General features: G+C 37.2%; 2 protein-coding genes across 6 annotated transcripts; both read left to right on the plus strand.

Moving 5' to 3' along the window:
• The first annotated feature begins 21423 nt into the window (after positions 1-21423).
• LOC150055660 (UDP-glucuronosyltransferase 2B17-like) lies at positions 21424-35261 on the plus strand. 2 transcript variants are annotated; one of them, XM_090343477.1, is made up of 6 exons: positions 21424-22210; positions 26658-26806; positions 28303-28434; positions 30008-30095; positions 31467-31686; positions 34738-35261. In XM_090343477.1, the coding sequence occupies exons 1-6, from the start codon at positions 21487-21489 to the stop codon at positions 35015-35017; spliced, it is 1593 nt and encodes a 530-aa protein (XP_090199603.1). In that variant the 5' UTR covers positions 21424-21486; the 3' UTR covers positions 35018-35261. The 2 variants fall into 2 exon arrangements, with proteins under 2 accessions (XP_090199603.1, XP_090199604.1); XM_090343478.1 differs by having other exon boundaries at positions 21529-21606.
• Positions 35262-45102: 9841 nt separating this feature from the next.
• On the plus strand, positions 45103-60514 carry LOC150055661 (UDP-glucuronosyltransferase 2B17-like). Of its 4 annotated transcripts, XM_090343481.1 has the most exons (7): positions 45103-45238; positions 45486-45626; positions 48823-48971; positions 50140-50271; positions 52340-52427; positions 56241-56460; positions 59347-60510. In XM_090343481.1, exons 2-7 carry the CDS (start codon positions 45608-45610, stop codon positions 59624-59626), a joined length of 888 nt encoding a protein of 295 aa, XP_090199607.1. In that variant the 5' UTR covers positions 45103-45238; positions 45486-45607; the 3' UTR covers positions 59627-60510. The 4 variants fall into 4 exon arrangements, with proteins under 4 accessions (XP_090199607.1, XP_090199608.1, XP_090199606.1 ...); XM_090343482.1 differs by lacking the exon at positions 45486-45626; XM_090343480.1 differs by lacking the exon at positions 45103-45238 and having other exon boundaries at positions 45260-45626.
• Positions 60515-60948: the final 434 nt, after the last annotated feature.

A 60948-nucleotide genomic window follows, 5' to 3' on the forward strand; every position in this document is an offset into this window, starting at 1 on the left:
AGTATCAAGTTCAAAGAAATAACAGAACTTTCAAGTGGAGTTTACAGAATTAATTGTGAAATATAAAGTTTCATATAATTATTGTAATCCCTCTCTAGATCACCTTTACAATAACAATAAAAATGTTTAAGAGAATTCTTATAATAAAGGTCTTAAATTCTGAATAAGTAAAGGGCATATAGTAAGAACATTTCTTTAGTTGCGAATAAAACCATTTTCTCTCTACTAAGCATTCATAGTATTTCTCAAGGAAAACCAGAAACAACATTTTAGAACTCTGAGAACTAGGAAAAAAACAAATTAATTAATACCTTCTGTAAAATAGACTCTAAAATCAAATGTCCTTTTACTGTAACGGAAAGCAAATAAAACAGTGTTTTCCATTACAGACCAGTTAATTCCTTATTTATGACTGAGAAACCATCTCCAAAATCAGACTCATTTTTTTCCTTGTTTCTAGTTTTTGCTGCTTGATCTCTCAGAAGGGAAAATTTTGGAAACAGTAGTTTCTACATATCTTTCGAGTCAAGTAATTATGAAAGAAGTAATATCTACTTCTCTACTACCACTCCCAGAAAAGTCTGAATGTAATGGATTGTCCCTAAGACATATGCCCTCCTAAAATAATTAGTAGCATACATAAAGGTTAAATAGTATATTATACAACATTCTAATTAAGAATTACTGAGGAGAGCTGGGAGCATGGGCTAGAAGTGGAATGCTTGTCTAACATGCACAAAGCCATGAGTTTGATTCCTTCGTATCACATACATTGAAAAAGCCAGAAATGTGCTGTGGCTCAAATGGTACAGCTCTAGCCTTGAGAAAGCCCTAGGACAGTGCTCAGGCCCTCAGTTCAATCCCAAGACTGGAAAAAATAAAAAAGAATTAGCGCTGGAGGAATTTCAATTCCAAACTTTAGACTATTACAGAGCTATAATTCTCAAAACAGCTTGGTACTGGCACAAGAACAGGCCTGAAGACCAATGGAATAGAACTGAGGACCCAGATATTAAACCACAGACCTATGGCCACCTAATCTTTGACAAGGGAGCCAAAAAAAATAGAATGAAAGAAAGACAGCCTCTTCAACAAGTTGCGCTGGCAGAACTGGTTAAGCACCTGCAGAAAACTGAAGTTGGATCCTTCTTTGTCACCTTGCACTAGAATTAACTCCAAATGGATCAAAGACCTGGAGGTAAAAGCTGACACACTGAAAACTTTACAGGAAGGAATAGGAGATACACTAGGCCTCCTTGGCACAGGTCGAAACTTTCTTAATAAGGACCAAGAATCACAACAAATCAGAGAAAGGCTGGATAGGTGGGAGTGCATTAAACTGCGGAGCTTTTGTATGGCAAAGGACATAGCTAGTAAATTAATTAGGAAGCCTACAGAGTGGGATAAGATCTTCACCAACCAAACAACGGACAAAGGCCTCATATCTAAAATATATCAACAACTCAAAAAATTGAATCACTCCAAAACTAATCTCCAAAGTAACAATCATCCCATTAAAAAATGGGCCAAAGACTTAAAGAGAGTCTTCTCTGAAAAAGAAACAAAAATGACCTATAGACACATGAAGAAATGCTCGACATCTCTGGTCATAAAAGAAATGCAAATCAAAACAACTTTAAGATTCCACCTCACTCCAGTTTAGAATGGCCAGGATCAGGAAAACGAATAATAACAGATGCTAGAGGGGATGTGGCCAGGAGGGATCACTACTACACTGTTGGTGGGAGTGCAAACTCATTCAACCACTATGGAAAGCATTATGGCAGTTCCTCAAAAGACTAAACATAGAACTCCCCTATGACCCAGCAATTCCACTACTTGGCATTTACCCAACCATCCAGAAACAAGGGCATACTAAATCCACTAGCACAACAATGTTCATTGCAGCATTATTCACTATAGGAAAGATATGGAACCAACCCAGATGTCCCTCAGTTGATGAGTGGATCAACAAGTTGTGGTATTTGTACACAATGGAATTTTATGGGGGGAGAGTAATGGGACCAAGACATGTGAAAGGGTAACAATGTATGTGAATTAATGCACCTTCTATCTGGCAAATATCATGCAACCCATTTATTAATTTCAATAAAAAATAAAAAAAAAGAATTAGTGAGGAAATTATTTTTTAGAGGTAATTTAGATTATACACACAATAGAAAGTACATGAGTTTGGCTTATAAAATACATGAGATTGAACATGAAGGCAAATTTTACCATGTTTCAGAAATAAAATTAATTTAAGTGATAAGGGATTAGAGATATAGTTGTTAAACTTGATAGCATGGAAATACTTGTGATTATGTCTATGATTATTCATTATCCTACAGAAGGAGTTAGACATGGAATATAAAAATAAAATAATTTAAAAAATACCACCAAAAATTTTTTCTTAAAATGTCAGAGACCTTTTCAAGCATTGAATCACCAAGGTCTATAATCACACAATGATCAGTTTGCTAGGAACCTTAGAGCACATGTTAATGTGTCACCAAAAAGTAATTTTATTTTATTTTTATTATAAAGATGATGTTCAGAGGGGTTATAGATATACAGGACAGGTGATGAGTATATTTCTTTTCAAAGAGTGTCATCTCCTCCTTGGTTTTCTTCCAGTTTTTCCCCCCCTCCGGATTCTTTTCTCCCAAATGTTGCATAGTTCATTTTCAACATGGTGTCTAGAAAGTATCATTGCTAAATTAGTTCACATTTTCTCCAAATAGTTCTAAGAAATTCCTCCTTTAAATGTCAATATTTGTAGTAGATGTGTGCTAAAAATAATAGAAGTCAGAAGATACTCGTATAGTACCAGAATTCAACTGTATCATTAACCATTGATCCAATTCATTAAACATGATTCCCAAATTAAGTGTTAATGAGATTTACAAGCTGACATGTGGCTTTTTCAGCTTTCTAACAAGAAGTAATCTCAGACAACATATGCCTTTACCCTTTCTAGCATAGTTATAGTAAGCAAGAATCTTTTGTTGTTCTGAGCCTTTTTTGAAACATCAATACAATATAGATTACCCTATTGCATGATCTGTTTATTCTTCTCTTTACCCCTAGTTTTCCTTTGTCCTTATTTCTATACAAACTATCTCTCCTTTTCTTTTTGCCAGTCCTGGTCCTCAAACTCAGGACCTGAGCACTGTCCTTGGGCTTTCTCAAGGCTAGCACTCTACCACTTGAGCCACAGGACCACTTGTAGCTTTTTTTTTTAGCATACTAAGAAATTGAATCTGGGTCTTTGTGCATGCTGGTCAAGTGCATTGCAGGATGATACACTAGTTTACAAATGCTTCCCTCTCCGTATAGTATATACTTAAGGCTATGTTACCCAAAAGTTACTGCCCCTCTGGATTGCGGGTGGTTAACATCAACTTTATCACCCAGAATGAAGTCACATTTCAGTTTTTCAAGACCCTTCAAATTATGACATAATGCTTAAAATCGAACTTTCAAGTTCTAGCTTAGGAACACCAGTGAATTAGGCAAGGCAACAACAACTATTACCACAACAACAATAAAACTATGAAAACAGTGAACATGATATGGGAAGAATTCTATAATTGCACCAACATCTTCCCTAATCCCTCTTTCTCTGAACACGGAAGAAAAGCCTATCTATTAATGACTTGCCTTAGCTACTCTTAATATTGAGTGGGATCACACAGTAATGAAGACCAGTTCTTTTCATTCTTTATCTCATGCTATCCTAATCAGTGTCTCAGTGGCTGTGCTCAGCTAGCTAAATATTTAAGATTGGGTTAATTCATAAAGATTGGAAATATGTTTCTTCTAGTCTGGAAACAGAAGTTCACAGTCTGGACTTTTGGCAGGTTCATGCTTTGTTGAGGACTGCTCTTGTATTCCAGTGTTGTACTTTGCATATGTGTCTTCTGTAAAAAAAACATTGTATCCTCACATACAGGAAGGTTTGAAGGAATAAAGGCCTACATCATGAAAGGTTATTCAACTTTACCTAGATGGAAGCTCTTACAAAACAGATATTCAACAGGATTGCACAAACATGAGGTCATACTTTCGTTTGTCCATTTGCTATCTGCATGTTCAGAATGTTCATATTGGGTTTTTAATTAGAAGTGTGAGAGTTATATTTTAACTTCTTGATTGATTTATCCTCTCTCAAGGCCAATGTCAAGGTATGGGGGAATTTGAAAGGAAACTATGTATGCTGTCAGTAAATCTGTGGGATGCACTTTAGTTCTGTTTAGATACTGGGCAGGTGGTCATTAACTTTTGTTTCAGAAGTTTGTAAAAGTTCTGTGGTGGTGTGGCCCACAGAAAATGATTGGATCAATTTACAGAAAATTTTGAGAGAATTTGTCCATAGAGGCTCTGTGGTGACTTCCTTGATGCCGGAGCCAGCCAGCAGAGAACAGGGATTCCTGATTTAGGGGGTGAAGACTTGGAAAAGAAGACAAGAAAAAGATGGGGTCAGGAGGTCTACAGCTCAAGTCAGCAGCCCAAGACTGCAGCCTAAGGCTGTGAATTTAAGACTGCAGCCCCATTTGTTTTTTAGCTCCAATCTTATATACTATTCTTAAAACCAGGAAACTGTCAGGGGTTACATTCTTACAAAAAGGAAGCAAGTCTCAGATAAGTTAAACAAGAAGTGACATTGCCCAAAGTCATCATGATAACATGTTGCTTATCTCATTGTGTACTTAGTTCTAGTCAGTAGTGCAGGTTCAAGATCAGTCTGACCCCACTCTCTGCCCCCAAACTCTCCCAAATATTTATTTTAAAAGAAGCAAATCCACCAGTCTTAAGTTGGGTGGATTGCTGACTCTGCCTTATCTGTCATGAGGAACTTCTTCAGATCAAGATGAAGGCCCTGCCTTAGATTAGTCAGAGAAGCATCCCCTCATACCCGTCTCTGGCTGTGATTCCTCTCAGGGGAAACTAATTCTTTTGGAGCTTGACTTTATGGAGTTGATCTGTAAGGTTTAGTAATGGATTTTGCAAGATCTTTACTACACAAGTTAGGCAAATAATTATAATAATTATAAGCAACATTCCCAAACAAACAAAGATCATCAGCAAGCCTTTTAAGTTGTTCAAGGAGGGAACATAGTACTGGAACTGTTTGAAAAACTCCTTGGCTGTCTGTGTTATTTCAGCTTCAAATGATGGTGTCTGTTCAAGTCATCAAAGTCCATTATTGTAATGCACAGAGCTGTTTACATTGTAAACATTGTATCCTGTTTAGCCCAGAGGAATTAGGTAATTTAGAATTTATTTCCTTGAGTTAAAGTTTGGATACAAGTATTAGAGATTTAAATGTTAATTTGTTTATCAGTGTCAGGAACTTTGCTGTATGTCTATTTTTAATTTTTTTTTTTGCCAGTCCTGGGCTTGAGCCCAGGGCCTGAGCACATTCCTTGGACTTTCTCAAGGCCAGCTCTCTACCACTTGAGCCTCAGCACCACTTCCGGCTTTTTTCTACGTATGTGGGACTAAGAAATCAAACCTGGGTCTTCGTGAATGCTAGGCAAGCACTCTACTTCTAGGCCAAACTCCAGGCCCCTGCTGTCTGTCTTTTAAAACTGTTTAGGTAATCAAATGCCAAGAGAAATGACCTGGAAAACTTAGGATAGTCCTGTGTGACCATCTTTGGGGTGAGAGGTGAACTGGCAAAGGTGCAGCTCTGGGTTCCCATGGCGGAAAAGGCCCTAAGGGAAGGTCCACCCATGGTGAAAGATAAGCTGGCATAAAGGCTGTTCATCTAAACCTGGTCGGATGGACTGAGTGAATCATCTTCATCCTTTTTCCTTGCAGACTGACACTGAAAATATGGCAAAATGTGGGTGATGCGATTAGTATTTCTTAAACTGCCCCCTAAAATGTATTAAATTAGGAAAAAGCATTTTTAAAGGAATGTTTAAAGGTTTAGCTTTATGATTTGGTTTCATGATAGTTTGCAATTGGATATATTTTAGAAAAAGAAGGAAAAAAAGTGCGGACTTTTGTGCACTGATGATGTTTGTAGTTCTTGCATTAAGGAAAAACTTATTTGAGTTTAAACTGTTATTGGAATCCTAGGCAGTAACCTATACTGCCAAAAAAAAATATTGCCTCTTCTTAAAGGAGGCTTGGAGGCAAAGGTAGTGCCTTGAGCCCTTAAGGGTTCTTCAAATAAAAATAAACGCTAAAGTGTTAAATGTTTAAACAAATATCAGTAAAAGATTTAAAGAATTAGAAATGGGTTTATGAACAAAATTTTTTATTAAAGAATTTATTAATGTTGATTTTTACATCATATTTTAAATGACAAGTTTAACAAACAAGTGTTCAAGGAGGGAATCTCTATTTACAATCACTGGGACTTAGTATTTAGAACTTAATCAAAATTAGGCTAAGGGTTTGTATGTCACAGAAACATATTAATTTATGAAATAAAACATTATGTCTATGGAGTCATAGGTTTTTATGCCTATATAGTTATGTTTATATTTCTATTACTATGTCCATAGCCTTGAGTATGCAGTTATTGAGTCCTCGCTCTTGTACTCTTTGGATTTAATAGCCACATACTAAGTCTACCATATGCCTTTTGTTCCTTAGGTCTTGACTTGTCTCACTCAACATGATTCACTCTAGATTCATCCACTTCCCTGTGAATGCCATTATTTTATCTTGTCTGTTGGCTATGTAGAATTCCATTGTGCATATATATATATATATATATATATATATATATATATATATATATATATATATATATACCACATTTTCTGTATCCATTCATCTGTTGTTTCCATCGCCTGGCTATTGTGAATAGTGCAGAGATGAACATAGCTGAGCAGGTGTCCTTATAATATCTTGGGTCATGATGTTTAGGATAGATGCCCAGAAGTGGTATGGCAGGATCATATGGAAGGTCTATTTTTAGTTCTTTAAGAAACCTCCACAGTGCTTTCCAGAGGGGCTGAACTAGTCTACATTCCCACCAGCAGTGTAGTAGGGTTCCTTTTTCTCCACAATCCTGCCAGCAACTGTCATTGTCTGAGTTGAATCTCTTGGCCATTCTTGTTGGGGTAAGGTGGTATCTTAGGGTTGTTTTTATTTGCATTTCTTTTATGACCATAGATGTTGAACATTTTCTCATATGCTTTTCTGCCATTTTAATCTCTTCTTCTGATAAGTCTCTCTTTAGTTCCCTTGTCCACTTAGTGAATGGTTTATTGGGTTTGGGGGGATTAGTTTCTTGAGTTCCCTGTAGATACTGGATGTTAAACATTTGGCAGATGTATTGTTGGTGAATATCTTTTCCCAGTTGGTTGGCTGTCTCTCTACTTTTGCGACTCTGTTTTTATCTGTACAGAAAATTTTTATTTTTAGGTAGTCCCATTTATCACGTCTCTCTCCAATCTGTTGTGACCCTGGGATTCTGTTCAGGAATGTTTTGCCTGTGTCTGTGAGTTCCAGTGTCTCTCCTACTCTATCATGTAGCAGTTTCACGGTTTCTGGTCTGACATTGAGGTCTTTGATCCACTTTGAGTTAATGCTTGTGCATGGCGAAAGGCTAGGGTCAATTTTTAGGTTTCTGCATGTGGCTGCCCAGTTTTGCCAGCACCAATAATTGAATAGACTGTGTTTGTTCCACTGTATATCTTTGGCTCCTTTAACAAATACAAGTTGACTATACGTATGTGGTTCTATTTCTGGGTCTTCTGTTCTGTTCCACTGATCTTCGGGTCTGTTTTTGTGCCAATACCAAGCAGTTTTTTGTTATTATGGCTCTATAGTAGAGTTTGAAGTCTGGTATTGTAATACCACCAGCATTGCTCTTTTTGCCTAGAATTGTTTTGGCTATTCTAGGTCTTTTCTTGTTCCATATGAATCTTTGTATTATACCTTCTATTTCTGTAAAGAATGTCTTTGGGATTTTGATGGGGTTGCATTGAATTTATATATCAATTTTGGCAGTATAGCCATTTTCACTATGTTGGTTCTCCCTAGCCATGAGCATGGGATATCTGTCCATTTCCTAGTGTCCTCTTTAATATCTTTCATTAGTCTTTTATAGTTTTCATTGAATAACTCCTTTGCATCTTTGGTTAAATATATTCCTAAGTATTTTATTCTTTTGGGGGCTATTGTGAATGGGATGATTTTCTTGATTTGGCCTTCTGTTTGTGTATTGTTGGTGTACAAGAAGGCTACTGACTTCTGAAGGTTAATTTTATATCCTGCCACTTTGCTAAAGTAGTTTATTAATTCTAGGAGGTTGGGAGAGGTGTTTGTTGGAAGTAAAGTTGTCCTACTACCAAAATGATTGCTTTCCAGCAGGCCCATGGAAAAGGACAGCAATCCTTATTCAGATGTAATTCGGCCCTTACCAAGTTCTAGGTAACATCATGCTTAGAGACTATTTCTGTGTTGACCACCTTGTTGCTTCTAATTGGAGTAAAGTGCCCTCTTGTAGGATTCATTGATCTGAAAACTGCAGTTCTGAGCCAGCACGGGCAAAGCAAAATCCCTGTTCAGGTGCTGACAGCGAGCTGGGATTCTTGATTTAGGGGGTGAAGACTTGGAAAAGAAGAAGACAAGAAAAAGATGGAGTTGGGAGGTTTACAGCTCGAGTCAGCAGCCCAAGAATGTAGCCTAAGGCTGTGAACTTAAGACTGTAGCCCCATTCATTTTTTAGCTCCAACCTAATACTATTCTTAAAACCAGGAAAATGTCAGGGATTACATTCTTACAAAAAAGTATTCAAGTCTCAGATAAGTTAAAAAAGAAGGGATGGGCATGGCCCAAAGTCATCATGATAACAGGTTATCTCCTTGTGTACTTACTTCAAATTAGTAGTGCAGGTCCAAGGTCAGTCTGACCCCACACTCAGCCTTGCGCCCAACACCTTTATGCCCTCAACTTCTTAATGACAGCAATATTTTAAATATAAGGTGTTGTTGGGAGCTGATGGCTCACTCCTGTAATTCTCAATGCTACAGGCTGAGATCTGAGGACTACAGTTCAAAGCCAGACTGAACAGAAAAGCTAAAGGAGAGTCTACCTTGAGTTCAGTTCCCAGCAGCATGCACACACACACACACACACACACACACACACACACACACACACACATACACACACACACATTTACATACATTGAAGTGCATTTTATAGTTTTAGGTATGAATTTGAAGATTGTTCTTTTTTTAAGCAATGAGTCAAACAGCTAGAAAATAACTTTCCAGATGGATATGGAAACAATAGATTTATTTTTGTGTTTGTTGTTCTTAACCTACTGTGTGAAGTTATTTCCTCCCCCCTCTTATTTTTTTCTCTCCTTATGGTTAATCTCATGTTACTGTATCTGACTTTGGTACCTGGTAAATTGAACATACATTTATTTGTTTATTTGAAATAAGGAAGGGAAGGGGAAAGTCAAGATGATGGGAAGGGGATATGCGGCTGGAGGGAAAGTGGGAGAAAAACACAGGAAGGGGTATTAATGGTCAAGAAGTAATGTACCCACTACCTGATGAATGTCACTGTAATCCTTCTATATATTACCCAGAAAATAAAATTCATTTGAAAAAAACAAAAGGGACTTCAAACAATGTGAAAATACACTGATCATGCGGAAAAGCTTCTAAAATAAAGTTCAGAAGAAGAAACTTTTCACTAATATTTTTCAACTTTTTTTCAGTTTGCAAATTTTTTATTGTAATGTATTGTCATGTAGTAGGTGTATTACTTCTCACACATTGATACCCCCCTCATGATTTTGTCCCCACTTCCCTCCCAATCAACTTGTTTTCTCCCCTTCCCTTTCCTATTTCAAATAAACAAATGAACATATATACAGTATGCCAGGTAACAGAGTCAGATACTGAAACAATATGAGATTAACAAAAGGGCACCAAATGAGAAGAGAAATAACATAGTATGTTAATAATAACAATAAAGCTCTTGTCTTTAGTAACAATTTATATTCTGGATATTTAATGCCTGTGATTCAGAAATATTTCATGTCAAAGAGAGTTAAATTAGAGAAAATGGAAATGCCATGTTATAAAACCATCTTATCAATTCTGAAACTTACTGTTCTGCTTCACAAATAATAACAAAAATTATTGAGCTCAAGCACAAAATCATGAAAAGGACCATGTATAGCAATAACACTATTGTGCAAGCTTAATATTTTGCTTCATGTTAAGCAGAATGTTATTTAAATACTGTTGAGGAAACTTCAATCATTTAATAGCAAAAAAATATCAAACATTGCTTTTTTCATGGTAAATAGTGCTACTAACTTCTTTGTGCATCTAGCCTCCTTCTCAATTCTCAGACATCATTTCTTTATCTTTCACAAAATGATACTAGGTATTATTTGAATTTGTTTATGTCGTATTGGCACACATTATATCTTACATTTGCTTCCTATTGCTGCACATGTATACATGTATACTTTTGTATTTTTCTGGGTTGTATTTCAATGTAAATATGTATATATGTATATATCTATATGTAAGTATAGATGCATATGTGTGTACATATATGTAAGCATATGTGCATATATACATGTGAAATACACAGGTGTACACACAAACATATATATATATGTACATATATATTACCATTACCAATTGATCGGCAATAACGTTGATTCTGTATCTTGGTTACTGTGATAGTGCCACAGAGAATGTTTATATGTCACTTTGGAATACTGTTTTAAGTTATTTTTTTATTGTAGTTAGTAAAAGGGTTACATGATATTTGCCAGATAGAAGGTGCATTAATTCACATACATTGATACCCTTTCACATGTCTTGGTACACATTACCCTCACCCCCCACCCCCCACCCGTCTTGGTTTTCCCCCCTTCCCTATCAAATTTCAAATAACCAAATACAAATAAATTCAATATATCAGGTAACAAAGTGAGATACTATAACAATATGAGATAACCAAGGGACAGCAAAGGAAATGAGAGACAACGTAGTACATTAAAGGACAACAATCATTCGTTATATGGCTTTTGTTTCAATATCCTGGAGGTCCTTTCAATTAGCTTTGTACTATATGGCCTTATGTATCAAGATTTTGCTCTATTGCAGATCTCTGCTAGTAGAGCCCAAGGTTTCTACTGATTATGACGAATGAGGGAAACTATTGAGCCTAAGTTCCTTTGAGTCTGGCTTACTTCACTTAATATGATTTTTTCTAAGTCTTTCCATTTCCTAACAAATGGGGCGATGTCATTCTGACAACAGCATAGAATTCCATTGTGTACAAATACCACAACTTGTTGATCCACTCATCAACGGAGGGACATCTAGGTTGGTTCCATATCTTTGCTATGGTGAATAATGCTTCAATGAACATTGTTGTGCTAGTGCATTTAGTATGCCCTTGTTTCTGGATTGTTGGGTAAAAGTACTGGAATTGCTGGGTCATAGGGGAGTTCTATGTTTAGCCTTTTGAGGCACTGCCACACTGCTTTCCATGGTGGTTGAACGAGTTTGCACTCCCACCAACAGTGTAGTAGTGATCCCTCCTGGCCACATCCCCTCTAGCATCTATTATTATTCGTTTTCTTGATCCTGGCCATTCTAACTGGAGTGAGGTGGAATCTTAAAGTTGTTTTGATTTGCATTTCTTTTATGACCAGAGATGTCGAGCATTTCTTCATGTGTCTATAGGTCATTTTTGTTTCTTCTTCAGAGAAGACTCTCTTTAAGTCTTTGGCCCATCTTTTAATGGGATGGTTGTTACTTTGGAGATTAGTTTTGGAGTGATTCAATTTTTTGAGCTGTTGATATATTTTAGATATGAGGCCTTTGTCCGTTGTTTGGCTGGTGAAGATCTTCTCCCACTCTGTAGGCTTCCTAATTAATTTATTAGCTATGTCCTTTGCCATACAAAAGCTTTGCAGTTTAATGCAGTCCCATCTATCCAGCCTTTCTCTGATTTGTTGTGATTCTTGGTCCTTATTAAGAAAGTTTCGACCTGTGCCAAGGAGGCCTAGTGTATCTCCTATTCCTTCCTGTAAAGTTTTCAGTGTGTCAGCTTTTACCTCCAGGTCTTTGATCCATTTGGAGTTAATTCTAGTGCAAGGTGACAAAGAAGGTTCCAATTTTAGTTTTCTGCAGGTGCTTAACCAGTTCTGCCAGCACAAATTGTTGAAGAGGTTGTCTATCTTCCATTCCATTTTTTTGGCTCCCTTGTCAAAAATTAGGTGGCCATAGGTCTGTGGTTTAATATCTGGGTCCTCAGTTCTATTCCATTGGTCTTCCGGCCTGTTCTTGTGCCAGTACCAAGCTGTTTTGAGAATTATAGCTCTGTAATAGAGTCTAAAGTTTGGAATTGAAATTCCTCCAGCGCTGTTCTTTCTGCTAAGAAGTGTTTTCAGTATACGGGGTCTTTTATTATTCCATATGAAATTTTGCATTGCCTCTTCTATTTCTTTAAAGAATGCCATTGGGATATTGATGGGTATTGCATTGAATTTGTAGATAGCCCTTGGCAACATTGTCATTTTCACAATGTTGATTCTTCCAATCCAGGAGCATGGGAGGTTTTCCGTTTCCTTAGTTCTGCTTTAATTTCCTTTTCTAGGGTTTTAAAGTTTTCTTCAAAAAGGTCCTTTACATTCTTAGTTAAGCTAATTCCTAGGTACTTTATTTTCTTTCAGACTATTGTGAAAGGAGTTTCTTTCCTGATTATTGCCTCGTTCCTCTCACTGTTGGCGTAAAGGAAGGCAGTTGATTTTTGAGGGTTGATTTTATAGCCTGCTACTCTTCCAAAGCCTTGAATCAGCTCAAAGAGCTTGGGAGTAGAGTCTATAGGATTCTTTAAATACAGAATCATGTCATCTGCAAAGAGGGATAGTTTTATTTCCTCTTTCCCTACTTGGATCCCCTTTATGCTTGCTTCTTGCCTTATTGCACTGGCTAGGAATTCTAGTACTATGTTAAAGAGGAATGGAGAGAGTGGGCATCTTTGTCTCGTTCCTGATTTTAGAGGGAATGGCTTTAGATTTTCACCATTAAGTGTAATACTAGCATTGGGTTTCTCATACACAGCCTTTATTACATTGAGGAATGTTCCATGGATTCCTAGTCTCTCCAGAGCTTTTAACATAAAGGGATGTTGGATCTTGTCAAATGCCTTTTCCACATCTATTGAGACAATCATGTGATTTTTGTCCTTGTTCCTGTTGATGTGTTGAATTATATTAATTGATTTGCATATGTTGAACCAGCTTTGCCTCCCTGTGATGAATCCAGTTTGATCATAATTTTTTTGATGAGTTGTTGTAGACGGTTGGCCAGTATTTTGTTGAGAAGTTTTGCATCGATGTTCATCAAAGAAATAGGTCTATAGTTCTCTTTCTTTGATCAATCTCTGTCTGGTTTGGGGATGAGGGTTATACTGGCTTCATAGAAAGAGTTTGGTAAAGAACCTTCATTTTCAATTCCGTTGAAGAGCTTGAGGAGTATTGGTGTGAGCTCTTCTTTGAAGACCTTATAGAATTCAGCTGTGAATCCATCTGGCCCTGGGCTTTTCTTAGGTGGAAGGTCTCTAATTGCCATTTCTATTTCAGAGCTTGAAATAGGCCTGTTGAGTTGGGTTAGTTCTTCTTGGTTCAGTGTGGGTATGTTAATATTGGCTAGGAATTCATCCATTTCATCTAGATTCTCAAATTTGTTGGCGTAAAGGTTTGAGAAGTATTCCCTCATGATATTCTGGATCTTGGTAATTTCTGTCGTGATATTACCATTTTGTTTATTTTGATATGCTCTTTTCTTTTTTTGGTAAGATTTGGTAAGGGCTTGTCAATTTTGTTAATTCTTTCAAAGAACCAACTCCTTGTTTTGTTGATTCTTTCTATAGTTCTTTTGGATTCCAAATCATTTAATTCTGCTTTGATTTTAATAATTTGCTTTCTTCTACTGGGATTAGGGTTGGTTTGTTGCTCTTCTTCCAGGAGCTTAAGGTGAGAGATTAACTTGTTGGTTTGCGATTTTTCCAACTTGTTGTTGTAGGCACTCAGCGCTATAAATTTTCCTCTGAGTACTTCCTTTGCTGTGTCCCAACGGAGTTGGTCTTTTGTGTGCTCCTTACTGTTAAATTTCATAAACTGTTGGATTTCTGTTCTGATCTCTTTGATGACCCATTGGTGATTCAACAATGTGTTGTTCAGTCTCCATGAGTTACAGGGTTTCTGTCGGTGGAGATGTGTGTTCAGTTCCAATTTGATGCCTTTGTGGTCTGAGAGTGTGCATGGAATAATTTCAGTGTTTCTGAATCTGACCAGGTTTGTTTTATGGCCTAAGATGTGATCTATTTTGGAAAATGTTCCATGTGCTGCTGAGAAAAACGTATATTGTGTTGTTGCTGGGTGGACTATTCTGCAGATATCTGTTAGATCTAGTTGGTCTATATAGTTGTTCAGTTCTAAGGTTTCTCTGTTGAGTTTTTGCCTTGTTGATCTGTCTATGGGTGAGAGTGGTGTGTTAAAGTCACCGACAATCACTGTATTTCGATCTATGTATGGTTTCAGTGTAAGTAAAGTTTGCTTGACGAAGTTCAGAGCTCCGGGATTGAGTGTGTAAATATTTAGGATCGTTATGTCTTCCTGGAGGAAAGATCCCTTTAGTAGTATGTAGTAACCTTCTTTGTCTTTTCTTACTAATTTTGGTTTGAAGTCTATTTTATCTGATATGAGGATGGCAACTCCAGCCTGTTTATGGGGGCCGTTAGCTTGATAGAGTTTATTCCAACCTCTCACTTTCAAAAGATGATTTTTTTGGGGGTAAGATGTGTCTCTTGAAGACAGCAGAATGATGGCTCTTGCTTTTTGATCCGACTAGACAACCTATGCCGTTTAATTGGAGAGTTAAGTCCATTCATATTGAGAGTTAGGTTGAGAGATATTTATTAGTTCCTACCATTTTTAAAAGCTTTTATTAGGGCCGGTGTCTTGACAGTTCTTGCGGTCCTTAGATGGTTTGCTGTTTAGGTGCTATTTCTTTCCCTATATTGCATTTATTTTTGTTTTCTATGTATAGAAGATCTTTGAGAATTCTCTGTAGTGTTGGTTTTGTTGCAACATATTGTTGCAGCTTTTTCCTGGAATGGAATGTTTTTATTGTTCCCTTATTTATGAATGAGAGCTTAGCTGGGTACAGTATTCTTGGTTGGTAGTTATTTGACTTAAGGGCATGACTTATATGCTTCCAGTCACTTCTTGCTTGCATGGTCTCTGCTGAGAAATCTGGGGTTATTCTGGTTGGTTTTCCTTTATAGGTTACTGATCCCTTTTCCCTGGCTGCCTTTAGGATCCTTTCTTTGGTTTCTATTGATCCAGTTCGAATTACGATGTGGCGGTGGGATGTTCTTTTCTGGTCAGGTCTGTTTGGGGTTCTAAAAGCTTCTTGTATCTAGATGGGCCTGCCCTTCTGGATATTTGGGAAATTCTCTGAGATGATTCCCTGAAGTATATTTCCAATACCATTGACCTCTTTCTCCATGCCCTCCTCAATACCAATTAGCCTTAAATTAGGCTTCCTAATTGTATCTTGGACCTCCTGAAGCGCTCTCTCATTTTTCCTAGATTTGGATTGACTCATTTTCTGTTCTTTCTCTATAATAACTAAATTATCTTCAGCCTCGGAGATTCTCTCCTCTGTATTGTCTAACCTGCTATCAAAGCTATCTACTTTATTTTTCATCTCCCTTGCTTCAAATTGCTCATTTTTGATGCCTTGCATCTCTTCTTTTAGATCATGTATGGATTTCTTTAGCTCCTTGATTTCCATTTGAGTGGTTAGCTCAGTAGCTTTATTTTCTTTGAACGTTTGCTGGAGTTCGGTCACCTTTTTATTTGTGGATTCTATGAATTCATTCATCTTTCTTTGAAAAACCTTATTATGGCCTCCTTTATGGCTTCTTCTTTTTCACTTATCACCTTGTTTATGGATTCCTCTTGTTCAGCTATGGCTTCCTCCCTTACCTCTTTCTTTATATTTTCACATTTTTCATTCATAATGTTTATCAATTGCATTTGTATAGCACTTGGAAGAATCTCCTCTAGGTTTGCCAGTGACTGTTCCATTGTCTGTTTACATTGAGTGGGGGATGTTTTTTCTTGATTTGACATTTTTCTTGAGTTTCTTGTTCTGCCCATTTGAAAATGAGAGCAAGATTAATACTAAACACGATTATAGTTTTTCAGATATAACCAACCTAGACCTCTATAGCTGGCAGACTCTAGATGTTCACAAGTTTTGAATGGTGTTATCACTCTTTCTTTTTGTGCAGTTACAGACCAGTCTAATACATCCACTGATAAGCAATTTATACCCAAAACTATAAGCCTCTCAGTCCAATCTCTATTGTCTTTAAGTCCCTCTGAGCCTAGAGAATAATTAAACCCCTAGATATACAGTATTGCTCAACAGCCATCAAGTGTAGATCCATGCAGTCTAAGGGTTGAAAGATGAGCAGAGGTCCAGAGATAGAAAAATAGAATGAGAGAGGTCAGGGGGTAAGTAGGTAGCATATTTGAGTACAAAGTTTGGAAAGTATTTGAATAAAACTTATGTGTTGCTGCACGACTAGCTCTTAGCCAACCAGTGGCCTCACAGTGGACCATGGGATGGATCTGCGAGCTTCTGTCTGAGCGCGGTTGGCAGACGTTTTCCTATGCTGCTTCCAGGGGCGGCCCCACGCCAAGGGTTTGGGGATTGAGAGTTTCAGGGGCTCTCAGCAGGGCCAGCAGGAGACCCCTCTGTTCCCAGGGGCAGGGCCCAGCTGAGGATGTAGGCTCCAACGGCGGAGCTGCGCCTTTTTGATTCTCAGAAGGGGAGCTTGGCTGCTGGTCGGCCCTTCAGATCCCTGCTGTGTTTACACTGCTTTGTCAGAGTTTGTGACTGTGGAGGCCCCTCGGTGCTGCCTTGGTCAGGATTCCCAGCTGGAGGATGCCGTGCTCAAGAATTGAAGGGGGGCAGATGCTGGCTCCTATTTTCCCGCACCCCCTACCCGCTGTTGTAAGGCAGGGACCCAGCGCCCTCCACTCTCCAGATCCAGTGGCCTGGGAGAGGAGCCTGGTGGGCGGGTGGGAGCTGGGATAGTTCGGCTTCCCTGGGTGGGGTGCTGAGTGTTAGGGTCTGCCCACTTGTCAGTCTCCAGTCAGAGGGCTGGGGGTTGAGCCCTTTGGGCGGGTGGGAGTTGGGACAGCCCCCCTCCCTTGGTGGGGTGCTGGGTCTTGTGTAGCCCATCTGTCAATCTCCAGTCAATGGCCTGAGGAAGGGGGCTGTTGAGGGGAGGGACAGGATTCTGAATTCCTTGCCCCCCTGCTCCCGCCAGTCTTTCTCGGGCGGGTGAAGGGGTCTGAGTTAAGTTCTATTGCTTGGCACCCGCTCTGCTTTCCCGATGTGTTTGGGGATGCGCTGTATTACTCACGCCTCTGTGTCCGTCTGCGGGTGTTCCACGGTGGTGGGGAGTCTTTCACTCCCCTCGGGTCTCTGCCGCCGCCTGTGTTCTGCCTCTGGATTCTTCTGCTTGCTGTTCTGGTTCTGCATCTGGGTTCTGCTGCTTCCGCCGTTCGCTGGCCCGCTTCTGTGCTGGTTTCTGCAGCAGTTTGGCTCCTGGCCTGGCGCCCTCCCCTGCCGCTGCTTTTCGTGGCTTGGGGCCGGTGCCCGCCACTGCTTTTCTGGCGTGGAGCCAGCACTCGCCACCGCTGTTCGCGGCTTTCCTCGGCTTTCGCGGCTTGGAGCGGAGAGAGGTGGGGGAGGGGTCCTCGTGTTCTGAATTCTTTGAGAAAGTTGGATGTGAGCTTTATCTGGATTTCTTTTCCGGTTTGAGTCCTTCTCCGTTGCTTTTTGAGTTTGTTGTTGTGGATTTCTTTAGGTAGTTGTCTTGTGGGACTCCCTGGTTCTCTCTTTTTGTGAGAGAGCTAGGCAGCGTCCCTATTGTCTCGGCACCATCTTCCTTCTCCTGTTTTAAGTTATTTAACTATGTGCCAAAAAGTATCCTTAGGTCATATGGTAATGTGTACTTTACCATATGATAATCAAGAAAATTTGTTTCTCATTAATATTACCACTGATTTACACAATGATATTGATTTTAGGTTGATTTCCTATCTTGCTACATCACTGACTCAATGTATCAGTTTGTTATTATTGAATATGAAGGATACTGATGTGTTGAGTGCTTGAACCTTAGTTGATAGAGTTAATCTTAGAGATGATGAAAAATTTTAAAGGTGAGATCTAGCCAGAGGAATAAGGTCACTGGGGAATGGTGTTGAAGCTTATGCCTGATCCTTGATTTCTTTCCTTACTCTGTGAGCTGAGTTGCCTCTGCTACTGACTACTACATCCAAGACATTCTGCCTCACCACAAATACAGAAGCAAGACTTAGGGGCTATGATCTCATATCCTTGAAACTGAGATTGGAAATAAAGCTTTCTTCCTTTCAAGTTGATTATGACGGGAATTCAGTCACAATGGCACAGAATCTAACCAAGAGTTTTAATAGTTACCTTTGTGCAGAGTATTATTAAAAAATAGAGTTTTTTAATTCTCCCTCAAGAAAGAAGTTACATGTTAAATCCTCTCTCACAATCACCATGTATATGAGAAAAAAGAAAAACAAAGCAAGAAGAAAATGTTGTTCAGCAATCCATTCACTTTCTACAAACCTCCGTTTACCAGCAAAATTCCTGGTATCTTCCCTAGACTCAATTTATCTCTATAGTCCAATTTTCTCCTTAGTGTATTTACCAATGTTATATGATTCATTGCTGGCCAATGGATGAAGGCTTTCTACTAGGAAACCTTTCAAAAAAATATCCTGCTACTAAGAAAGATATCTGGGGAAAAAAAACCTTTATATTTCTAGATAGGGTATATTTCCAATCGTTTCGTAGACAACATAAAAGGATTTTATTTGAATAAAATAAGGGTAAAATAGGTCCAATATTTTAAACAAAATATAGGTACAATATTTTAAACATCTTTTTCATATATTTCTAGGTACAGGTTTTAAGTATCTACTGTTGCAAGCCACTGCAAGTGCCTTATCAAGAAGCAACACAGTGATGGAAACTGGACTGTCGAATTGGTTTTCAGGTCTCCAGAGAAACTATGACTCCTACCAACAACAGATGTCCCAAGGTCCCATTAAAGAGTTCTAACATGGTAGCGGAAAGTTTATACACAAAGTTCCATCCTAAGTAAGCTTTAGTACCACAGAGATCTCAGACATAGAGGAGAAAGGCAGAAAACCAGAGTAAGAAGACAGCATGGAGCAGTGCCAAGCACTCCCCAAAAGAGTGGCGGTGGAGACAAACCCTCCCTCCAGAACTGAACAGAGAGCACTTCTCAGCAGCCCAGACCTGCTGGCTCCAGACAGAGCCAGACAGAGCCACAAACCATCACCCATCCACGGCTCAGACCCACCAGCTTCATAGACTCAGACAATCAAGGGATTTGTGAGCACCTGATTAGAGACATTTCCACTTCTGCTAGCAGAACTGCATTGGGAAGGTGGCCCCTCCCGGACCAGCCAACAGCAGCGCCATCCATCTTGACTACTGGCATAGACACTGCCATATGGACTGGAGACTGAGAAGTGGTCCTGGCAGGGCTTTCTTTCAAAAGGGCAAAGGTTTTTCCCAGAAACAGCTTAGCCGGAAGTCTGCCTCCTTGTGCTAGTGGAATACCTCCTCCTGGGCGGAGCCTTTCCCCCAGTAAACAAAACTGGTGGCGGCTCCACCCCAGCCTCTCTAGTGAACTGGCTAAAGCTCAAGTTACTGAAAAATAGTCTATTTTCCCTGGGGACTCATAAAACTCACCGCCCTGCCAGTAGATTAACCTGCCTGAACTGTCACAGAATCCCCAAAGCAAATCTGTAAGGTAGAAAATTTTGTGCCCAATCAAGCAAACTGATCAGGATAGCTGCAAAGCCAAACCACAGGAGAAAAAGACTACTTAAGTGTTTGGATCCCAAATTTAGTGGAAACACAAGTTTCTCACGCCCCCCCCCCCCAAAAAAAAGGAATAAAAGAAAAAAAACTGTGGTATTTATACACAGTGGAATTCTCTGCTGCCATCAGAAAGAACAACATCGCTCCATTTGTAAGGAAATGGAAAGACTTAGAAAAAAATCATATTAAGTGAAGTAAGCCAGACTCAAAGAACATAGGCTCATGATTTCCCTCATTTTTCATAATTTGTAAGAACTTTGGGCTCTCTAGCAGAGGTTTGCAATAGGGAAACACCTAGTTACATAGGATGAGCCTTAATGGAAGGACCTCCAGGATATAAAAACAAGAGCTATATAATGTGTGATTGTTGTTCTTCATGTACTATGTTATTTCTCATCTCTTGTGTTGTCCCTTGATTACCTCATACTATTTCAGTAACTTACCTTGTTATCGGACATATTCTATATATGGGAACCAAGACATGAGAAAGTTTATCCATGTTTGTGAAGTAATGCAGCTTCTATCTGGCAAATGTAATGTAACCCTTCTATTAATTACAATAAAAAAAAACTCAAAAAAAGGAAATAGTTTTAGGGGCCTAGAGTTTCACATAGTGGTAGAATGCTTGCCTAGGGTCCACGAAGACCCAGGTTTGATTACTCGATTCCAAATACATAGAAAAAAGCTAGAAATGGTGGTTTGGTTCAAGTGGTACAGTTCTAGCCTTGAGAAATCCCAAGGACAGTGCCCAGGCCCTTAGTTCAAGGCCCAAGACTGGCAAAATAAAAAAGAAACAAAGAAAGAAACAAAGATGAGAGAAAGAAAGAAAAAAAGAAAGAAAGAAAGAGAAAGAACGAGAGAAAGAAAGAGAGAAAGAAACAAAGGTTCTTAGCTGGGTGACTTTTGCCTATAATCTAGCTACTCAGGAATTTTAGATCTGAGGATCGTAGTTCAAAGCTACCCTGGACAGTAAAGACCATGAGGCTCTTATCTCCAATTAACCACTAGAAAACTGGAAGAGGCCCTTTAGCTCAAGGGCTAGGACAGTAGCCTTAAGATGAAGAGCTCAGGACAGTGCCCAGACCCATAACCAACAATATAAAAGGGAAAGAAAGAAGGAAAGAAATGTGGAATAATCCTGAAATTATGTCTATTTCTGTGTCAAATGCAATAAAAATCAAGTCACTTCACATCAGTTAAAATTGTTTGAATAATTAAAAATGGCTTTTCTAAAATAGGTGACTTCAACCTACAGGTCATAGACTCCTAACAATGTGAAATTCCTTAATTATAAAAAAGATGCTGAGCATACCTGTATAATCATCAGGAAATTAAAATTTACTTTATAAATCTGCCATTACATCAACATAGTTATTTTGATGTACCCAAGTTACATTTTAACTTCATGATCAATTTCTTTTCTTCAATTTAAACACAAGAAATTGACAGCAGTGAACACAGTTTGAAGGACACTGTGCTGATCGTCAGGATGACTGGGAAATGGATTTCAATTCTTTTGCTACTACACCTGAATTATTTCTTTAACTCTGGAAGTTGTGGAAGAATACTGGTGTGGCCCATGGAATATAGTCACTGGTTAAATATCAAGGTAGTACTGGATGAACTCATCTTGAAAGGTCATGAAGTAACTGTTTTGAGGCCATCATCTGCTATTTTTGTTGATAGCAAGGAACCATCCAGCATTAAATTTGAAACTTTCCCTTCATCTTCCAATACTGATGAAATGGCCACTATCTTCACAGAATTCATCAATTTGTGGACATATGAATTGCCAAGAACAACATGTTTGGCATATTCACCATTACTGGAGAATATGTTTGCAAAATTTTCTGATGCTTGGCTATCTATTTGTAAAGAAGCAACTTCAAACAAGGAAGTTATGGCTAGGCTTCAAAAAGCAAGATTTGACATTGTGATTGCAGATGCCGTTGGTCCTTGTGGAGAACTTCTGGCTGAGATATTGGAGATTCCTTTGGTATACACTCTCCGTTCCTATCCTGGCTACACAGCCGAAAAGTATAGTGGAGGACTTTTGGTTCCTCCTTCTTATGTACCTATCATTCTGTCAGGATTAAGTGGTCAGATGACATTCCTGGAGAGGGTAGAAAACATGATGTGCATGCTTTATTTTGACTTTTGGTTTGAGTTATATGATTCAAAGAAATGGAGTAACTTTTACAGTGGAGTTTTAGGTAAGTCATGGTGCACTATTTTTAGGTTAAGATCCTAACTTTTGTAAAAGTTGGAAGCAGTACTCTGAGATGCCAGAGGAATAAGAGAAATTTGTCTTTTGTAGGTAAAACAGTTAAGTAAAATATAGAATTGTCTACCCTACTCCTGACTATGGAAAGGCTTATATTATAAGGGAAGAGAAAAGAAAATGGACAATTAACCTATATAGGACAACCTAAGAGTTCATCCAGTTTGAAAAGTTTCATCCATAATGAAAAATTGTTCATTATTGTCATCAAAATCACTTTGATAATTGTTGAATGGCAATATATATATGCTGAGGAGATTCATTTTTTTCACTATTTCTATGTATGCACGACATAGGAAATTGTTTCCCTTAATCAGTTTCCTTCTTTAAGTTAAAATATTTTTCTGTTTTTTCTTTCATACTTTTTTGTGCTTACTTATACCAAGGGTTGAATTTAGGGACCTCCTGCTTGCTTGGTTTACATGCTTTGTGATGATACTTTGCTAATTGAACTATGCCTGTAGCCCAGCATTTTACTACTTAATTAGACAGATAATTTTGAAAATATTTCAACTCATGTTAACTTCAAACTGCAGTCCTCTATTTCTGAGAACAATGAGTAGATACAGTTATAGATTGCCCAGTTTTCTGGATTTTTCTAAAAGGATCTCTTATTAAAAGATGCAATGTTCACCACAGACTCAATAACTAATAACTTCTAATTATTCCACAACACTTTATTTCTTTTTCAAAAATCTATTTTATAATCATAAAATTTAGTAAACTGGGAATATATTCATGATTGTTCTTTCTCTACCACTCTTAAATCATATTTCTGTATTTAATAAATATTAGTCATGAATAAATTGATTATAGCATTCTAGTCTAACTATTTCTAAAATTTTTCAGATGGTATTAGTAAATATTTCTATATAATAAATGGATAGTTTTAAGCTTCTAATGTGAATTAAAATTAGAAGTAAGAAATTCAGTAACATTCATAAAATATGCACCAAAAAGGGAATCAAGAATTAAGAACTAGTGGTTTCTGGGTCCACAGTTCCATTGGTCTTCAGGCCTGTTCTTGTGCCAGTACCAGGCAGTTTTGATTATTATATCTCTGTAATAAAGTCTAAAGTTTGGTCTTGAAATTCCTCCTGCGCTGTACTTTCTGCTAAGAAGTGTTTTTGCTATACAGGGTCTTTTATTATTCCATATGAAATTTTGAATTTCCTCTTCTATTTCTTTAAAGAATGCCATTGGGATATTGATGGGTATTGCATTGAATTTGTAGATAGCCCTTGACAAGATTGTCATTTTCACAATGATTCTTCCAATCCAGGAGCATGGGAAGTTTTTCCATTTCCTCAATTCTGCTTTAATTTCCTTTTTCAGGGTTTTAAAGTTATCATCAAAAAGGTCCTTTACATTCTTAGTTAAGGTAATTCTTAGGTACTTTATTTTCTTTGAGGCTATTGTGAAAGGAGTTGCTTTCCTGATTGTTGCCTCATTCCTCTTACTGTTGGCATAGAGGAAGGCAGTTGATTTTTGAGTTGATTTTTATACCCTGCTATCTTTCCAAAATTTTGAATCAGCTCAAGGAGCTTGGGAGTGGCGTCGATAAGATTCTTTATGTACAGAATCATGTCATCTACAAAGAGGGAAAGTTTTACTTCCTCTTTCCCTATTTGGATCCCCTTTATGCTTGCTTCTTGCCTTATTGCACTGGCTAGGAATTCTAATACTATGTTAAAGAGGAGTGGAGAGAGTGTGCATCCTTGTCTCGTTCCCTATTTTAGAGGGAATGGCTTTAGCTTTTCCCCCTTAAGTATAATACTAACTGTGGGTTTGTCATACACAGCCTTTATTACACTGAAGAATGCTCCTTGGATTCCTAGTTTCTCCAGAGCTTTTAACATAAAGGGGTGTTGGATCTTGTCAAATGCCTTTTCTGCATCTGAGACAATCATGTGATTTTTGTCCTTGCTCCTGTTGATGTGTTGAATTATATTAATTGATTTGTGTATGTTGAACCAGCATTGCCTCCTTGTGATGAATCCTGTTTGATCATAGTGTATATTTTTTTAATGAGTTGTTGTAAATGATTGGCTAGTATTTTGATGAGAAGTTTTGCATCAATATTCATCAAGGAAATGGGTCCATAGTTTTCTTTCTTTGATGGATCTCTGACTGGTTTGGGGATGAGGGTTATACAGGCTTCGTAAAATGAGTTTGGCAAAGAGCCTTTGTTTTCAATTTCATTGGCCACCTAATCTTTGACAAGGGAGACAACAAAATAGAATGGAAGAAAGACAGCCTCTTCAATAAGTTGTGCTGGCAGAACTGTTTAAGTACCTACAGAAAACTAAAGTTGGATTCTTCTTTGTCACCCTGCAGTATAATTAACTCCAAATGGATCAAAGACCTCAAGGTAAAAGCTGACACACTGAAAACTTTACAAGAAGGAATAGGAGATACACTAGGCCTCTTTGGCACAGGTCGAAACACAACAAATTTGAGAAAGGCTAGATAAGTAAGACTGCATTAAGTTGCAGAGCTTCTGTATGGCAAAGGACATAGCTAGTAAATTAACTAGGAAGCCTACAGAATGGGAGATCTTCACTAACCATACAACGGACAAAGGCCTCATATCTAAAATATATCAACAGCTCAAAAAATTGAATCACTCCCAAACTAATCTCAAAAGAAACAACCATCCCATCAAAAGATGGGCCAAAGACTTAAAGAGAGTCTTCTCTGAAGAAGAAATAAGAATGGCCTATAGACACATGAAGAAATGCTCAACATCTCTGGTCATAAAAGAAATGCAAATAAAAACAACTCTTAGATTCCACCTCACTACACTTAGAATTGCCAGGGTCAAGAAAACTAACAACAACAGATGCTGGAAGGGATGTGGCCAGGAGGGATCACTACTACACTGCTGGTAGGAGTGCAAACTCGTTCAACCACTATGGAAAGCAGTATGGTAGTTCCTCAAAAGACTAAACATAGAGCTTCCCTATGACACAGCAATTACACTACTTGGCATTTACCCAACCATCCAGAAACAAGGGCATACTAAATCCACTAGCACAACAATGTTCATTGCAGCACTATTCACCATAGCAAAGATATGGAACCAACCCAGATGTTCCTCCGTTGATGAGTGGATCAATAAGATGTGGTATTTGTACACAATGGAATTTTATGCTGCTATCAGAAAAAACAACATTGACCCATATGCTAGGAAATGGAAAGACTTAGGAAAAAATCATACTAAGTGAAGTAAGCCAGACTCAAAGGAACATAGGCTCAGTGGTTTCCCTCATTTGCCAGTATCAGTAGAAACCTTGGACTCTCATAGCAGAGATTTGCAATAGAGCAAAACCCAGATACATAAGGCCATACAGTATGACGCTAAATGAAAGGACCTCTAGGACATAGAAACAAAAGCCATATAATGAGTGATTGTTGTCCTTAATGTACTATGTTATCTGTCATCTCTTTTGCTTTCCCTTGGTTATCTCATATTGTTACAGTATTTCACTTTTTTATCTGATATATTTGATATATGTGTATATGGTTATTTGAAATTGGATAGGAAAGGGGGAAAAACAAGATGAGGGTGGGGGGGGGAGGGAAATGGGGACCAAGACATGAGAAAGGGTAACAATGTATGTGAAGTAATGCACCTTCCATCTGGCGAATGTAATGTAACCCTTATATTAATTACTATAAAAAGTATACGAAAAAAAAGAATTAAGAACTAGTTTGTTAAATTGTAGAAAACTAAACTGAGAAGTCCAAGGAAAACGATTCTTGAAAATATGACAGAATTATTAACTCTAGAGCTAAGATAATTCTTAAATGGATAAAGAAAGAGAAAAGGAATCTTTAAACATATAATTATTTTATTTATTTATTCATTTATTTATGTATTTTTTTGCCCATCCTGGGCTTGAGCTCCAGGCCTGAGCATTGCCCTTGGACTTTTTCAAGGCTAGAGCTCTACCACTTAAGGCTCAGCATCACTTACAGCTTTTTTCTATGTATGTGGTACTGAAGAATCAAACCCGGGTCTTTGTGTATGCTAGACATGCGCTGTACCAATAGGCAAAACTCCCAGCCCTCATATAAGTATTTTAATGATTATTCATGACTGGTAATAAATTAAGGTACCATAGAAATAGACTCTTATCAGTTTGCCTTTCACATACAAGTACAGACACCACACATGTACCTATATAATACATTACCCCAAAATAAATTATATATGTAAATTATATCATATATAATTGCTGATTTATCAACCAACACATTATATATCATTGAGTACAAATTATATCAATCATTTGGGGGGAAGATAAATACTATATTCAAAAACCAACTCAGTCATATCCTTACCCATTATTTACTTTTTCCCCTCCTTCACTCAGGACGACCCACTACCTTAATGGAGACAATGAGTAAAGCAGAAATCTGGCTTATTCGTTCTTACTGGGACTTGGAATTCCCTCGCCCAACTTTACCAAATGTTGAATTTGTTGGAGGACTCCACTGCAAACCTGCAAAACCCTTGCCGAAGGTAAATATATTCCTTTTGTCAATGTTATTTCAGTTCCTTTTCAATAAACATGACTGTACCACTCAATGAAAGTCTTTGCTTGGAAAAGAGTGAAAGAGACACAGGCAGTGGGGTAAAAAATTCTACCGAGACTGAGTTTTGAACCAACACCAGTTTCTAGTATCTGAATTTCATTCAGAAACAAAGTCAGTTTAATTAAGACCTAATTATTGAAGAAATCTTTGATTCACTCATAAAAATAATTAGGATATAAAGAAATAAGTATTAGATATGCAAGGAAACAGAGTGGCTGTTTATATCCCAAACCTCAAATGGTAGAGTCCATTTAAAATGATAGTTTAGGATCAATAAATAAAAGTTATGTAAGAACATTTATGAAAGGAAAAATACAATAGTAAAAGAATATCTAATTTAAATTACAGAAATTTTCTCCGTCATTGATAGTAAGATGGTTTATGAACAACACTCAGAAATCAGATGAAGAATGAGAATTGAAAAGGATACATAAAGAAATTTGAATAGTAAGAACAATATACAAGACCTAAATTGTTTGCTTAAGAGTATTCAGTTGCGGGCCAGGAGTTTGGCCTAGTGGTTAAAGTGCTTGCCTAGCATGCATGAAGACCGGGGTTCAATTCCTTGGTACCACATATAGAAAAAAGCCGGAAGTGGTGCTGAGGCTCAAGTGGTAGAGCTCTAGCCTTGAGAAAGTCCAAGGACAGTGCTCAGGCCCTGAGCTCAAGCCCAGAACTGGCAAAAAAAAAATAGTATTCAGTTGCTAGAGAAATACTTTGGACTTCAAGGGGTAATGATTCCAATATTCTTCATAGTACCACCTGCACCCTAATGAGCAACTAATGGAAAATTTTGTGTTTTATGTGTCTAACTATTTTTTCTCTAATAATTTCTGCTATTTTATATTTCTCTCATTAGTTTTATATAAAAAAAATTGCCAGTCCTATGTAGGTCTTGAGCTCAAGACCTAGCATTTTCCCTGAGTTTCTATGTTCCCAGACTAGTGCTTACCACTTGAGCCACATATCTATTTCCAAATTTTTTGGTTCATTGGAGCTGAAAGACTCACAGAATTTTCAGCCCTAGCAAGCTTTGAACCATGATCTTCAGATCTTAGTTTTCTGAGTAGATAGGATTACAGGCAAGTTCCATCAGCACCTAGGTTAGTTTGATATAACCAAACTTTTAATAAAGTTTGCATCACTAATAATTGTCTGTATATGTTTGTGTGAGGGAGAGAGAGAGAGGTGAAACAAATATTTCCTTGTTTTTTTTTCCAGCCCTTGGACTTCAACATAGGGCCTGAGCACTGTCCTTGAGCTTTCTCAGGCTAGAGCTCTACTACTTGAGCCACAGGCACCACTTCCAGCTTTTTCTATGTCTATGTTAAGGAGGAATCAAATCCCGGTCTTTGTGCATGCTAGGCAAGCACTCTACCACTAGGCCAATCTCCCAGGCTGAAACAAATACTTTCTTTACAGGACATGGAAGACTTTGTGCAGAGCTCTGGGGACAATGGTGTGGTGGTGTTATCCCTGGGGTCAATGGATGTTAACATAACAGAAGAGACAGCCAATGAGATTGCATCAGCAGTGGCACAAATTCCACAAAAGGTGAGATATAATGCCTCCATAGTGGTCTTCACTGAATAGGTCTAAACTCTGTGAGGATATGATCACTTTATTTTCCTGGAGAAAGATACAATAGCTCTAATTTATTTTATCCAGTTAAAAGTCCAAGATATGCATGCCAGGTCCCAGATATAATGAGATTTAAATTTTTAGGGTTTTTGTTGTTATTGTTGTTTTCTTTTGTTTTTGTCAGCCGTGGGGCTTGAACTCTGGGCCTGGACACTGTCCCTGAGCTCTTCACCTCCAGGCTACCGCCCTACCCTAGGGTCTGGGTATTGTTCCTGAGCTCTTCAGCTTAAGGCTACTGCTTTACCCTTTAACCACAAGCCCACTTACCCTTTTCTAGAGATGAATTGGAGATAAGAATCTCATGGCTTTGTAGTGATGTACTCAGATCTCAAGTCTCCTGAGTAGGTAGGACAACGGAGGTGCCTTTTGAAAAAGTTGTACAAACGAAATGTTTGTTCATGTGCTGGTCATATGATAGTAGGTGCAGCCTTAGTATGCAGTATAGGATTGTGAGCCATTGATGTGACTGTGTCACAGGAAGGATCTGTCAGCAACCACATGATTGATTCTAAGGCCCATGTATGTGTCTTTCCAAATAAGTGTACCAAGGCTGACAGTCTAGAGGAGACTGAATGGTCAATTTACAACCTATAGTCTTGTGGAGTCATTCATAATATTAATAGTATCGTAGTATTATATACTCACTCCATAATGCTGAACATTATGTAATATAATTTCACTTAATATAATACTCAAAATTCTATACAGTATTCAGAATACTGAAGCAGAATGGTTTGATTCCATTTCTGCCACGCATGACAATAATTTTTCACAGAATTCTCTCCAGGGACACCGTTGAAAGTATTTATTATGTATAGGTAATCAAAACACACACAAAAAAATCTTAAACTAAAATATCTCATAGAATAAGAGAAAATTAACCTAATATCACTTTATAAAGGTTAATAGATAAAATTGGAAGAGACCTCATTTAGTAATTATTTTATGTGTAAAGCTACAAATCTTAATAATTTGATGTTATCTTACAACTACATAAAATTTCTTGAATACATCCATTTGTAATTTATTATATTATTTATCAAAGTGCTGTGAAATTATGATGATATGTGATCTTATTGAAGAAGAAAATAAGTAGAGGAAATATTGATATTCTTTTTCTTTACTCCTATAATATTCTCATTAATTAACCACCGTTGTTCTTTTTTTTTAATCCATTCTATGAAAGTCATTTAACTGTGTGTTCTCTACATTTTATTTTTATTTTTATTTTTTTGCCAGTCCTGGGACTGTATTCAGTGGCTGAGCACTGTCTTTGGACTTTTCTCAAAGCTAGAGCTCTACCACTTAAGCCTCAGCACCACTTACGGCTTTTTTGTTTCTATGCACGTGATACCGAGGAATCGAACCCGGGTCTTCATGCATGCTAGGCAAGCTCTCTACCACTAGGCTAAACTCCCGGCCCCTGTTCTCTACATTTTAAAAGTGCCATTTTAAAATTTAATAGTACACTGTTTTTTCCTACCAGGTTCTTTGGAAATTTAATGGCAAGAAACCAGACACGTTAGGAGCTAATACCCGGCTGTACAAGTGGCTCCCGCAGAATGACCTCCTTGGTAAGACTGAAAAACAACTACTGAAAATATGAGCAGGGACCAGGAATTTGGCCTAGTGGTAGAGTTCTTGCCTAGCAATCATGAAGACCCACATTCGATTCCTTGGTTCCACATACATGAAAAAGGCAGAAGTGGTGCTGTGGTCCAAGTGGTAGAGCTCTAGCTTTGAAAAAGTCCAAGGACAGTGCTCAGGCCCTGTGATCAAGACCCACAACTGGCCAAAAAGGCACAATTTTACATGTAGGACATGGCAGTACGACAGGAAACAAACTAATGGAGATTTAGGGAAAACTCAAACCAAACATATTTGAATTTATAAACCCATCTTAACAAAAATAAACTTTAATACTTGGAATCTTATTATACACTGTGGTATTCTTTATAATCATTTTATTGTTTCTCTAAGTATATTTACCATTGAAAAAGAATTTTTCTATAATTACCTGAGGTTAGCTCTCTGTCCCTTAATTTAGTAATTATATTATCCATTCTCTTAGAGCAAGCGTTCGCAATGCTAGTGAAACAACCTCTTCCCTGTTTTTGTTTTTGTTTTTTTTTATAGATTGTGGGGCTTGACCTCTGGGCCTGGGCACTGTCCCAATGCTTTTCAGCTCAAGGCCACTCTACCACTTTAAGCTACAGCACAACTTTCAATTTTCTGGTGATTAATTGGAGATAAGAGTCTCACAGACTTTCATGTCTGGTCTGACTTTGAACTATGATCCTCAGATCTAGCCTCCTGAGTAGCTAGGATTACAGACATGAGCCACTGGCTCCCAGCAAATAAACATCTTTTATGAATGAGTTTGTATTTCATGTGAGAAAAAATTTCGTGTTTCTTAACAGTAAGTGACAATACACTCGGTTTCCAGCATCTCTCCTTCCTTAGGTTAATGCACTATTTTTAACTTTATGAGAACATAAAATAACATGGATATTTTCTTGCTTCAGGACTTTCTTTTACCCATTATGTATATTTCCTACTTGATTAGCAGGAAATAGTATATTCATTTTCAAATTTCAACTCACATAAAAGTTAAGACATGCCCCATAAGATTTGTACTTACCTCTCAAGTGGAATATGTGCTACTTGCCATAAGCTATGAAGGCTATTTCAAAGTAATTTCATTATCTCAATATATTTTCCAATTGATGTCTAACTCTTTTTTCCCCCCAGTACTGGGGCTTGAACTAAGGGCATGAACACTGTCCTTAGGCCTTTTCACCATTTGAGCCACAGCACCACTTCCTGCTTTTTCTATGTATGTGGTACCAAGGAATCAAAACCGGGTCTTTGTGCATGCTATGCACTAGGCCAAACTCCGAGCCCCTGTTCAAATCTTTTAATGAGCACTCTTGAAATTCGCCTAGGTCATCCCAAAACCAAAGCATTCATCACTCATGGTGGAGCGAATGGCGTCTATGAAGCCATCTATCATGGGATTCCCATGGTGGGCATTCCTTTGTTTGCGGACCAGCTTGACAACATTGCTTACATGGTGGCCAAAGGAGCAGCTGTTCAAGTGGATATAAGAGCAATGTCAAGAAATGACTTGCTCAGAGCATTGGACATAGTCATGAACAACCCTGTGTGAGTACACTCTGTCTTTCTGTCTGTCTGATTGTCTAGACATTAAATTTGGGAAACTGGTTAACTATCCTGCTGTTTCGTTAGTATACTTATGTTTTATTAAATAGTTTTTAAAGATTATTTCTTTTTTTCCATATGTTTTTTATTGTAATTAATAGAAGGTTACATTATATTTGCCAGATTGAAGGTGCATTACTTCACAAACATTGATACCCTTTCTCATGTCTTGGTCCCCATTTCCCTTCCCCCACCACTGCCCCTCATCTTGTTTTCCCCTTCCCTATAATATTTCAAATAAACAGATAAACATATATACAATATATCAGATAACAAAGTAAAATACTATCACAATAATTGATAACCAAGCCACCATCGATAATGAAAGCTTTTAAAATTGGCAGGAACTAGTAAATATTTTTCAATTCTAACTCTCAATAACAATGGACTTAATTCTCCAATTAGACTGCATAGACTCTCTAGCTGGATCAAAGCTAAAGATTATTTCTTACCAGTGCCTGAACATTTAAATTATGCTCAGTTTAGAGTTGCTTAATAGTGAAAGAGGTCATCAATAACAAATCATGTGTGTCACAAATAAAAATGGTAGTGTGTGTGTGTGTGTGTGTGTGTGAGTGTGTATAAGTGTCTGTTGCAACCTTGTCATGTTATAGAGGCCAGGGTGGGTTTAAAATCGTGGTCATCATCTTTCATTATTTGGAATACTGCTATTTCATGGATGCACTTACATTTCCAGCCATAATAAGCCATTTTTCTTGCCCGCATGGAAAATAATTATCAGATCCTTGATCATTCTAAAACAGGACAAAAGTGTACTGAAAGGAATCAGCAAATGATTGGAAGGAACATGAGGAAAGCAATTATGTAAGAACACAGGCACACTCCCTACACAAGTGACCCAAACCCATTCACATGTAAGTTTCTTCTAGCTAAAAATCTCACTAGCTACTCTTTATAAAATAAATGCTTATAAAATACATATTTGGCAAATACAATATGAAGTAAGATAGTTAACATCTTACTATAGTGAAAAGGATGAACCATTTCAGTTTCTGTTTTCTGGGGTTCATTTTGTTGTTGTTGTTTTTTCTTTTGCCAGTCCTGGGGCTTGAACTCAGGGGCCACAACACTGCCCTTGGGCTTTCTCAAGGCTAGAGCCCTACTACTTGAGCCATAGCACCACTTCTGGCTTTTTCTATTTGTGGTACTGAGGAATTGAATCCAGGTCTTGGTGCATGTTAGGCAAGCACTCTACCACGAGGGCAAACTGCTGTCCTTCCACTGTCTTTTGTAAAGCACTGCTACACTGGCTTATGTTGTTATCAATTTCTAATTTCTATTATATTTAATGCTTTCTAAATTATCAATGTTAATGCTTTAATTCTATCACTAAGACTTTTGAATTTACCTTAGTAATCCAGTTAGCAAAATGTGTTCATATTCTTAGATCCTTAGCACTATAATTATCCTATTCAGATAAAGTATAATTTAAAAAATTTAACTTGAAAAGTACAAAGTCAAATATAACTTTTTAACAACCAACACAAGCAAGAAAGATTTCTGATTTAAATTATTCCAGTGCATGTAAAAATTTCATTAATTCTAGTATCAGTTTATTCTTATTATCAGCAATTTATGGATTTCTCTCATGTCAACAAACTGCAAAATAAAACAATGTATTGTGTAAATTTATTGGCGCTAATAGCATAGCAAACACCTTCTAAAAGCAAAGATAATTTATTTCTTTGGAAGTACTGGGATTTGAATTCAAAGCTTGCAGTTCAGCTCATTTACTTCCTTAGATGGCATTCTGTCACTGAAACTGTGACTCTCACTCTGCTTCTTGCTGTTATTTAGAAAACAAAGCCTAAGGACTTTTCTATCACGTGTATGTTGAGCTGTGATTGTCAGGACCTCACCCTTCTGGGGTAGACAAAATTACAGGCAGACAGCCCTCCATATCTGGATCTTACTTTGATTTTCATACAGATATTGGACATCTTAAGAAATATTTGATGAGGGCTGGGATGTAGCTCAGTGGCAAAATGCTTGCCTAGCAATTGCAACGTCCTGGGTTTGATCCCTAGTGCCAAAAAAGAAAAGACAAAAAAAATATTTGGTGAGGCCTATTTTCTCTTTCTTTGAAAAACAAACAATGTTTCTTTTGTAGGCTGACTGCATGTAAAATAAACCTCACATATTCTTCATTCTAAATTTTGACTAGATGTAATGTTGATATGGAGAAATGTGAGGATTCCTTACTTAAATAATACATGCTGAAGCTTATAGTAGCACAAACACTTCAGTAGATTTTAATGAATTTCACAACATGCTTCCTTGCAATATTATGAAAGCATATTAAGATTTGTACTCTATTTATGATTAGGCAAAGGTAAATATTAGGATAACATTGGATTAAGTAGATGATAGGGTCAAGAAATAAAAGAAAAGCAGTTTTCCTATAACCCCAAACAATCAATAAGTGAGAGATTTGAGGATTGAGGTTTGAGGACACCACAGGCAGGAAAGTCCATGAAATTCTTATCTCCAATGAACAAAGAAAGAGCCAGAAGTTGAGCTATGGCACAAGTGGTAGAGTTCTTCCTCTGAGGAAAAAACAAACTCAAGGACAGTGACAAAGCCCTGAGTTCAAGCTCCAGGATCAGCACAAAAAAGGGCAGACAATAAGGTTTTATTATTATATAATAATTAAAAAAAGATAAATATCAATACAAGATACTTGGGGAAAAAACCACTATACCAAATAATCTTCTATCTCTACATTATGATACAATTCTGAACTTTGAATAATAGGTACATTAACAATTCATTACTGTTTTGCCTTTGCTATCGAACTGATTGCACTTTCTAATTTAGAAATGTTTGTGTGTGGTAGGCCAGCATTCTACCACTAGGACAGAGTCCTGTCCTCTCCTCTTCAACTTTTATTGAATCATTTTATCATTAACAGCAATCTTTCAATATCTTTCTAGCTCATTTTCAGAAATTGATGTCAATTTGATTTACCTTTAGCTATAAAAAGAATGCTATGTGGTTATCAGCCATTCACCATGATCAGCCTATGAAGCCCCTGGATCGAGCTGTCTTCTGGATCGAGTTTGTCATGCGCCACAAAGGAGCCAAGCACCTGAGGCCACTTGCTCACAACCTCACCTGGTACCAGTACCACTCTCTGGATGTCCTTGGGTTCCTGCTGGCCTGTGTGGCCACTGTAACTTTCCTTGTCATGAAATGTTGCTTGCTTATTTACCAAAAGCTTTTTAAGTTGGGAAACAAGAAAAAGAGAGAGTAGAGCTTTCAGCACCTCTGGAAATGGACAAAAGGCCTACAAAGCAAGACCACCCTAGGGATTGTGGAATGTCCTTTTGTAAAGGTTAACTAAAGCATGAGGCTGTGAGAATGAAAACGAAAACTTGTTTATTTTGTATTATAAAATCTGTGCTAATTCTGTTGTCCAGGCTTCCAAGCATCACTGGTTTCCAAGGCATGGAGGACCAAGCTTGATCTTGCTAATAAACACCTCTTTGTTGCTTGCATTGGTCGTGGACTGTGATGGTCGTTCATGGGGATTGTGCACTTTGGGCACAGCAATTTCTCTCAAAACTTACTTGCATGTAGCTTATTTGAATCCTTGACATTCTGTACATGAAATACTAAATGTATAGTATATTTTACTTATTCCTGAATAATAACACATAAAAGTAATTGTAAAGCAACTTTAAAGCTACTGAGAACATTTAAAATGGCTAAAGATACCCCAAAATGCACGAATCATGTTGAGTGAGATAAGACAAGACCAAAGGAATAAAAGGTGCATGGTATCTTTAATATGTGAATATTAGATCCAAACAGTACAACAGTGATGACTCAATATTTGGGAACCCAAGGTTATGGACATGATGTATGGATATATAAACATAACTACATAGACATAAAAATCTATAATTGGATGGCTATATACTCTATAGACATAATGTTTTATTGCATAGATTAATATGTATCTATAACATACACTCAGCTTAATTTTAATTATGTTCTAAAATCTATGTGCCAGTGATTGTATATAGAGATTCCTTACTTGAATTCTTGTTTGTTAAACATGGCATATAAAATATGATGTAAAAATCAATGTTAATAAAATTGTAAAAAAAAGAAACATGTGGGCAAGGGGTTTGGTCTAGTGGTAGCGTGCTTGCCTAGGATGCACAAATACCTGGGTTCGATTCCTCTGTATCACATACGTAGAAAAAGCCAGAAATGATGTTATGGCTCAAGTGGTAGAATTCTAGCCTAGTGATAGAATAATACTCAGGCCCTGAGCTCAAGCCCAGGACTGGCCAAAGACAACAAAGTAAAATGAAATAAAGTCTGCTATATGTTTATGTAAAATAAATAATAATGCATCAATACTCTTTATTACACTGGTTTGGTTTGGGTTTTTTTTTTTTTTTGGTCAGTCATGGAACATGAACTCTGGGCCTGAGTGCTGTCCTTGAGCTATTCAGCTAAGGCTACTACCCTATATTTTGGCCTAAGCATTATCCCTGAGCTCTGCAACTCAACGCTACTGCCCTACCCCTTATGCCACAGCACCATTTTTTAGTGCTTGGGCTATGTTTGAACCATGATCCTCAGTATTAGCTTCCTGAGAAGCTAGAATTTCAGGCATGAACCTGGCTCCTTACACTGTTTTTAACAGAAGAAATGTTTGTAGGTGCATTTTTCTGAGCTCATAATGAAGCTCTCCATATCAATATATATATATGTATACATATTATATGTTTGTATATATATATCATTACTCAAAGAAAATTCTACACTATTTCTAATTTCTTCTTTAACTAATTATATAATATGATTTTATATTAACCATATACATACAAAGGCATCCAGGTGCGGTGGTTCATGCCTGTAATCCTAGCTACTCAGGAGGCTGAGATCTAAGGATCAAGGTTCAAAGCCAGTCTGGGCATGAAAGGACAAGACACTTATCTCCAATTAACCTCTAAAAAACTGGAAGTGGGTCTTGGTACAAGGGCAGGGTAGTAGCTTTGAGCTTAAGAGTTCAGGGACAGTGCCCAGGCAGAGTTCAAGCCACATGACCACAAAAAAACAAAGGAAAGAAAGAAAGAAAGAAAGAAAGAAAGAAAGAAAGAAAGAAAGAAAGAAAGTAAGAAAGAAGGAAAGAAAGGAATATTACTCTACTCTACTATGGAGAAAAACTAAGCTACATCATTTTCAGAAAAAAAGGCATAAAATGAGACATCTTCAGGTTCAGTGCTGGAAACCAAAATCAAAATGCCAAATACTGCAAGTTTTTGCTCACTTGTGGGGTTGACAGCTGAAATGAAGATAATGATGATGTTGATAGTGATGATGATGATGTTAGTAATTAGTACACAAAAGCAATGAATGCAAAAGGAACAACTTCTAGGAGGGATTAGCAAAAGGAGGAAGAATGAACTGGAAACACTGTAGTAAAGAGGATGAAAGGACATTAAACACACATCAAAGACGGTGTTATATTAAAATCTACCAAATTCTATTTGAGAAAGTAAGAGAATTGAGAGGATTTAGAATATAGTAGAAAAAGAAAATACATTCAAAGTGCACATATGTATATGGAAATATTACCAGGAAAGTCCCCATACTACATACAAATGATAACTGAAAAGTAAAATTTTTAAAAGACCACAACAGGGGTCGGGGGTTTGGCCTATTGGTAGAGTGCTTGCCTAGCATGCACAAAGACCCAAATTCAATTCCTCAGTAACACATACATAGAAAAAAAAACTGGTAGTGATGCTGAAACTCAAGTGCGAGAGCTCTAGCCTTGAGAAAGTCCAAGGACGGTGCTCAGGCCCTGAGCTCAATCCCAGGACTGGAAAGAGAGAGAGAGAGGGGGGGGGGAGACCACAACAATGGATGCTTACCAGGTAATAGAGGGGAAAAATACATGATACACTGTTGGCAAGAATGCAAGTCAGTTCAGCTCCTATGGAAAGCAGCATGCAAGATTTTAAAAAACCTAGAAAGAGAACTATAAAACGATTTCACAATATCTCTGAAGTAATGTAATTGTACACTTGGGTGTGTATTGCAGCATTATTTGCTAATAGCCAAAATATGAAGTCAGTTTAGATACCTTTTGACTTTCCAATGGATAAGGAAATCAGAGATATGTATACATATATGTATCTATTCATATATAGGAAAATGAATAGATAAAGATGCATGCATGTGTATTTAGTAGAGTATTATCCAGAAAATGTAATGACATATCATTCGCAGGTAAAATGGATATATAAAAGAAAGGTGCATACTTAATTGGTTATTTGAAATTGGATAGGGAAGGGGAGAAATCAATATGAGTGGGGAGGATGGAGAGGGAAATGGGGCTTATGACATGAGAAAGGGCATCAATGTTTGTGAAGTAATGCACCTTCTACATGGTGAATATAATGTAACCCTTCTATTAATTACAATAAAAATATATGGAAAAAAAGAAAAGTATAATATAGGGGTTAAGTTAATCAAAGTGCAGTACAGTACATTTGGGTGCAAAATTACATAGTGACATTGTTAATATACACCAATAAATGTGTTCCCTCATTATGTGAGATCAAATGAAATCAATGTAAGAAAATGACAGCATGAAGGGTAGTGGAAAGATGTAGCAGTATTTTTAGTATAATAATTTAGTCCCCTCTTTGCTTAACACACTCTTATTTCTTACTATTTCATCAGTCATACTCACTAAGATTTTGCATTATTAAACTGATTCCTATTACTTCAATTTAGCATTTACTTTGTTTTAATTGTTACTAATTGCTTGTAACAACTCTGATAAATGTTTCCAAATTTAATCTTACCTGACCTAGAATAACTAGTTAATAATTGCCATATTTGTAGTTTTGATTGACCTTGCGTTTTTGCCAGTAAATCTGGGCCACTGCCATTAGCACTCAGGAATCTTACTCTTCTCAAAAAAACAGTTTTAATATAAGAAAGCAGAGATTTTGCAAGAGAGAAATTGAGATCTCATGCCTGTAAAATATCTTGTTTCCATTCATTGTATTTTATTTCAGTAAGCATAATTTTATATGTTCATATGTATATAGTTATTGAGGCATTGTGATTCTCTCCTCCCTTTTTCTACCTGTGAAAATGCTTTTACTGCTGTTTAATCAATTGTGTCCAAGTTTAATTATTTGTCTTTAATTTTCCATTGAGTTACTTTCAAACTTACTGTAATTATTACAAATAAGGGAAAACATACAGCCTACATTTCATGGGTCTGGCTTACCTCACTTAGCATAATGTTTCCAAGTCTTTCTAATGCTTATTATTGGAGCAATGTCTGATTCCACTTTGTAAATATACCACATTTTCTTTATCCATTATCCACTGAAGGTTGTTTTTGATTGATTCCATATCTTAGCTATGGTAAATAATGATGCAATGAACATGGTTGTGCTGGTGACTTTACTGAAGCTGGTTTGTGGACATTTGGGTAAAAGCCAAGAAGTAGGATGGGAGAATAACTCTCTCCCTCAGCCCTTGCTGCAGCTGCCAATAACACAAGCAGCCTGGCCCCAGACCACAGTGACCCAAGGCGCTAGAGACTTCTCCTGGCCAAGGCAGGTCTCCATCATCCACACGAATGTCGTATGTCTTCATCACCTCACCCACCCTCCCTAAGGACACCAAGGCCCCACCAACCCTGCCAACTGAACACCATTGCATCAAAAATGAATCCTTTCTATATGCCAACAATGAGAACAGTAAGGCTGAAATATGGAAATCAACTCCTTTTACAATAGCCACAAAAAAAAGATTTCAGAATTAACTTAACCAAGAAACTAAAGAAACTCTGTCAAAAATGTTAAAATGGTGAAGAAAGAAATTAAAGCAGAACTAAGGAAATGGAAAACCTTCCATGCTCCTCAATTTGGTGGATTAATATCATGAAGATGGCAATACTGCTAAAGGCTCTCTACAAATTCAGTGCAATAGCCATCAGTATCCCAACATCATTCTTTAATGAAATAGAGGAAGCAATCCAAGAATACATATGGAAAAATAAAAGCCCTGTATAGCAAACACATTCCATAGCTGAAAGAACAGCCCTGGAAGAATACGAATACCAAACTTCAAAGCTACACTAATACAAAGCTATAGTAATAAAAACAGCTTGGTACTGGCACACAAACAGGCCTGAGAACCAATAGAATAGAATGGAAGACCCAGAAATTAATCTACAGACGTATTGTCACCTAATCTTTGATAAGGGAGCCAAAAAAATGGTATGGAAGAAAGACAGACGCTTCAACAAATGGTGATGGCAGAATTGGTTAAACATCTGCAGAAACCTAAACTGGGACTTTATTTTTCACCCTGTACCAGCATCAACTCCAAATGAATAAAAGACCTTGAGGTAACAGCAGACACTCTGAAAATATACAGGAAGAAATAGGAGATACACTAGGTCTCCTTAGCACAGGTCAATTCTTTCTTAATGAAAGTCCAGAAATTAAAAAAAAGCTTGGGAAAATGGGACTGGATTAAGCTGAAGAGGATATTTATGTCAAAGGACATAAATAGCAAGATAACTTGAAAGCCCACAGCCTGGAAAAAGCCTCATATCTACAATGTATATACCTCAAAAAATTGCATCTCTCAAAAACAAATCCTCAAAGAAACAACCATCCCATTAAAAGGTGGGCTAAAGACATAAAGAGAACCAGGCACTGTGGCTCCCATCTGTAATCCTAGCTACTCTGGTGTCTGAGATCTCAGAATCAAAGATCAAAGCCAGACAGGGCACAAAAGAGCCTGACACTTTTATCTGTAATTAACCTCTAGAAAATGAGAAGTGGGGCTTGGCTTGAGGGTAGGGAGATAGCCTAGAACTGAAAAGCTCCAGGACAACACACACGCCCAGGGGTAGGGTGGAAGACTTAAACTGAAGAGCTCAGGGACAGAGCCCAGGCCATGTTCAAGCCCTATGAGCCCCCCCCCACACACACACGAAAAAAAAACTTAGACTTCTCTGAAGAGAAAACAAGAATGGCCTACAGAAACATGAAGAAATGTTCAACATTGCTGACCATAAAAGAAATGCAAATCAAACAACTTTGAGATCCCACCTCACTCCAGTTAGAATGGCCAGGATCAAGAAATCTAATAACAATAAATGTTGGCAGGGATATAGCCAGTAGGGATCACTCTTACACTGTTAGTGCGAGTGCAAACTCATTCAACAACTATGGAAAGCAGTATGGTGATACCTCAAAAAACTAAACACAGACCTCCACTATGACTCAGCAGTTCTACTCCTTGGCATTTACTCAAATGTCCAGAAACAAGGACATACTAAATCCACTAGTACAATGATGTTCATTGCAGCATTATTTACCATAGCCAAGATATGGAATCAATCCAGATGCCCCTCAGTACATGATTAGATCAAGAAGATGTGGTAATTATAGACAATGGAATTGTAGGCTGCCATCAGAAAGAATTGCATCGTCCTATTTTTAAAAACGGAAAGGCTTAGAAAAAAATCATATTAAGTGAAGTAAGCCAGCCTCAAAGGAACATAGGCTCAATGGTTTCTGTCATTTGTCATAATTACTATAAATCTTGGACTCTATATCTGACTTTGTTACATGGTTTATATGTTTATTTGTTTTTTTGAAACAGGAAAGGGAAAACAAGATGACTAGGAGGATATAGGGGAGGGAAATGGGGACAAAAACATGAGAAGTGGTATCAATGTGGGAGAAGCACCTACTACCTGACAAATGTAACTGTAACCCACCTATACATTATGCCAACAGAAAAAATTCCTCAAAAAACAAACATCCCATTAAAAGGTGAGCTAAAGACTTAAAGAGAAATTAATTTTTTCCATATATTTTTATTGTAATTAATAAAAGGGTTGCATTATATTCACCAGATAGAAGGTGCATTACTTCACATACACTGATACCCTTTTTCATGTCTTGGTCCCAATTTCCCTCCCCCCACCTCCACCTCTCATCTTGTTTTCCGCCCTTCCGTATCTGATTTCAAATTACCAAATATGCATATGTACAATAAATCAGAAAACAAAGTGAACTACTGTAACAATATGAGATGACCAAGGAACAGCAAAAGAGATGAGGGATAACATACTACATTAAGGCCAACATTCACTCATTATATGACTTTTGTTTCCATATCTTGGAGGTCCTTTCGTTTAGTGTCATACTATCTGGCCTTACGTATCTAGGTTTTGTTCTATTGTAAATCTCTGATAGGAGAGCCCAAGGTTTCTACTGATTATGACAAATGAGGGAAACCATTGAGCCTATGTTCCTTTGAGTCTGGCTTATTAAAGAGAAATTTCTCTGAAGAGGAATTACAAATGGCCAATGGACAAAAAAAGAAATACTTGACATCTGACCATAAAAATAAAGTCAAATCAAAACGTGTTCAAGCTTTCACCTCCCTCCAGTTATAAATGCCATTATCAAGATCTAGTAACAACAGATGCTGGCAGGGATGTGGCCAGAAGGGACTGCTCTTGCACTGTTGGTTGGAGTGTAAACTCTTTCAACCACTGGGGAAAGCAATGCCATGTTTCCTCAAAAGGCTAAACAGAGAGCTTCCTTATGACCCATCAATCCCATTTCTGGGCTTTTATCCAAGTGTCCAGAAATAAGGCCATGCTGACCCTACCACCATGACCATGTTCATTGCAGCACTGTTTACCAAAGCTAAGATATATAGAATCAACACAGATGCCCTTCACTGAATGCATGGATCACGAAGATGTGGTGGACATACACAATGGAATTCTATGCTGCCTTCAAAAAGGATGACATTGCCCCATTGCCAAGGAAATGGAAAGACTTGGAAAAAAATCATGTTAAGTAAAGTAAACCAGACCCAAAGAAATATTGGCTCCATGATTTCTGTCCTTTGTAATTAGGATTTGTCTGGGATTTTACTAGTAGAGGCATAAAATAGCTCAGACATTATGTGCATATGGCCATATAGGATGATCCTAGGCAAAAGGAACTAAAGGATAGGAAAACAAGTGATTTATCCTTGCAGTTGTTGTTTTTAATGTACTTTGTGAAGTTGTTTCTTTATTGTCTTTTTTCCCCCTCTGTTGTTGTTGTATCTAAGTTTGGCACCTTGTGTACTATATACACACATTTATCTGTTTATTTGAATCAGGGAAAGGAATGGGAAAAACAAAGGTAATGACACAAAGGACAAGGGACAAGAGTAAACTAGTGTAACAGTGATATTTACCGGACAATATATTGGAAATGAACTTTACAACTTGGGAGAGGGTCGGGAAGGGAACATGGGAGGAAAATATGAGAAGGGGTAACAATGCACATGAAATAATGTACTCACTACCTTGTGACTGTAACTTAAACCTCTCTATACATGCTCTCACAATAAAATAATTTTAAAAAATGAAAATGTTGCTGGGCCCAGGGTGGTAGCTTTGATCTGAAGACCTCAAGCACCATTCCTAGGCCAAGAGATAGGGCAGTAGCCTTGAGCTGAAGATCTCAGGGACAGCACCCAAGCCCAGAGTATCAGCCCAAAGGCCTACAAAAAATAAGAGAGAGAGGGAGAGAGAGAAGTTCTAAAGAAAAGAACGCAGCTTTCATGGATATACTGACTTCATTTATCTTTGGATTTTCATCCATAAATGAGGACCTGACAATAGGAAACACGGCCAATATGATATAATATACAACCTCATCATAATTCCAACACCCATTGAATCATGAAACAAAATAGAATCATGCCATATCATCAGAAACATGCCACATGACTGGGGAGCAAAAATTCCATAACTGGGAACCAAATGAAAATTTTTTGTCCTCGTTCATAAATGCATTATCTCAGGTTTTTTGTTTTTTTTTTGTTTGAATGTGTGTGTAGTCAGGGATGTGTGTGTAGTTTAGTGTCAGTGCAATGCCAAGCATGATTAGACCCTGGGTTTTATACCAGCATCACAGAAAAGGTAATGTTGAGAAGATTTTTAATAAACACTATAAATATAAAGTAATAACTTAAATATATTTGCATTTCAATCAAATGTGCATCAATTTAACTAATATATTATTATGTCTGTACTTTCTTTAATTCAAAAATCATGATAGTCCTTTTTTTCAATGTTTTAAAATTAGCCTATATTGTCAGTTAAAATGATTTCACTTGATATTTCTGTATTTATTACAGAGTATTACAAAATATTCATGCATATTTTGTATTTTGTTCAAATTGATCCTCCATATTACTTCTAGAGCCATTGAAGAGAGTATAGGTGACAACATAAATAAACGCTATTAATGCTAATAAATATTTTCTCATTTTCTGAAATATTTTAAATTGTGGACATTTTTACTGAAACTAAATAATACAGGGAGACAAAGAGAATAATTTTTGTTTTAAATTTATGTTTGTTAAATTTATTTTCACTTGTTTGGTTAATCAACACTTTGCATGTTAATTTGAATTAGTTTTATACATATTCACTGTATATTGAGTACTCAGGGTTTTTTCATTTTGCAGTACTAGTATTTGAAAAGAGGCTACATGCCATCCAGACAAGCATAGTACTACAGCTTTTATGCTTGTATTTGTTTTGAAAGTCTCAGATATTTGTATGATCTGCCCTCAAACTAAAATATATTCTGTACCAGCTTCACTGTTTACTGAATTATAAGCTGAAGCCACCATGCATACCTGACTCTAAGGTTTTGGGTTTTGTTTTTTCTTAATATACTGTTTATCTTTAAGTAGCTGTGCAATGCACTTGCCATTCTTTGTGATGATTTCTTAAATGAAAATCGCAAACATGAAAACTAGTCATAAAAGGAGTTGGCAATTAAACTGAATGTGAAAAATGAGCAATTCAGAGATCAAAATATATTTGTTCAATCATTAATATGGTTCTGAGGTAACTTCTGTATATTTAAAAAATGTTTACAAAGAAACCTTTCTCTAATTAAAGGCATTGAAATTTATAACCTTGGATTTTATTTACTCTCAGTTGCTAAACTTCTCCTTTGTAAACAGAAGTCACTGAATTATGTAATTTTTCTGAATCAGCCTCCTGCTTAAAGATCAAGATTAACAGTTAGAATGTACCCTTATTCTGAGCATGTCATCAGACAGCAATAACCACTTAGACATGTGATAGTCCTTTGTTGTTCAAGTGCACTTTGCAATACTGACTAGAATTATGAAATGAGCTATTACTTTCTTCCTGTGCCAGTCTGAACTATGATGGCATTCTCTATGGAATTCTACTTGCTAGGGTGACAGGTAAACACACCCACATTCAGCTTTTGAAATTGTTTGGGTTTTGTGAACTGTGATCTGAACCTATTCCACTCTGTGTGAACTATGTTGTGAACGTCTCTATCCTTGAACCATGATCTTCAGGATATCCACCACCTGGATATCTAAGTGCTATGTACCATTGGGCCTATTAGTGTTTTTTTTTGTTGTTTGTTTTTTTTTTACTAGAATTTGTCTGATTACCAGATGTAATCTCCACTGCTTTAAATATCTTGTAAAGTTCACGAAATATATGTTTAAGTTATGAAATATATATTTATATATGCTAATCCTGGGGCTTGAATTCTGGGTCTGAGAACAGTCGTTAGACATATGTTTGCTCAAGGCCAGTGCCCTGCCACAATGCTATTGTATTTAATCCAATCTCTATTGTATTTAAGTCCCTCTGGACCTACAGTATTATTGAACACCTAGATATAGTGTTGTTCAACAACCATCAACTGTAGATCCATGCATTCTACAAGTTGAAGGATGAACAGAGGACCAGAGACAGAAAAATAATATGAAAGACAAGAGGGGAGGTAAGAAAAGAGTATTGTAAGAGTGTCAGATTAATATAGTAATGAAGAAAAGGGATAGTGTAAGGATAACTGACCTAAGGTGATAGAAAGGTAAAATAGTTGATTATAAAATTTGTAAAATATAAGTTAAACTTACGAAGATAAGAAGAGTAATAAGAAGAATATATAAAGAAAAGAGGAAGGTATATATAGGAAAATTCAATGATAAAAATTTAAAAAGTAAAAGTAAACAAAAAAAGAAAAACAAGATAAAAAGTGTGTGGGGGGGAGATCCCACACAATTGTGAGTACTTAGACAAGAAATACTAGAGCTGAGAACCAACAGCTTAAAAAGCAGGTGACTGTATCAATATAAATATTTATATCCTGTCTCTACCCAATGTTGTCACTATGTTTCTAGGAATGACCACAACGACAGAAGGGAAGTGGGGGGGGGGGAAAGAATCATAACATTAAAAAAAAAGGTGGGGGTATAATGGCAAAATAAAATAAGAACACATAAAAATGCAAATGAAAAAGGGTATTAAAAAAAGGGGAAAAAAGGGTATTCTTCAATTTGGGGTTTTTTTGGGGAGGGGGGACAGGATAGGAAACTTGTGCCTCCACTAAATTTGGGATCCAAACCCTTCAAAATCTTTTTCTCTTGTGATTTTGCTTTGCGGTTTTTCTGATCTGTTTGCTTGATTGGGCAGAAAAAAAAGAAAGTGGTGAAGTCAGGAGAGGATTTTTTTACAAGGACCTACAATTATTTCTTGAATCATGATATCTAAGAAATGTTGAACAATTCTGAAATTGCTGTTTATATATTTGTCAAAACAATAAAAACATGTCACCTTTCAACTTCCAATGTTCTCAGAGTAATTGTAAAGTGGTTTATGTAAAACAACTGTTTTGCACACAAGAATCAAACTTCTAGCTACACGAAAGCAGCTTATTTAAAAAGAAGGGCTGAATTTATTTGCTGAATCATCCCCAAATTAAAATTTGTACTACGAATCTACCATTCAATCAAATTCTCTGATTTGTCAGTTTACATAATGACTTTGACCAACCCAAGTTATATTTTAACTTCATTATTGATTTCTTCCTTCAATATAAGCATAAGAAATAGACGCAAGTGAGTATAGTTTGAAAGATCACTGTGTTGCTTGTCAACATGACTGGGAAATGGATTTCAGTTCTTTTGCTGCTGCAACTGAATTATTACTTTAACTTTGGAAGCTGTGGGAAAATACTTGCATGGCCCATGGAATATAGCCACTGGTTAAATATCAAGGTATTACTGGATGAACTTATCTTGAGGGGTCATGAAGTAACAGTTGTGAGGCCATCATCTGCTATTTTTGTTGATAGCAAGGAACCATCCAGCATTAAATTTGAAACTTTTCCTTCATCTTCCAATACTGATGAACTAATTGCAATTTTCTCAGAATCGATTTATCTGTGGACATATGAATTGCCAAGAACGACATGTTTGGCATATCCACCATTACTGGACAATATATTTAAAGTATTTTCTGATACTTGGCTAAAAATTTGCAAGGAAGCAGCCATGAACAAGGAACTGATAGCCAGGCTACAAAAGGCAAGATTTGATGTTTTGATTGCAGATGCCATTGGTCCTTGTGGAGAACTTCTGGCTGAGATATTGGAGATTCCTTTAGTGTATACTCTCCGCTTCTATCCTGGCTACACAACCGAAAAGTATAGTGGAGGGCTTCAGTTTCCTCCTTCTTATGTACCTATCATTCTGTCAGGATTAAGTGGTCAGATGACATTCCTGGAGAGGGTAGAAAACATGATGTGCATGCTTTATTTTGACTTTTGGTTCGAGACATTTGATTCAAAGGAGTGGAATAGCTTTTACAGTGAAGTTTTAGGTAAGTCATGTTTCATTTTTAATAGGTTAGACTGTCACTTTTATGAGATGAGGTACTTTTAGGATGCATATAAAATGAGAGGTAAATGAGAGGTTTGTAGGTAAAACTATTACATGAGATGTTAAATTGTCTATGTGACTCCCAACTATCAAAGACAATTGATAACTGACAAGTACCTTCATAAGACATTCTAGGACGTCATCCAAATTGAAAATTGTCATTCACAAGGAAAAATTGTTCATTTTTTTCATTTTTAAAATCACTACTTACCTCCCCGAGAGAGAATTAGTGTATATATATGTATATATATATATATACATATATACACACACACACTGAGGAGTTAATTTTTCATTATTCCTAAGTATGCAGAAAATATTGTTTCCCTTGATCAATTTCCTCATTTAAATCAAAATATTTTTTATTCCATTCTTATATTTTTCTTTTTGCTTGTATCAAGGTGTGAACTCAGAAACCTCAAGTTTGCTTAAATCACATGTTTTGAGTGATACTTTAACACTTGAGCTATTCCACTAGTCCAGCATTTTGCTACATAATGGATGGATAGTCCTGAAGGTATTCTGCCCATATTAGCTTCAGGGTTCAGTCTTCCAGATCTCAGAATCCTGAGTTGCTAGCCGTTGCAAGTCTGAGCCACTAGTAACCAACTGTCTAAATTTTCTAATAGTTTTCTTATTGACTGTTTCAGTGTTTCAACACAGACTAGATATTCAGAATTTCTAATGATTCCACATTCTTTATTATTTTTACAATCATCTATTTTATAGACATTAAGTCTAGTAAAGTAGAAATGTACATATGATAATTTTCTATCATTTTTAAACATGCTTCTGCATTTAATAAAGTATCAGCCATGAATAAAGTGAGCACATTTATCTATTCCCATTATTTCAAGTTGTTGCATTAATTTGAGAACTAGTTACTAAGCTAGTTGTTAAACCACTCAGAACTGCTGGGAAGTAAGTTCTGTGAATATTATAGAATTATTGACTCTTCAGTTAGAATGTTTCCTTAATGAAGAAAAAGTAGACAAATGTACAGTTAATTCTATAATCACTTATTTTAGTGATTGTTTATGATTGCTAATTAGCTAAGGCCCTATACAAATAGTCTCTTATCAGTTTGTCTGTCATAATCACACATACATACCATGTTTCCTGTGTAATACATTTTACAAACACATTATATATCAATGAGTAACAAATTTATTAGTACTTTTGGCAAAAAATAAGCATATTGAGAAACACCTCTGTCATGTCCTTTCTTACTGTTAACTTTTTTCCCTCTCCACTCAGGACGACCCACTACCTTAATGGAGACAATGAGTAAAGCAGAAATCTGGCTTATTCGATCCTACTGGGACTTGGAATTCCCTCGCCCAGCTTTACCAAATGTTGAATTTGTTGGAGGACTCCACTGCAAACCTGCAAAACCCTTGCCAAAGGTAAATATAATCCTTTTGTCAGTGTTATGTGATTTCCTTTTCAATAAATATGGCTCTGTACCACTCAACCCAAGTCTACTTAGAGTGAAACAGAAGCAGGAAGTGGGATAAAGCGTTCTAAGATTTAAAACTGAATTTTGCACCATCACAATTTTCTGCATTTCAGTCACTGCAGAGTCTTTCAAGACAAAGTCAGTTTAATTAAAACTTAATAATTCAGTCCCTAGAAGGAATCCTCACAAAAACATCAAGCGATTAGCATATTAAAGAAGTATGCATGGAAGTAGAATAATGCTAAAATCAACCCTCATACTTTATAATCCACTTAAAAGGATAATTTAGAGTCAATTAGTAAAAATTCTGTGAAAGCATCTTGGAAAGGAAAGATACAATACTAAAAGAACAGAGATGGGAATTATAGAATGTTTCTCAGTCAATGATAAGATGTTCTGTAAATAACATTAACGAATCAGTTGAAGAATGATAATTGAAATATATATATAAGAAAAGGAATTCAAAAAGTGAGAACAATTTACAAGAACTAAGACTTTTGCTTCACAGGTAAAATTGTTAGAGAATGATTTGGATTACATGTTGAAACGTTTGAACAATTTTTTGCCGTATGGTGCAAAATACTACATACTATTACCAGCGTCCTTTCTAGTGGCTGATGAAAAAATTTATGCTTTATGCATGCTACTCTGTTTATTTTGTGTTCCAATGTGATTGTCTGATAATATTTGAATTAATTTTCCATAGCTTTACATTAATTTTTTATTGCCGATCCTAAGTAGGACTTGCATTCAAGAACAGGCTATAGGCTCTGAGCTTCAGTGCTCGTCTAGTGCTCTACCACTTGAGCCACAGTTCTACACTGAACTTACTGGTGGTTAATTGGAACTGACAGTTTCAGACAAGCTTTGACTCATGATCCTCAGAGCTCATGTTCCTGACTATTTAGGATTACAGGCAAGAGCCACCCATGCTTGGCTAATTTGATATATCAAAATTTTAAATAATTTTTGCTTCACTATTATCTTTGTGTGATCGTGTGTGTGTGTGTGTGTGCGTGTGTGTGTGTATGTGTGTGTGTGTGTGTTTGTGAGAGAGAGAGGAGAGAGAGGGAGAAGAGGGAGAGAGTGAAATGAAGCAAATTTTTTCTTCACAGGAAATGGAAGAGTTTGTGCAGAGCTCTGGGGACAATGGCGTGGTGGTGTTTTCCCTGGGGTCAATGGGTGTTAACATAACAGAAGAGACAGCCAATGAGATCGCATCAGCACTGGCACAAATTCCACAAAAGGTGAGATGTAATGCATCAATAGCAGTCTTCACTGAATGGGCCATAAACTTGTAGGCATCTGATTACACTAGCTTCTTAATGAAATATACTCTGTCACAATAGCTTTAATTTATCTTAGATAGTTGAAAGACAAAGATATGCTCGACAGGTACTCCAATGGTATAGATTGGACTTTTTTCATCTTCAATAAGTACAACATGTATTTTGTCACTAGAAAGAACATAGCACACAATGTGAAATTTGTGTGTGTGTGTGTGAGTATGTGTGTATCTTGAGCAGTTTATTTTTAAAAGCCTTAGACTTTAAAAATGTAATTCTGGTACATAAATGTTAGCCTTCATTCTCCCCCTCATTATAAATAGCTCAATAAAATGGAGGGGAATTATGCACTCAAATTTACATTTAACTTTCTTTTAAGAGAAATACACAAAATATGAGTGGACTTTGTGCCTCTTCCCTGTGCCAGAACTGCCTCAGGTGTTATTCACAATGAATCTGTTCTGTTTTTTTTAATTGTCACGGTATAGTATAGAAGGGTTTCTGTTACATTTGCCAGGTAATAGGTGCATTATTTCTTACACATTGATACTCTTTTTTCATGTTATTGTCCCCAATTCTCCCCCCTACCCTCTCCAAATCATCTTGTTTCCCCCTCTTTCCTTTTCCTATTTCAATAAAACAAGTAAACCTATCTAGAATATGCCAGGTAACTAAGTCAGATACAGAAACAATAAGAGATTGATGAAAAGAGAAGAAAATATCAGAATACATTAAGGACAACAATCACATATTATAAATCTTTTCATTCCAGATCCTGGAGATCCTTTCATTAAGTCTCATCCTATATGATCTTATGTATCTGTGTTTTGAGCTATTGTAATCCTCTGCTAGGAGAGTCCTAGAGGTATACTAATTATTACAAATGAGGGAAACCATTGAGCCTATGTTCCTTTGAGGCTGGCATACTTCACTTAATATGATTTTTTTCCAAGTTTTTTCATTTCCTTAAAAATAGGGTGATGCCATTCTTTCCGATGGCAACGTGTATAAGTACCACATCTTCTTGATCTAATCGCTCCTGAGGGGCATCTGGGTTGGTCATATCTTAGGTATGGCAAATCGTGCTACAATGAACATCCTTGTGCTAGTGGTTGAGTATGTCCTTGTTTCTGGACATTTGGGTAAATGCCAAGGAGTGGAATTTCTGGGTCATAGAGGAGCTCTATGTTTAGTCTTTTGAGGAATCACCATACTACTTTCCATAGTGATTGAAAGAGTTCACACTCCTACCAAACTCTAATACTGATCCCTCCAGGCCACATCCAAGCCAACTTCGGTTGTTACTAAATTTCTTGATCATGGCCATTATAACTGGAGTGAGATGGAATGTCAAAGTTGGCTTGCTTTGCATTTCTTTTATGGCCAGAGATGTCAAGCATTACTTGATGTGTCTATAGGACATTCCTATTTCTTCTTCAGAGAAGTCTCTCTATAAGGCTTTGGGCCACATTTTAATGGAATGGTTCTTACTTTCAATATGTGTTTTGGAGAGACTCAACATCTTTAGCTGTAGATATATTTTAGATATGAGGCAATTTTTTGTTTTATGGCTAGTGAAAATCTTTTCCTACTTTGTGGGTTTTCTATTAAACATGATAGCTACAACCTTTCCCATACAGAAGATTTGCACTTTAATGCAGTCCCATATGTCCAAACATTCTTTAATTAGTTTTGTTTCTAGATCTTTGTTAAGAAAGATTTAACCTGTACCAAGGAGACTGAGTATATATCTTATTCCTTCTTGTAAAGTTTTCAGGATATCTGCTTTTACCTCAAGGTATTTGATCCATTTGGAATTAATCCTGGCGCAGAGTGACATAGAAGGATCCAACTTTAGTTTTCTGCAGGTGCTTAACCAATTCTGCCAGCACCACTTGTTAAAGAGGCTGTCTTACTTCAATCATATTTTTTGGCAACCGTATAATGAATAAGTCATTTACCCATGTGATCTCTAAATTTGAGAAGTTACCATTTTCAAATTTAAAAATATACTGTCTTTACCTACCAGATTCTTTGGAGATTTAATGGCAAGAAACCAGACACCTTAGGAGCTAATACCCGGCTGTACAAGTGGCTCCCCCAGAATGACCTCCTTGGTAAGATTCTGAAAAATACTGAAAACTCGAGCAGTTTTAGACATAGGTGATGGCGGTACAACAGAAAGCACATTGATGGAGGTTTATTGGTGAAAACTCAAAAGAAAAGCAAATGTTTTATATTTATAATCTCAGCCTAAGGAAAATAAGCACAAATCATTGGAATTTTATTATAATTTGGTATATTGTATATAATGTTTAACTTTTTTCTTTGTCTTTTAAAATTTTTAATTTTATTGACCAGGGAATATATAGAGGTTACAGTTACATACATCAGAGAGTGCATACCTTTCTTCTTGAACATTGTTACCCTCCCATGTTCTTCTCTTCCTTTCCCTTCCCCCACCCCCAAATACTGAAGTTCATTTACAATAGATTGTCTTGTGAGTCTCTCCATTATATTGGTTCGTGCTTTGTCCTTTGTCTCATCAACTTGTTGTTCCCCTTCCACTGCCAGGCTGTCTTTCTTCCATTCTATATTTTCGGCTCCCTTGTCAAAGATTAGTTAGCCATAGGTCTGTGGTTTAATATCTGGGTCCTCAGTTTTATTCCATTAGTCTTCAGGCCTGTTCTTGTGCCAGTTCCAAGCTGTTTTGATTATTATAGCTCTGTAACAGAGTCTAAAGTTTGGTATTGAAATTCCTACTGTGCTGTTCTTTCTGCTAAGAAATGTTTTTGCTATACGGGGTCTTTTATTATTCCATATGAAATTCTGGATTGCCTCTTCTATTTCTTTAAAGAATGACATTGGGATATTCATGAGTATTGTGTTGAATTTGTAGATAGCTGTGAATCCATCTGGCCCTGGACTTTCCTTAGGTGGAAGGTCTCTTATTGCCATTTCTATTTCAGTGCTTGAAATAGGCCTGTTTAGTTGGGTTAGGTCTTCTTGGTTCAGTGTGGGTTCTTTAATATTGCCTAGAAATTCATCCATTTCTTCCAGATTCTCAAATTTGTTGGCATAAAGGTTGGAAAAGTATTCCCTCATGATACTCTGGATCTTGGTAATTTCTGTCATGATATTACCATTCTCATCTGTGATTTTATTTATTTTGGTGAGCTCCCTACTTTTTTTGGTAAGATTTGCTAAGGGTCTATCAATTTTGTTATTTTTTTCAAAGAACCAACTCCTTGTTCTGTTGATTCTTTCTATAGTTTTTTGGACTCCAATTCATTTAATTCTGCTTTGATTTTTATAATTTGCTTCCTTCTACTGGGATTAGGGTTGGTTTGTTGCTCTTCTTCCAGGAGCTTAAGGTGACATATTAAATTGTTGGTTTGCAATTTTTCCACTTTGTTATTGTAGGCACTCAGAGCTATAAATTTTCCTGTGAGTACTGCCTTTGCTGTGTCCCAAAGGAGCTTGTATGCTGTGTTCTCCTTTTTGTTAAATTTCATAAACTGTTGGATTTCTAATCTCCTCAATGATCCATTTGTGATGTAAGAATGTGTTGTTCAATCTCCATGAGTTACAGGGATTTTGGCTGTGGAGATTGGTATGCAGTTCCAATTTGATGCCCTTGTGGTCTGAGAGTGCAGGGAATAATTTCAGTGTTTCTGAGTCTGCACAGGTTTGTTTTATGCCCTAAAATGTGGTCTATTTTGGAAAATGTTCCATGTGCTGCTGAAAAAAACATATTTTGTGTTGTTGCTGGGTGAAATAATATGTAGATGTCTGTTAGATCTAGTTGATCTATATAGATGTTCAATTCTGAGGTTTCTCTGTTGAGTTTTTGCCTGGTTGATCTGTCCATAGGTAAGATTGGTGTGGGAAAAGAAAGAGAAAAAATAAAAGGAAAGAATCATAACATTAAAAATAAAAGGTGTAGGTAAAATGGCAAAGAAAAAATAAGAACACATAAAAATGCAAATGAAGGGCCAGGAGTTTGGCCTAGTGGTTAAAGTGCTTGCCTAGCATGCATGAAGACCCGGGTTCGATTCCTCGGTACCATATATAGAAAAAAGCCGGAAGTGGTGCTGAGGCTCAAGTGGTAGAGCTCTAGCCTTGAGAAAGTCCAAGGACAGTGCTCAGGCCCTGAGCTCAAGCCCAGGACTGGCAAAAAAAAAATGCAAATGAAAATGTGTAGAAGAAAAAAATACAAAGAAGAAGAGCAACAACAACAACAAAAAAGGTATTCTTCAGGTTTTTGGGGGTGGGGCAGGATAGGAAACTTGTGTCTCCACTAAATTTGGGATCCAAACACTTCAGAAAGGCTTTTTGTCTTGTGATTTGACTGCAGTTTTTCGAATCAGATTGCTTCATTGGGAAAACAAAGCTGAAAGATTCGAGCAGCTTTGTTTACCAGTTCTGTGACTGGTGCAGGGGATGGACTTCAGCAGTGCTGGGGGCAGATTTCTGGCTAAGGGATCTCTGGGAAATCCTTTGCCCGTTAGAATGATGGCGCTGCCAGCCCCACCTTTCAGGTTCCTATTGCTTTGGCCGGGTCTTTGCCAGCAGTGAAAATAGCGCTGCTTTCAGCTGGTGGGGAAGGGGATACCTTCCCAATGCCATTCCGCGAGCAGAAGTGGAAACTTCTCCTCAGAGGTACTCATAAATTGCTGGATTCTCCGGTTCTGTGAAGCTGGCAGGTCCATGCACGGGCAGGTGTCAGCTCTGGGCTCGCATAGGCTATGTGTGGCTCTGTCTGCAGCCAGCAGGTTTGCACCACCAAGAAGCGTTGTCTGCTCAGATTCATAAGAGAAGCTTTGTCTCTGCAGCCAATCTTCAGCTGGCACCGCTCCACACTATCTTCTAGGAGCGGTTTTCTGCCTTTCTCCTCCTGACTGAGATCTCTGTGGCGCTAAACTTTACATAGGGTCAATTTTTGCTTAAGAACTTTCCCCTACGCTGCCAGAACTGGTATCTTGGTAGGAGCTCGGAAAGACTCACACTGAACCACCGCCAACTTCCCATGATGTTCCCGCTATTGTGATTCTTTGTCAATACTAAGCCTACTTTCAAAGAAAATGTGAAACTTTCCAAGTCTTTCCATTTCCCTACGAATGTGACAATGTCATTTTCTCTAAATATCTGAAGTTATATCTCTGTCTCTCAATTCAAACATTGCCTTATCAATCCTCTAAAGAAGGACAAGTATTTACAATGCCAGTGAAAAACACATCATTAATGGATGAGTGTGCTTTTTATTGGTAGTGGTGGTGATTGTCATGGGGTGAAGTCTGGGCCTGGGCGCTGTCTTCAAGCTATTCAGCTCAAGGCTACATCTCTATCACTTGAGCCACAGTGCCAATTCTGATTTTCTGGTGGTTAATTAGAAATAAAAGTCTCATAGACTTCGGTGCCCAAGATGACTTTGAATTGTGGTTTGTAGGTCTCAACTTCTGAGTAGGGAGCATTACTGATGTGAGCCAACAGCATCCAGATAGCGGGCATTTTATGTGGGAAAAATGTCATATTTATTAGCATGAAGTAATAATACACTGTTTCAAACATGCCTCTCATTAGGTTAATGTGATACTTGTAAGTTTATGAGAACATAATCTAACATGAATATTTTCTTCTTCACAATTTGCTCTCTGTTATCCATTATGGGTTTTAGGTTCAGCAGGAAATGGTATATTCATTCTCAAACCTCAAGTCACCTAAAATGTAAAGCATGTCCCATAGGACTTGTGCTTGCCTCTCAAGTGGACTAGGTGCTACTTGCGGTGAGCCATGAAAGCCATTTCAATGCAGTTTCATTGGTTCAATATTGTTATTTGCAGAAGACTGCTCCAGTCAGTAACTGCGTTATACAGTTCTCATTTTATGTCCAGGTCTTTTAATGAACACTCTTGTTGAAATTCACCTAGGTCATCCCAAAACCAAAGCTTTCATCACTCACGGTGGAGCAAATGGAGTCTATGAGGCCATCCATCATGGGATTCCCATGGTGGGCATTCCTTTGTTTGGGGAACAGCATGACAACATTGCTCACATGGTGGCGAAAGGAGCAGCTGTTCAAGTGGATATAAGAGCAATGTCAAGAAAAAACTTGCTCAGAGCACTGGATGCAGTCATTAACAACCCTGTGTGAGTACATGCTCCAGTGTGTGTGTGAGGAAGTGTGTCTCTCTGTCTTTCTGTCTGATTGTCTAGACATTAAACCTTGGGAAACTGGTTAACTATCCTACCCACTCATTAGTATACTTATGTTTTATTAAATAGTCTTTAAAGATTATTTCTTACCAGTGTGTGAACTTTTAAATTACGATCCATTTAGAGTTGCTTAATAGTGACAGAAGTCATCAATAACCCATCATGTGTGTCACAAATGAAAATGGTCGTGTATGTGTTGCAATCTTGTCATGGTATAAAGGCCAGGGTGGGTTTAAAATCATGGTCAGCATCTTTCATTATTTGGAATGTCACTTTCATTTCCAGCCATAATACCTCATTTTTCTTGCCAGCATGGAAAAAAAATTATCAGATCCTTCAGCATTTGAAAACAAGACAAAAATGTACTGAAAGAATCAGTAAGGATGAAAACAAATGATTGGAAGGAACATGAGGAAAGCAATTAAGGACACAGGCACACTCCCTGCTCAAGTGACACTAAGCCATTCACATATAAGTTTTTTTGAGCTTAAGATCTCACTAGCTAAGCTTTATAAAATAAATGCTTATAAAATAAATATTTGGCCAATACAATATGAAGTTACGATAGTTGACATCTTGCTATAGTGAAAAGGATGAACCATTTCAGTTTCTGTTTTCTGGTTTTTGTTTTGTTGTTGTTGTTATTGTTTTTTGTTTTTCCAGTCCTGGGGATTGAACTCAGGAGCCAAAACACTGTCCTTGGGCTTTCTCAAGGTTACAGCAGGCCGGGGGTTTTGCCTAGTGGTTAAAGTGCTTGCCTAGCATGCACGAAGACCTGGGTTTGATTCCTTGGTACCACATATATAGAAAAAGCTGGAAGTGGTGCTGAGGCTCAAGTGGCACAATTCTAGCCTTGAGAAAGTCCAAGGACAGTGCTCAGGGCCTGAGCTCAACCCAGGACTGGCAAAAAAAAATGCACCACTTCTGGCATTTTCTCTTTAAGTGGTACTGAGGAATCCAAACCGGATCTTTGTGCATGCTAGGCAAGCACTCTACCACTAGGCAAAAGCTCTGGCCCTCTGCTGTTTTATTTTTTTTATAGCACTGCCACACTGACTTTTGTTGTTATTAATTTCTAATTTCTATTATATTTAATGCTTTCTAAATTATCAATGTTAATACTTTAATTCTATCACTAAGAATTTACCTTAGTAATCTGGTTAGCAAAATGTGTACATATTCTTAGATCCTTAGCACTATAGTTATCCTATTCAGAAAAATTATAATGAAAAAAATTTAACATGAAAGTACAAAGTCAATTAGGCTGTTTAACAATCAAGAAAGATTTCTGATTTCAATTATTCCAGTGCATGTTAAAATTTCATTAATTCTAGTATCAATTTGTTCTTATTATCAGCAACGTATGGATTTCTCCCCTTTCAACAAACTGCAAAATAAAACAATGTATTGTTTAAATTTATTGGCGCCCATACCAATAGGTGTTTGTTAGAAGGTGTTTGTTAGAAGGCAAACACCTTCTAAAAGCAAAGATAATTGATTTCTGGTACTAGGATCTGAATTCAAAGCATGCTGTTCAGCTCATTTCCATCCTTAGCTGGCAGTCTGCCACTAAAACTGTGACTCTCACTCTGTTTCTTGCTGTTATTTAGAAAATAAAGCCTAAAGACTTTTCTATCAGGTCTATATTGAGCTGTGATTGTCAGGATCTCAGCCCCCTGGGGTAGACAAAATTACAGGCAGATAGTCCTCCACATCTGGCTCTTACTTTGACTTTCATACAGATACTGAACATCTTACGAAATATTTGGTGAGGGCTTGTATGTAGCTCAGTGGCAAAGCACTTGCCTAGCAATTGCAACATCCTGGTTTCGAGACCCAGCACCAAAAATGAAGACAAAAAAAAAAGAAAAAGAAAAAGAAATATTTGGTGAGGCCTATTTTCTCTTTCTTTGAAAAGAAAACAATGTTTCTTTTGTAGGCTGATTGTATGTAAAAATGAACCTCAAATATTTTTCATTTCAAATTTTGATTAGAGGCAATGTTGATATGGAGAAATGTGAGGGATTTCTTACTTAAATAATACATTCTAAAGCTTACAGTAGCACAACAATTCAGTTGATTTTAATGAATTTCATGATGTTTCCTTTCAATATTATGAAAGCATATTAACATTACTACCCTATTTATGATTAGGAATAGGTAAATGTTAGGAAACCGTGGAATAATTAGATGATTTGGCCAAGAAATGAAAGTAAAGCAGGCTGCCTATAACCCCACACACTCAAGAGGCAAGAGATCTGAGGATTGAGGTTTGAGGACATCACCTGGAGGAAAGTCCATGAAATTCTTATCTCCAATGAATAAGGAAAGAGGCAGAAGTTGAGCTATGACTCAAGTGGTAGATTTCTTCCTCTGAGGAAAAAAACAAACAAACAAGGATGGTGACAAAGCCCTGACTTCAAGCTCTAGGATCAGCAAAAGAAAGGGCAGGAAATGAGGTTTTTTTATTATGTAAAATTAATAACAGATAAAAGATCAATACATGACACTGGGGGAAAAAACTGTATACCAAATAATCCTCTATCTCTACATTATTATATAATTCTAAACTTTGAACAACATGTATATTAACAATTCGTTACTGAAAAACTTCAGGTATTGTTTTGCCTTTGCTATTGAACTGATTGTACTTTCTAATTTAGAAATGTTTGTATTTGCTAGGCCAGCATTCTACCACTAGGACAGAGTCCTTTCCTCTCCTCTTCAATTTTTATGGAATCATTTTTATCATTGACAGCAATCTTTCAATATCTTTCTAGCTCATTTTCAGAAATTGATGTCAATTTGATTTACCTTTAGCTATAAAAAGAATGCTATGTGGTTATCAGCCATTCACCATGATCAGCCTATGAAGCCCCTGGATCGAGCTGTCTTCTGGATCGAGTTTGTCATGCGCCACAAAGGAGCCAAGCACCTGAGGCCACTTGCTTACAACCTCACCTGGTACCAGTACTACTCTCTGGATGTCCTTGGGTTCCTGCTGGCCTGTGTGGCCACTGTAACTTTCCTCGTCATGAAATGTTGCCTGCTTGTTTACCAAAAGCTTTTGAAGATGGGAAACAAGGAAAAGAGAGAGTAGAGCTTTCAGCACCTCAGGAAATGGACAAAAGGCCTACAAAGCAAGACCACCCTAAGGATTGTGAGCACAGTCAAGCTACGATAGATTCTCTTCCACACTTTACCTGAACCTGTGTCTTTGGAATTTTCAAATGGATCTTATTCTGATTAAACATGAAGTAATGTACAATTCTCATTTCAGATTTCCTCAAAAAGTTTCACTTTAATGGTTTATCTATGTTAATACTACTGAATGAACTGGGAATTAATCTCCTTCCCATCTCACCAAACCTATGCCCTTTCAACACTGTACTAATTCTTGATTAAGCATGAAATAATGTACAATTCTAATTTCAGAATTCCTCAGATATTCCACATCACTAATTTATGTAGTTAATATAAGCGAATCAACTGGGACTTATGGAAATCTGAATCTGTTAATTTTAGATAAGCATAAAATCCAAAGTTTTACTGTGCATTCCGAACAAGAGGGTAATGTAGTAAAACATAATCAAGGAGACTCATTGTATCTTTGCTCCTTCCCAAAAGAGAAAGAGTGAGGTTAAAAGAGGTGACAACAGGACCTGGAGTTTGGCCTCATGGTAAAGTGCTTGCCTAGCAAGGATGAAGACCCTGGTAACAATTCCTCGGTGCCACATACATAGAAAAAAGCCAGAAGTGGTGCTGTGGCACAAGTGGTAGAGTTCTAGCCTTGAAAAAGCCCAAGGACAGTGCTCAGACCCTGAGCTCATGGCCCAGGACTGGCAAAAAAAAAAGAGGTGAAAACAAAAACCTGAGAAGGGGTACCAATGTGTGAGAAATAGTTCACCTATTACCTGATGAATGTAACTACTGTAACCCCTCTATACATTACAATAAAAAGAATTTTTATAATAAAAAAAAGATGTGACAGCTTTTATTCAGAGTACTGAAACATGGGAGATGGTTGACAGTAACTGAACTTAACTTCTGCTAAGGCAAAGCCAACTAAGATGTTCATAAACATAAAAATGGAATAAGATGAAGTGAAAAAGGGAGACCAAAGTTTTTATCAAGACAGCATATTATAAAAGAAGAGGGAAATTACTGAAAATGGCCTGTCCTGGGTGGAAGCGTTGCAGGTTGTGCATTGTACATTGATGCTGAGTCATATTTTGGGGAGCAAAAACAAATTGTGGTCTCCTACAATGACATAACAAAAACTTAGTGTAGGTAGAGCCAGGGATACATCTGGTCACTTTTCTCACTTGAGCCACAACACTACTTCCGGCTTTTTCTATGTATGTGGTATGGAGGAATCAAACCCTGGTCTTTATGCATGGCAGGCTAGAACTCTACCACTAG

Source organism: Megascapheus bottae, chromosome 13 (genome assembly GCF_031878675.1).
Source record: "Megascapheus bottae isolate mThoBot1 chromosome 13, mThoBot2.hap1, whole genome shotgun sequence".
Classification (NCBI taxonomy): Eukaryota; Metazoa; Chordata; class Mammalia; order Rodentia; family Geomyidae; genus Megascapheus; species Megascapheus bottae.

Coding starts and splice junctions, on each gene's coding strand:
- LOC150055660 (XM_090343477.1), top strand. CDS start 21,487: ATGACTGGGAAATGGATTTCAATTCTTTTGCTACTACACCTGAATTAT. Junction 22,211..26,657: donor CTTTTACAGTGGAGTTTTAG/GTAAGTCATGGT, acceptor TCCTTCACTCAG/GACGACCCACTACCTTAATG. Junction 31,687..34,737: donor ATAGTCATGAACAACCCTGT/GTGAGTACACTC, acceptor ATTTACCTTTAG/CTATAAAAAGAATGCTATGT.
- LOC150055661 (XM_090343479.1), top strand. CDS start 46,783: ATGACTGGGAAATGGATTTCAGTTCTTTTGCTGCTGCAACTGAATTAT. Junction 47,507..48,822: donor CTTTTACAGTGAAGTTTTAG/GTAAGTCATGTT, acceptor CTCTCCACTCAG/GACGACCCACTACCTTAATG. Junction 48,972..50,139: donor CTGCAAAACCCTTGCCAAAG/GTAAATATAATC, acceptor TTTTCTTCACAG/GAAATGGAAGAGTTTGTGCA.